At 35.7% G+C, this 51288-nt stretch overlaps 2 protein-coding genes across 9 annotated transcripts; both read right to left on the bottom strand.

Annotated features, from left to right (window-relative positions):
- Nucleotides 1–4918: 4918 nt before the first annotated feature.
- On the bottom strand, nucleotides 4919–15574 carry OSGIN2 (oxidative stress induced growth inhibitor family member 2). The gene is made up of 6 exons (XM_039346728.1): nucleotides 15336–15574; nucleotides 14289–14443; nucleotides 9920–10056; nucleotides 8892–9083; nucleotides 7719–7810; nucleotides 4919–7194 (listed from the first exon to the last, which is right to left on the bottom strand). Exons 1-6 carry the CDS (start codon nucleotides 15377–15379, stop codon nucleotides 6177–6179), a joined length of 1638 nt encoding a protein of 545 aa, XP_039202662.1. The 5' UTR covers nucleotides 15380–15574; the 3' UTR covers nucleotides 4919–6176.
- A 7588-nt stretch (nucleotides 15575–23162) lies between these two features.
- LOC120309462 (Y+L amino acid transporter 2-like) lies at nucleotides 23163–45442 on the bottom strand. Of its 8 annotated transcripts, none has more exons than XM_039346734.1 (11): nucleotides 45139–45441; nucleotides 37427–37513; nucleotides 36478–36999; nucleotides 34955–35080; nucleotides 33901–34045; nucleotides 33568–33691; nucleotides 29281–29384; nucleotides 27014–27110; nucleotides 26244–26393; nucleotides 25528–25711; nucleotides 23163–24205 (listed from the first exon to the last, which is right to left on the bottom strand). In XM_039346734.1, the coding sequence occupies exons 3-11, from the start codon at nucleotides 36980–36982 to the stop codon at nucleotides 24114–24116; spliced, it is 1527 nt and encodes a 508-aa protein (XP_039202668.1). In that variant the 5' UTR covers nucleotides 36983–36999; nucleotides 37427–37513; nucleotides 45139–45441; the 3' UTR covers nucleotides 23163–24113. The 8 variants fall into 8 exon arrangements, with proteins under 8 accessions (XP_039202668.1, XP_039202669.1, XP_039202667.1 ...); XM_039346735.1 differs by lacking the exon at nucleotides 45139–45441 and adding an exon at nucleotides 41644–42217; XM_039346733.1 differs by lacking the exon at nucleotides 45139–45441 and adding an exon at nucleotides 41622–42217.
- Between the last annotated feature and the right edge of the window lie 5846 nt (nucleotides 45443–51288).

Raw genomic sequence — 51288 nt, forward strand, 5'->3', positions numbered from 1 at the left:
AAAATGTTCATTTCTCTGAATAAGTTGGTAGATTCTTAAATCAATCTATTTCCAGGAATCAATATATATTCCTCCAAGACACTGAGCCTGTTTCTCATCAGGGCACCCATATGCAGACTCTTTTTATTTAAACTTTTGGGAGGAGAAGGAAAGGTGAGCTTCCATTCTGCAGATATCATTTAGGTCAGTGTTTCTCAACCTTGACAATTTTAAGGCATGTGGACTTCAACTCCCAGAATTCCACAGCCAGCATTGCTGGCTATGGAATTCTGGGAGTTGAAGTCCACATGCCTTAAAATTGTCAAGGTTGAGAAACACTGATTTAGGTTCTTGACAGTTCTGAGCCCAACAGGAAGAAAAGCATGTTTTCACATGACTACATAACTCCAGTGAACCAGAACATCTAAACTTAACTTTCTTACTTTCTAAACCTCTAGAAACCTTGAATATCAATTCTTATTCCAAAATATATGCAAGACTTGGGCAAAATGTAAGCTAGATTTAATGACGTTTCTTGGCTTTCCAGATATTTGTAGTACAGTATCAAACTCTAAAACTTTAGCTTCATCAGAGGAATTGTACCTACCAATAAAAGAGTGGAGTCAAGTAAACTGGACACTAGTGTTCAAAAACGCTATTTACATCATGTCTTAATTTCTTAGATTATTTTAAGAAATTATGTTGAAAGAAATATATGGGTAACATAATTGCTGCTAGAGGAAAGTAGCTAATCTTTCTTACCACTGTTCTCAGGTCTATGCAGTTTTATAATGTCATTTTCTCCTTCAGGTATACTTGAGTCTGTAGACACACATGTAACTTTTATTATTGCAATTTAAATTAATGTATCAGGCTTGCCTCTAAGGAATTAACAGCAATTAGAATAAGGAACATTACTTTACAATGCCATATCTTTCCAAAAATACTCCAGCAGTTAATGACTTTTTTTAAAGAAAAATCAAATTAATTTTCATTTATGTCAAATCACTGTATAAATTCTTGGCCCAGGTTTCAGTAAGTAAAAAACAAGTCTAATTTCAGTATTTCTTCAAATTTTTTAAATTCATATTGAAAAATCATTAATAGCTTAGTGAACTTCAGTTATGTAATTTTATAGGGAAATAGCTTAAAATGGGAAACAGTTTAGTTCATATTCAAGACTGAAAACTTCCATTATAGAAAGTTAATGAAGCTCATATGAGTTGACTGTTTAGTGTGTTGCAAAACAATTGACCATGCTAATTAGATGTTCTCCCTCCCCCATAAAAAGTTCATTTTTGTATAACTTCATAAAGTCCTATTCTGCCTGAACATAAATGCACATTGGGTATGCCATCCACAATGTAATAGCAACATTACACACAAATGATGGTTCATATATCACGGTAAGCTTAGCTATCCAAACTCTGCCTGACAAGAGTATTGTGTTTGCACTTTGATTAGCCCAGAAGAGAGTATAAATGTTAGAGGCCTCCAACAACTTAAAACCACAACTTTCTTTTGGGTGTCTGCTAAGCAGGCAAAATATATTTCTATATTCACATCAGATTCAGCTTGAACCAAGAAAGCCATGGGTGGCTTTTCAGCTACAAACATTATCAGGTAAGCTGCTATATGCATTTTTTTCTTCAATTGTGTACAACTTCACATGGCATTCATACAATATTGTGGGGCATTTTGCAGATTCTTGCAAATGTAATGTGCTAGTAATTTATTATCTTCCTCTTCCAGCCCTTTACCTGGATTGCAGGTGTTCCCATCTTGAGCCTTTATAAGGTGGTGTTCCATTGGGAGCAGTAAGGATTGATCTCAGTGCATCCTTCTTTGCATAAACTGCTGTTTGTGCACCATGGTTTGGCCTCAAAAAAAAAGTTTTAATGTTGCAGGCTTTAATTATCCTCCACTTCTGCAAGAGAAGGGCTTAATAGCACCTCTGGAGTATGTGATTCTCATGCAGGTTCCAGGTGCCTTTAGCCCTAAGATATTCAAATGAAGTAATTTGCTCTGTTCTCCAGAATAGTTGGATGGCTTTCCTAGCAAAACCAGAGTTTTAGATTTTTCAAAATTCAGAACCAGGCAATTTTGACTGCAGTACCAAACAAAATATTGCTGTTATTGCTCTTTTCATCACTATGAGAGTTTATCATCAATATAAATTAGTATAGGGATTTTTATACCAGGTTATGTGCATGGAAACCTGGCTTATGAAGAAAGTCCACCACTGAACTGAGGTGGCTAATTGAAAAGAGAGGGGGCAAAGAATATATCCTGCCACACTTCTTTCAGAACATGTGTCAGAGATGGACCCTTGGAGATTGCACCTTGTTCTTAAAGTGGTGATGGAATACAATTTCTGTATCAGAAAGAGGAGACACCTATCAGTAGTTGTGGTTTCTAATTTTTCCCCAAAGGTCATTCCTAGAAATTGGCATTTCTATGAGGATTCTCATTCAGGTCATGATTGTCCTGAAGAAGCTTCTTGGATGAGAAGTGAAATGTCTTCAAGGAGTCAAAAGCTTGTTTAAAGTCTAATAAGCCCGCGAAGATGGAGGAGTGTGCAAGATAGTGGAGCACCAAAATGCAATCCAGGTAAGGAGGGCTTGGAGGAGTATGATAAGCCATTGTCTGAAAGTCCAGTTCTTTTTAATTGGACGGACTTCTCTAATTTTAATAAGAGATTTTTTCATCTTCCTGAAAGAGCCTGAAGAGCAGACGTTGGCATTTATAGGGCTTTCTGTACAATTCCTAATTTCTTTAGGATATGACCAACCCAAACAACTGCTTACTCAAAGAATAAGGGATGTGAAGTTTCAGACTAAGTTAATAGGATGCTCCAACATTGCAGATATTGGGTTGGATTAATAAGGGCATTTGGGAACCAGTAAGCTATTTCCAAAAGGATTGCATTTTTCAAAGCTATCATCAAAGACGTCTTACCAAGGCAGATATTCCCAAATCCCATTAACCGAGCAAACTTATCTGTGATCCTGGGGTGACAAAGGATCAAAATAATTTCGCATGCATTATTACATTATAAATTCTACAGGGAAATCAGATCTGCTTATATTCTGTTCCTGGTACATAAATTTCCAGGAAGGCCAGATGATTTATTTATTTATTTATGAGACTTATATACCGCTTTAAGTGCAAGCACTCTCTAAGCGGTGTACACCAGTAAGCAATGTATGTATATATATATGTATGTATATATATGTATGTATATATATATATATATATATATATACATACATATTTATATATTTATATATATTTATATATTTACATTGCCCCCAACAATCTGGGTCCTCATTTTACCTACCCCGGAAGGATGGAAGGCTGAGTCAACCTTGAGCCGATGAGATTTGAACTGCTGAACACAGTCAGCTAAAGTGGCCTGCAGTACTGCACTCTAACTGCTGCGCCACCTCGGCTCTTTATTATGTGATTTCTATGTGAACTATCTTTTAGAAGATTCTAAACCTTTTATCACTTGTTCAGTAACTGAATTCCAGTTTAATACATCTAGCTATTTGGTTTTAGGTTTTATATATTTATATTTACTTCATAGATTCTAATATCTTAGATTTACACCTGCACAGGCAAGCAACATGCTATTTTAGTAACGTACAGTATGTTATATATTTTTCTGTTTTATCTTTGTTATCCTAGCATTTTATATTTATTTTTTCCTTAAGTTCTATTTTTTAAAAATTTGGCTGGTCATTTACCAAATAAAAGCATTGCTTTCTTTGATTTGCTAGTATGTATGATTGTAGAAGAGGGTTTATTTATCTTTCAGATTTATATAACTGCCCCTCTCATGACTGTGACTGGGCAGTGTACAACAAAACAAAACAATTGAATCAAATCTTAAATAATCATTAAAAAAATTAAACCAATAAAAAACAATTACACCTAAATATAAATAAGACCATTGGAGAATGCTTCAAAATATCACACACAATACAGCCATTTTGCAGCTTCTGTTTCCATGGGATCCCTAAGCATATTATAAATATAAAATCTAATGTAATGTAGTATATGATTTTGATACTTTGGCTCTAAGCCTCTAGTTAACAATATGGCTTCCAATAGTACTAAACCCTATGGGAAAACATACAAATACTGTTCTTTTTCTGATTTTACTTGAGGAGAATCATAGAATATGGATTTCTGGATTGTATCACTGAAGCGTCTTAGGTACCTACAAGGATTAACACACACACACAAATTTGTATTTTTGTATAAAAAGGGTTATTTTCCTTATATGCCAAATTGAATGAAAACATTGAAAAAAGAATTTTTGCATGCAAGCACTTCTATGAGTTAAGTGCTGTTCTGGTTTATTATTATTTCATAATAATCCAATAAACTATTAATTTAGGGAGGTCCCTCATAATGAAAATATGAAAAATAGTTTGTAAATGTAATTCCAATAAAGCAACTCAACCACATTAAAATTCATTTGTTGCTTCCAATCAAATTGATTTTCTGCTATACTGAAAGGTTCTGCACTAAAATGTTTAAGAAAGATAATAATTGGAAAACTGCAAGTATGTAGGGATTTATACAGTCAAATTTGGACTAGTAGTATTCACTAAATCTTTGCAGAAACTTGATTACTTTTAGAAAAAGTTTCTAAAAGTATAGTTTGTTATCCTGATTTGCTATATAAATGATACAGACTTAAAAATCCAACTGCTGATTTGAAGGGACCCTCTTTTAAAATACTAAAATTTAATGAATCTTGACAGTCTCTTTATTGGCTGTTTTACAATGAATTTAACTTATGCGTCTCTAACACTGAGGCTACTAACCTGAGTTTACAATAGTTCTGATTCAAATTCATAGAGACAAAGTGTAGAAGCCAGAGGGCGAGTTTAAAAAAAGTTTATGTAAAAGAGGGAAAAAACAAATCTTTTGAACGCCATGCTTTTATTTAAAATTATTGGCAACCCTGAAGTTTATCCCTACAATTAAAAATAGGCAGTCTTTAAATGTTGGACATTCCTTTAATCCCACATGCAATTTAATCCAGAATTATTATGTTACATACTCCATAATATACATAAGGGTAAGATGAATTAAAAGTAAATGCCTTTTATTCTAGCCAACTTTTATATTAATAGTATAATTGGTTAGCAATTCCCATTCCATATTTTTAATATATTAGCATAAATTACATTTCATTTTTCCTTCTCATTTTTACCTAATAGTAAACACCCCAGGTTTAAATGGGCAGGGGCATAATTGATAAAATTGGAGATTAGGAAACTAATCTACACATGCATTTTGATGTCTATAGGGATTGCTGCCAATGGACATAATCAAAGTTTAGGATGCTAAAAAATAAACATTCATAGTTTATAAAAATTAAATACAAAGAAAACCATGAGTTATACTTGTGGTTTCTATAGCAATAACTTTCATAATTAACAGGATATTTTGCTTCAGATATATTGTGGATATATTGTAATGGAAACTACATAAAATATGGACAAATTCTCCCATCTCCACATGCTTTCCTAGAGCATGACTTCTGTGTGAAATGTCAGATTTAGCTGGATTATACTGCATGTTTTAGATTAATGATTAGTGCCTTCATCAGACTTAAGCACTAGATCTGATTTAGATGTACGAGATTAGGCACATCTCAAATTTGTAGCTAATTGAGATTCAGAATATGCAACATTCTCAGGTTGACTTTATAAAATCTTTGCTGCAAATAACTGGCTGAAAATTTGCCTTAATCTGTGTTAAGGAAAAAATTCTATTCTTGAATACTTATCTAGTTTTGTATAGCAAAACAATTAGCTTATGAGGAAAAACTATATATATAAGCTATATATAAAAACTATATATATAAGATATATATATATATATATATATATATATATATATATATTTCTAAGCTTTGAAACCAAAGCAAATTGGCATGCATTGTTATCCATTACAGTTGCCTTAATTGGAAGCAATTCCAGAAAAACTGCCATTTTTTTTTTTTTTGCATTTTGCAAGGCTGCAATAATGTTGTAGCATCTTCCTCTATGAGGCAATGCAAGCACAAAAAACTGGTATGTATAATAAAACCAAGACTAATCACTTGGTTATTAATGGTCAGATCAGTTATTACCATATGCCTGCAGCTCCTCAGGTTAAGTCTATGTCTATTTGCTTTAGGGCACTCCATCTGCACCTCTTTCAACTATAAATTGATGTTTCTTCTGTTTTGCAACTAAATGCCGTGTAATTCCCAATGCCCCCCCTTTTAAAAAGCGTACAAAATTGTCTCCAACCAATGGACCAAGTGCAAAAAGATTGGGTTCCTTTATACACTCATATGTATATGGATCAATTTCAATAGGGTTGCCCTTGCAAGTAACTGGTTCATTTGGATTATGGCATATGCTCTGGCCTTGATCCTTCAGGAAGCATAAGTTAGGATGTGAACCTATTAAGACTACAGCTAAAGAGAATTTTAAGATCTTCTTTAATCCCAAAGAACTCTGTAGGATACACTTCATATCAGGTTGAAAAGAAAGAACTTGATGTTCAGGGAAACTGGTATAAGCAGGATGCATGTTGTAATCCAGAGTAACTGACTGAGTACACATCATATGGTAGACTTTATGATATTCTGGATAAAGTTTTTTTGGTAGCTGTTTGAAAATTAAACTTGGGTCAGTGACTCTCCTACGGAATGCATGAATAATAGGTATATTGTTATTATAAGCATACAGAACTGCATCTGCTGCTGTGAGTCCACCACCTATAATTAAAACTGGATCTGTTTTCCCATGCAATAGTCCTTTATCTATGGCAGCTCCAAAATCAGATATGGTATGGAGCACAAAAGGAAAGTCTTCTCCTTCAACTTGCAATCGTCCAGGAGCATCAAAAGTTCCAGTAGCGAGAGCCACATTCTCAGCAAACAAGCAGAATGGCATATGAGAGCCATCTGCTGATCTCTGATAACCTCTAATTTCCCAGTTTCTTTTGATCAGTGTAGTCTGCCCACCTTGTTCTTCTATCTGCAAAGGGCTTTCGCTTTCACAGTCCTGATCACGATAAAACTTTGATACAGATGTTATATAAGTATTTTCTCTGAAGTTTTTCTGTAAGCCCATGATTTTAACATAGTGCTTGTAATAATTTGCAACTTCCTCTGGCAGAACTCTGTCACACTTTATATTTCTGAAAGATCAGATCAGAAAATTATTTATATTTGTTATATTTAAAGAATACAATCACAACAGAAACATCTCTCAACTCTAAATATGACTGTAGTATCCCTTAAAGCCAAAAAAGAAGGGCAGTATTATTCTTTTTTATTTTACATAACACACATTTATTTTATACTATCTTAACATTTCCCCCTAGATGGAAACCTAAAGTATGATTTCCATTGAGCTGGAAACCTACAGTATATGATCTCTACATCCTCCAGGCATCAGTTTTCTTTCTACAACAATCAGTATAAAAAAGAGCTATGGTTGCAAAGTGGTTAGAATGCAGTATTGCAGGCTAATTCTGCTGACTGCAGAATGCCAGTTCAAGGTTGACTCAGCCTTCCATCCTTCTGAGGTCAATAAAATGAGGTCCCAGATTTTTGGTGCTAATATGCCAAGACTCTGTAAAACCGCTTAGAGAGGGCTGTAAAGCAGTGTGATGCAGTATATAAGTCTAAGTGCTATTGCTAAAAATGTTACCAATCTCACCTTCGTTTAGTAGCAGCCCAATCTTTAAATGCATATCCAGGTAATTCCATCCAGTTTCCAAAACTGATAGTGAGTATAGAACCTTCCATAGACTACGTGGAAATAAAATCATGACTTTATTCAAAATATAATCTTACCTTTCTATAAAAATAGTATTACATTTTGAAGATTAATTTTAAAAGAAACTGAAATATATACCATGCATTACATACAAAAGACCAATTAATTTATTATATTATTTGTTTTACAGGTTTCCAGTGATTCTTACTAAAAGTATACTTATTCAGTTTGTCATGGTGATATTTAGAATAAAATGTTTAAGCTTCCAAACTCTATTTCTGATAGGGAAACTAAATAATCCAGAGCATCACATTACAAGCTACATTTGACAATGTAATCAGAGAAAAAAAATATCATCTCCTGACATAAGACAATATTTTGCCTTTCATCATCATGTTTTCATTTTGGTAGGATTCATTTTGCTACTTTCTTAGTCTTATTATGAATGTCCTCAGCTGATACTATCCAGTGACTATTGTTCGTAATAAAATAGGGACGTCAGTATCTAACAATAGGTTTTGCTAAACGTTGCCTAGTAACTAATTGATCCAAATAACAAAAATTAGGATTAGGATAAAAAATTAATATAATCTTCCATATTCTAAGCCTGTGAAAATGAGGACAGAAAATGTGTAAACAAACTGCTAAGCAATCAGATTTAATATTATTTTTATGGATCATTAAAAATACTGGGTTATTCATGGGATGCTGGGAGCACAGTGGCTCACGTGGTTAGAACAATCTGCAAGCCTGTGTTCGGGACCTAAGTGCTGCGATGTGGCGGGGTGAGCTCCTATCATTCACTCCAGCTCCTGCTGACCTAGCAGTTTGAGAGCATAGTAGATAAACAGCTACTACTTTGGTGGGCTCATTAATGGGGACATGAAAGGAGCCCCCAATGGATGTCTCCTGGGCAATAGTGATGTCACCAGTTAATCCTTTCAACCCTGAAGTGCCTCAGTGCTTCCGACATGAATATGATGACAATGGGATGCTGTGCATGATAGAGCTCAAAAAAATATAAATGGGCATTTGCTGTAGAAGTCACAACCAATCAGAAGTCCTATATTGTAAGTGCATATAGCTGATTAAAAAAGTTAAAATTATTCTTACATGCCAAGCACCACCAGGTGGTCCTTTGCCAAGCACTATATGAGGAATGCACTGATGTGGTTCAAATTTCCATTGAAGAATCGGTGGGTACTTAAATCCAAAATCAGCTTCAGGATGAAGCAAAGTGTCAAACAGAACTGCAACAGGATTTGAAGAGCGTCCTTCCAGGCCTTCAGCCAAGTACTCTAATTCCTGATTTGAAAAGATAAGATTTAAATGGCTGTTCAACTTTTCCTCAGAGAACAACTTGTGTAGTGGAAAAAACACTTTGCTTCCCTTGTACAAAGTTATATGAATCTTCTTACAAATTCTTTGAACCTACAATTTCTTTACTTCCTGTCTGCAAATTCAAGATTGATTTGTCCTTTGATTTTAATTAGCTTGGAAGTTTGGGGGGGAGATAACCCCAGAATATCTAGAAAGCATGGTATAGGATTGACAAATTTGTGCTGGGAATGCATTAGAGTCAAGATTTAGCTGTATATATACATAGCTAAATATGGAGGATGTCTTATTAATGTATTATAATTGAAGAGTTTCATTTTGGCAGCTTTTAAAATCCATTTTAGTGATATTGTGATGTCTATGACACACCATAAAGTATTTGCTGAACCCTACTATTTAGTTCACATTAAATTAATAGATCACAGCATTATTAATAGCCACTAGTCATGATACCTAAAATGTATCATCTTTTGGAAACAAGTAGTTAAGAAGTTTCCAAAAGCCATAGATATACTAGTGTGGAAGTACAGTGAAAACTGAGTTTGATCTTTGGGAAATATTTATATATTTATTGCATAGTACATGTCTAGTACCTTGTATTTCAAGTGCACTTTATATTAACTGCAATAGCAGGAAACAATAAAAGCTACTGGCAGCTTACAATACAAATGGAATCAATATTTTTAAGTCTGGATATATAATATATAATCAACTATGACATAAAATTAAATGCATGTTTCATAGCTAAAATATATGTTTTTTGATTAATAAGCATATAAGCATAAGATTAACATATACTGTACCTGATCAACAATAGAAAGATGAATAGCTTCTTTTAACTTATTGTACAAAATAAGATTTGGATGTTCCGCATCGGGGGATAAATATGGTCTATATCCAGATAACATGTAAGAGAGGCATATTCCAGAAGGTCCATTACCTGTTTGTTTTGGAAAAGAAGTAGCTATTTATTAAATAAAAAAAGAAATGACCATATTATATTAAAATTAAATATTTTTAAACCTACTGATTTAGAAGTAAATGCTTTTCATTTACAATTCCTTCCATAGAAAGTTGGATAAAAACCTGGAATTTTCAAAAACTCAGACTTATTGCTAGATTGATATTCAACATTCACATTTTAGACATTGTTTTAATAACTTTTAAACTGCTATTAATATTAGGAAAATATGTAAGTGAAGTGCTATTTTATAACAAACTATCATTTTTATTATTTTGTATTAATTCATTAAGTAATTGGAACTAATTAATAAAAATCATTTCCTAGCTGATCTTGAAAAGCTAAGAAAGAGCAGACCAGCTTAATTAAATACAGGAAGTGTAAACTAGATTGAACATTTAAAACAAAACAAAACAGAGATGTCAATGAAACACAGCTTCCAGCTTGTTGCCAAGAAAACTACATTGTGTCACCAGGATTCAAATTTTATCTGAATATAGTCTAGGCAAATTCAATATCTCTTTACCCTTTAGAGATATTTCTTGACTTATAACAATAGTGGAGCCTGCCCATAAAAGTCCTAAGTTACGACAGTTGTAAAACGGGATCATTTATGTGAACCACCCAATTTTACAACTTTTTGATGGTCATTAAGTGAATGCCTCAAGGAAATCAATGGCTCACTATAGGAGCATTTTTGCTGAAAATAGAAGTAAATGCTGGCATATAGCTGCATCACTGGGGACACTGCAAACAGCCGTAAATGCAGCCCAGCTGCTGAGCGCCTGAAGCTTAATTATATGATCATGGTGTGTGTGTGTGTGTGTGTGTGTGTGTGTGTGTAAAACTTTGAATCTGGGTCAAAATTATCACCCAGATAAATTGGTCGTAACTTTGACAGCCACTAAATATCAAGAACTACCTATATAACTTTACAAAGAGGTATCTCAAATTATTTCAAAATTGTCATTCTGAAGGTCTCTTTCAGATGGGTTAATACGAAATTTCCAAAATTAAAAAATGAGGCTTGTGAATTTAGTATCCTTTAAAAAAAACTCTACTGTGGTTGCGAGCAAGATGGCTAATCTGTCTTTGGTGCTTAAGCCTACAGGAGATCTCTACCATTAATCTCCTCATAGGAAACACCTATCAATAGCACATGGGGCAATCTTCGGTCTTCTCCTTATTCAGAGAGATTCTGAAGAACCGGTTTACTTATCAGCACTTCGGTCTTTGCCATAATTGTCAGTTCTACTTTCATGGAGATGTCTTCAATTCACTTGCCTCCCCCAGAAGTCCCACCTGATATCAAGTTTTATGAGAATCTTAATTTCACCAATTAATAATGTTATTTGACATTCTGAAAATTATTGACAATTCAAATAACTTTTGCTTCCATTTTAATGGAGATGTACTGAATTTTCTTAAGCATCATTTGCAAGAAGGATCTTGGAAGTATTTATGAAAGAAGGCAATTAAAAATAAGTACAAAATTCAAAAGAGTTAATCCCTCCCCCTCCACCCCTCACCATCAGCTACTTCCATAGCTAAATGGAACAAAGTAGAATAGGTTTAAGACATTTCAAGAGTTTATGTAACCTGTTAATAATGCCTATTCTTTCCTAAAGCATGTAAAAGTAAGCAACTGACCAGAAATTAATAAAGTATATACAGGTTGACCTTGCTGCCTCAATGCAGCAACTGTTCAAAGCTATGATAGTGCTGAAAAAATAACTATGTGACCAAGGTGTACATTTGTGAGCTTTGCAATATCTGTATCTCAAGTTATTTGTTCACCATTATAGTCAGTCAGTACATGACCTGTGTCTGACCCATTTCTTTAATTTTTTTCCACCTCTCAGAGTGGACAGATTGTTCAAATAAGAAATCTCTTCAGGCAATCCCTTCTGTACCTGACTCTTTTTCTCCTCTCCTCGCAGAATGGAGAGATTGGAGAGGAAGAGATTACAAGAGACCAAGGAGGCACAAAGTTGGTACTAGTACACCCCTTTGTGTATTCTTCATTGTGTGCCTACTTATTCCCTTGTAATACCTTCCTCCTGAATGAATGTAAATACAAACATTAATTCCCTTTTTGTTAATTATCCCAAAGCTGAGGTGAATATTTCAAAGGGCAGGGGAATGTGGGGGAAAGGAAATGGAAGTAAATTGTAAACATAATCACAGTCATGTGACTTTCCCTTTAGCAACTGTGTCAATTAGAAATAATTGACTCCAACTGTGGTCACTAAATGAAGACTACTTTTATCTAAATCCAACAGGGCAGAAAGTTGATATGGAGGGATGATCTGAAATGAAGAAGTGTTGAATGGAGAAGAAGCTTCTTGGATGAGAAGCGAAACATCTTCAAAGAAAAACAAGGAAGTCCAGTTGCCTCCTGAAAAAGGGCCTTTGGGAAAACCATTATCTGGATGACTGAGAATCTTCATAGACATTTAGCTATGCACTTTGGGAAAACCAAAACCCTTTGAATGATATGCGAGTATGAACGGATTTTCAGAAAATATTGCAGACTACAGGAACCATTTATGCTTCAGTTTGAGATGCAAAACAATAGAGACTCATCCCCAACAGCCTGCACCTGTCTTCAACAGTGAAGGGACCCAGGGCAGAAAACATCCTACATTCAAGAAGGCTCCATAAATATTTGCACTCCTCAGGTGAACCTGAGGACACAGGTAAACTTCCAAGTGGCCTCAATGACTCTCTAAAACAGTGGTTCTCAACCTTTCCAATGCCGCGACCCCATAATACAGTTCTCCATGTTGTGGTGACCCCCAACCACTTATACATCACCGGGTGCCAGGGGCATGGCTAAAGAAAAGGGGGAAAAATGGTGGTCAGCCTTGTTTCGCGACCCCCGTGAAATAGTCGTTCGACCCCAAATGGGGTCTCGACCCACAGGTTGAGAACCACTGCTCTAAAAGAATGCAAATGACCATGTCTGCAAGGAATATAAATCCTTCCATTCCTCACCATCCAGTCAGAGTTGAAAAGCTTCTTGGATGAAAAGCGAACATCTTCAAAGAAAAACAAGTCCAGTTGTGTCCTGAAAAAGTACCTTTGGGACAACCATAACCAGGATGACTGAGAATCTCCACAGACATTCCATTCCAAATTCTGCACTATAAAGCAGATTTTAAAATCTAAAAAAGGAATTGACCTAGTTCAATTACGTATATAAAAATGTCCTTGTTGTTAATTCTTAAAATCTGCTTTGGAATCTTTGTAGATGTTTAAAAAAAGTATTAACATATTGGTGCTGCCCATAGTCTTACAATCTTACAGATACAATTCGAAAGTAATGGTGCTAAGGGGTAGAACATAGAATTATAGGGCTGGAGATCTTGTCGTCCAATCCCCTGCTCAAGGCAGAAGAATTTATACCACCCCAGTTAAATGGTAGTCGTGTCTATTTTTTAAAACCTCCAATGATGAAGCCACAACTCTGCGAGGCAAGCTATTTCATTGATTAATTGTTCTCATTATCAGAAAATTTTGCCTTTCTTCTAGGTTGAATATCTATAGAGATTCTCAGTCATCTAGAACATGACTGTCCCAAAGATGTTTTTTCAAAGGCAACTGGACTTTGTTTTTCCTTTTGCTTCTCATCCAAAAAGCTTTTTCAGTTCTTCAACAGTTCTTGTCTTTGAAAAAGCACATTTGAGTTCTAGGTTGGGTCTCCCTTTAACAAGCTTCCATCCATTACTTCTTGTCCTGGCCGCTGGAGCTTTGGAAAAGAAGTCAATCCCCTCTTTTCTGTGAAAGCCACTCAAGTGCTAGAAGATAATCATCATATTCCCCCTAATCTTTTTCTTTGAAAGTTCTCTCAATTATTTACCATAAGATTTAGCTTTCAGATCCTTTATCAGCTTTGTTGCCCTTCTCCGCATTCTTTCTAGGACCTCAGCATCTTTTTTGTTTTATGATGGCTAGAACTATGTGCAGTATTATACATTTAGTTAGACCCCAAAGCCAGACTTCGTAGACAAAATGTATATACTGGCAAAAAATTATTTCAGCTGCAAAATATTTTTCAATACCATCCGATAACTTTATGTCAGATAAGGTTTATGAGCTAACAAGGATACACTTAAGTTAAATTGATTAAGTCAACAGTGTTTGCTATATCATTTGATAATAGAAATTCATTATTAGCTAAGCATGAAACCTATTTGAGAATAACTCACCAATTATTACTATAGGCAAAGTCAATGTTGTGTCCACAGGTAGCATACTTTCTTGTAGTAATGGCATGGTTTTAGCGTTGGTTCCAAGATTATCACCAAAATACTGCACTAAGGAACTCAAAAAGCATCCTTCAGCTTCTGGATTACCGTAATTTCTATTTAAAAGGAAACAAAACATTATAAAGCAACCTTCACTGTAAATACTTCATTCGTTCATGCTGATTTGTAAATATAGTATTTTAGCCACATGCATATGTTATTTTTCCCCCAAGAAATATATGAACAATAGGGGTGACAGATTGTTGAGATTTTAATCTTGAAACAAGATCATTTTAAAAATTAAGTAGTGAATACAAAACTGTACATCTAAACACTATAAACGTAATCCTTACTGAACAGGATTCTTTGGGTCTTTCAAATAAATAATATACCTTGCCTGGATCCACAAACAAAGAGAAGGGAGGGGGTGTGAGTTCATTAATTGACTCTGGACCTGTTCTCTCCCCCCCCCCCATTTGAGGAGCAGCTATTATAGAAATGGCCTTTTTTAAAAAAGGCATTAGAACAAATAACTTCGAGGCATAAATTTTTAAATGTATACGCTACACACATATGCATGCCGAAAAGGGGGAAGTGACAAAATAAAATACAATTTGTCTTGCATATTTTCAATCGATAGACACACAGAGAGAGAAAATCACACACTCACAGAAACATAAAACGAGGCACGTTTCCGCTATTCGGGAAGGCGGCGTTTCCGAGCGCGTGCAACCGGGGCCAGCGCTTCTCCGCCTCAGCCGGTCATACCTCCCCCATCCCCATGACCTCGTGTGCGGCAGGCCTCCGCCAGGATGCTTCGGGGCGCCTCGCCTTCTCTCGCCTCACATTCCTCGGCGGCAGCAAGTGCTTATCGCCGGGTTTCCTGACGCCGGCCTGACGCGCTGGATCCTGGATGGCCCTCAGTTGCGGGTTCCCCAGGAAGAAGAATCGGAAGCCGGGATATACCCGGCGCCACGCTTGGTAGCCGGCTAAGGCTGAGGAGCTTACCTGAAGCTGCTGGTTAAGGAGCAGCGGCAGCACCACACCGTCATGAGGGACTGAGGAAAGAGGACGTCGACAGATGGAGATGCGGCGGCCGCTGCTGTTGCCGCCTCCTCCACCTCCTTCCTTTCTTCTGCCGCCGCGCTGGGGGTCGCTGTTGGTTTTCGCTGCCTCCTCCCCCTCGCATTTCGCCTCGCGAGCGGCGCTGTGCCAGAGGAGCGGGGGCGGAGCCTCGTTTGGACCAGGCGGGCGGGGGGCAGCGGAGGGAGGGTCTGTCCTCGGTGTCGGGGGGGGGGGACGTAAGACGACGCTTAGGAGGAACAGCCGGGTGTCGCTTTTCCCGAGGGAACCTATGAAAGAAGAAAGGCGGTAAAAAGCAGCCACGAGAACCACAGCGGCAAAGGTTGGAAAGCAGCGAGCAATCGCGCTTCTCTAGCAAGTGCCTTAGGGATTCTTCTCGGGAGTGAGCTGCAGATCTGGGTCTCCCAATTCTGTACCAAATGTGCCTTTAAAAATACCATTAGCATCCTCCCCATCATCCCTCGGATGCTACTCTCTACAATTACAAAAGAAAAAGAAATGGAAGGAGAGAAACGAAGCTGCACCATTATTATGCCTGTTTCCGCTAAAAAAAAACCCCTCCAATAAACGTGGCTTGATCAGACCACTGCAATGGTGGAGCTTCATTTTTCTCCTTGCAGCGCAGTTAGGAAAATACCATACTATTTTTGCCGTTTTGATTGGGTTCAAGTGTTGATCACCTGCTTAAAGGAAATTTAGTAAAGTTGTGTCAGTTAAAACAAGGTATTCCATCTCCTTATTCCACTTTCCTTGCAAATGACAACTGTATCTGTCACCATAATATTTTTAAACTGGCTCTCAAAAGATCCAAAACTTTTTCCAATAATAATTTAAGAATCTTAGATACTAATATTTATGGTCCAAATTGCTTTTTCTGCATTTCTCAAAATGAGGATATCCCAAGTATATTATTTTCTTAAGGAAATGAAGATAAAATTTATTTTCCATTATCCAAACATGAATGGCAGCTTATATTGCAGGAAATACAATTGCTTTGGGAGCAAATCAAAGTCTACACAGTTCTAAAATGCTTGAATCAGCCCACGTTACAGTACACTTAAATTCATGCTCAAGGCAAGGCGTTTCAAATTATACACTTGAAATGGTTCAGAACCTAATGTTTTGCACTCCCTATTCTTAACGTTATATATTATGTTTCATTGAATGAAAGCTAATTATTTTAAATACTGAAACTTTGGATGGTCTTAGTAGTTTTGACATTGTTTATCTTAACACAAATAGGCTATGCTTATTGCAAAGATTATCCAACATTGCATTAACAAAGACTGTTGGATCCTAGGTTTATTTAATCCAATATAAGAAATGATTGAGCTTCTAGTTTTCCCTGGTGTGGCCCTTCCAGATGTTGTTAAATTATAATTCAATTTAATACATGCATTATGATATGGAGAATAGGAAGTCTTTGTTCAAGATTCAAGCTATAGAAAAGTTAAATGTCTTGGAGAATTCTAGAACAGTTCTTTCACACTGACATATGTTTCCTGAATATGGTAGTTTGGATCAGCTGATATATTTTTCCATTCTATTTGGATTATGCCATACTGTACTCTGAGAATTATCAGACTTAAATTCTTAAATTGTTAAGGTTTTGTTTACTGAGTTTGGACATTTGAAAATTTACATCCTGTATGCCATGATTTTGGGAAAGTAAATATCTAATATGTTGTCCCTATGTGTCTACTTTTATTAGACTATAGTTAGAATGATAAAATAAAAATAAGTCATGCGAATTTAAGTCCTCGTCTAGTGACAAAATGTTCCACTATACATTATAATACGGTTTATCTTTTCTTCTAAAAATCTCTTCTGTGTTTAATTTCCTGGCACATGTACAAAAGGATTATTAGCTTTAGAATCTGATTGTGTCTTTCCTAATGCTTTAAACAAACAGCAACATTTTAGTTTGCCATGCAAATTCCTGTCAGTTATGCTGTGTTCAGTAAATTCCTCTGTTAATGTTTATATCTCAATGAAAGTAAAAGACAAAGCGATAGGAGTTAAAGTATTAATGTTTGTGGAAACATTTCAAAAGTATATAAAAAACTTGAAACTGATCCACTGTTAGTGTTCAATTAAATATACAGTCCATTCTTTATCATTCATGCTAGCGTAATGTTCTTTTAAAACTAAACCTGTTAACTGGATTCTGCCCAGAGTCACACTCTTATGAAATGGGTGCCATACAAATAAGAATAAATTAAAAAAAAAATAAAAACACCAAAAATCTATTGTACTTGAAATTATTATTACATTAAAAAAATTAAAGTGATTCATTTCAATCTATAACTTGTTCCATTTGTTTCAAGACAGCAGAATTTCAAATGAATGTACCATATTTTCATATTGTTTACTATTGCAGTATAAGTTGAATTGTATTTCCTTTAAAAATATTTTAGATTGCATACAGCACTTGCTGTATCTTGTTTTGCAACAGAATACTGCATTTTGCAATACTCTTACTGAATTAGCAGAGCTTCTTTATAAGATATTTTCCTGATTATTTTGTTATTTTAGAGCGAAGGTCATGAGCCAAAGATTTTTTTTGTCTGTGAATGCCATCAAGATGGTGGTGGTGGTGGTAGTGATTTTAAATACTTTTTCCTTGCAAATCTATTAGTAATGCCCCTCATATATGTGAACGGGATTCTTTTAGTATTTGGAGAATAAGTTCTCCCTTAGCAGACAGGTGTCCAAGAATTAATGCTTTAATAACATCACTGCAACTGTGAGATTGTTTGTGTTTGGATTTTAATCAAGTGAATATCTGAAAAAGCTAGGAAAGCTTATTTTGATTCAGCTCCATGTTTGTGGTAGTGTGGCCATTTATTCTTCTTATAGCCTTTGTCCCTAACTTGGAGGCTGTCAATGGACATTCAACTGTTAGAAAGTGTCTTCTCCTTGAGAAGCATCTTCTCTTTTCCACTCTACATCTTATTGAAAGAAATAGACTATAAGGGAAAGGAAAAGAGGGTGAAGCTCCTGAACAGCAAGCATATTATCTCCCCTATTTTGATGAGATTTATTGAATGACTATATTATACAATATTTGTTCCTACATATCGTGCCCTCTTTTTGTGGCCAGGCATGGCTGCTTTTCTGGGCGCTTCCTTATATATCTTGCACTAATTCATGGGTTGGAATGGAAATTGTTAATAGACTTAGGGAACTGGAATCAATGATCTTACCTAGAAATGTCCAATCTTCCTTATTAACTATGCAACTGGGACATTAGAATAATTACCATATAATTATATTTTGACAGACTTCTCGAATGTATCATTTTGAATTGAACAAATCAGCCTTCAGGCTAAAGATTACATTCGGACAATTTTGTTAACAATAAAAGCTCAGCAACACAAATGCTAGTAAAGGGAAGGTGGGTCATATTCAGAAAGATAATGGCATATTTGTATTATGGTAAAATTGTTTTATTGAATGGTTATTGTTGTTTAAAAAGCAGCCGAACAAATTGCCCTTTACATGAAACAGTCTGGGCTGAAAGTAAAATTGAGCACTCTCATTCTATAAACAAATTCCTTCCACCACAGATGAGACATTTTCTAGCTTCATCCATGGCTGCCTTCATTCAACAACAGTAGAAAGATCAAACAATTGTTGGGATTATTTGGATTGGAGCAGTTGGGGAAGGAGGTTTTAACACTTTGTCACTGTTCCAGTTCCCCAACAATTGATCTCTGATTAACTATTCACTCTACATAACCCTGCAAAGCTCTTTTTGTCCTGTTGAGAAACAAGATAAGGAAATGATTGGTCCATTAGTGGGGGAAAGTGGCAAGAAGATGACAAGCAACAGGGAGAAAGCAGAACTACTTAACTCATTTTTTGCATCTGTCTTTACACAAAGGGAAAAAACAGTCCAACCTATCAAAAACAGTGCCATAAAAAACAGAATAGAAACACGTTAAGACAGGCAAGAAAATGGTAAGTGAGCATCTGTCCATCGTAGACGAATGCAAATCACCAGAACCAGATGGATTATATCCCAAGGTTCGCAAGGAACTGGCAGATGTGATCTCAGAACCATTGAACTATATTTTTCAAAGATCCTGGAGCACTGGGAACTATCAGAGGATTGGAAAAGAGCTGATATAGTTCCCATCTTCAAAAAAGGGAAAAAATTAGATCCAAGAAACAACAGACCTATCAGCCTGATCTCAATACCTGGGAAGATTCTGGAAAAGATAATCAAACAACGAATCAGCGAAAACCTAGAGGCAAAGAAAGTCATTACTAAAAGCCGACATGGGTTTGTCAAAAACAGATCATGCCAGACAAATCTTATTGCATTCTTTGACCAAGTTACAAAATTAGTGGACCAGAGGAATGCGGTGGATATAATTTACTTTAACTTCAGTAAGGCATTTGATAAAGTAGATCGCAACCTACTACTTGATAAGATAGAAAAATGTGAGTTAGACAGAATCACCACCAGATGGATTTGTAGTTGGCTGACTGGCTGTACTCAGCGTGTAGTCCTCAATGGAATTGCATCTACGTGAGGGAAATGTGTAGTGGGGTGCCCCAGGGCTCTGTTTTAGGCCTAGTGCTCTTCAACATCTTCATCAACTATTTGGACGAAAGGATAGATGGGGAACTCATCAAATTTGCAGACAACACCAAGCTGGAAGGAATAGCAAACATCCCAGAAGACAGGCTTAAGATACAGGAGGATCTGGACAGACTTGAATACTGGGCGCTATCTAACAAAATAAAATTCAATGGTGAAAAAAGTAAGGTTTTACATTTAGGCAAGAAAAACCAAATGTACTGGTATAGTGTAGGTAGTATCTTGCTCAATAGTAGGGAGAGGGATCTCGGAGTCCTAGTGGATAATCACTTAAATATGAGCCAGCAGTGTGCTGCAGCTGCCAAAAAAGCCAACACAGTGCTAGGCTGCATTAACAGAGGGATAGAATCAAGATCACGTGAAGTGTTAATACCACTTTATAATGCCTTGGTAAGGCCACACTTGGAATACTGCATCCAGTTTTGGTCACCATGATGTAAAAAAGATGTTGAGACTCTAGAAAGTACAGAGAAGAGCAACAAAGATGATTAGGGGACTGGAGGCTAAAACATAAGGAACGGTTGCTGGAATTGGATATGTCTAGTTTAATGAAGAGAAGGACGAGGGGGGACATGATAGCAGTGTTCCAATAACTCAGGGGCTGCCACAAAGAAGAGGGAGTCAAGCTATTCTCCAAAGCACCTGAAGGCAGGACAAGAAGCAGTGGATGGAAACTAATCAAAGAGAGAAGCAACCTAGAACTAACAGAACAATTAATCAGTGGAACAACCTGTCTCCAGAAGCTGTGAATGTTCCAACACTGGAAGTTTTTAAGAAGAGCCTGGACAGCCGTTTGTCTGAAATGGTATAAGGTTTCCTCCCTGAGCAGGGGGTTGGACTAGATGACCTCAAAGATCCCTTCCAACTTATTATTATTATTATATTATGAATATAGCTAAACTACCAATCTTTGCAACCCAGCTGATTCCTGCACACCAGGGTTGAAAACTAGGTGCTAATTTGGTTCTCTCTCTCTCTCTCTCTCTCTCTCTCCCTCCCTCCCTCCCTCTCTCCCTCCCTCCCTCCCTCCGCCCCCCCTCTCTCTCCCCACACACAAACACACACAGAGAAAATATAAAATAAAAAATCTACCATAATAATTACAGGTGAGTAGTTATTTGAGCCAGTTCCTTTTCTGCAAAACCTTCTCTGCAAAGTCTTTAGTGTAGTCCAGGGCTGTCAAACTGGCGGCCCACAGGCCGGATGCATTACATGCAGGCCACGCCCCACCTGGCTCCGCAACGGCAAAAAAGTCACAATACATCATGATACGTCATGTGACTGATCGAGTTTGTCATCCGTGGTGTAGTCAGAAGAAGACATCAAAATCTATAAGTATGGTGGAACATTTGTTGGGTCCTTGGTGCTCTCTAAGCTTGCTTGTTTTCTTGCAAACATATCACTACAACTAGGTAACATAATCAGTGCTAAAAGGGAGTGGGGTTTGCTTCATATACCAGGATATCTGCCCTGAGCGTATATACCTGTCCCACCAGGTTGGATAGGGACATGCTCCTGATTCTTTCCCTTAAACATTACTATCTAATGGGACCTAGGAAGTGCATCTTCTCTATAGCTTTTCCTACCCTGGGAAAAGACAATATTCAAACTATTCCTAGTGGCAATATTTCTCTGTGGTTGACATAGCCCAACATTACCAAATGTAAATTTTAATCTGGGTCTTCTTAGTCATTATCCAACACTATCACAGAACAACCCCAAGGGAATACATGGCCATATTTCAATATAACACATTAATCACTATTATTGCTAAACAGGAATCAAGGATCAGTATTTATACTTATATACCTATCACAAAAACAATGATCTAACAGAGTGTCATCTACAAATGTGCCCTTTATTTCCTGAATTCATATGCTAGTATCATTTGTAAAATGTTAGCTGTATTTCTGTTATATTACTGTGCAAATGTACAGACATTTGTATATAAGCCTTTTCTGAAAATCCTTTCTTGCAGTAAAATAGCTTTTCTGTTCCATCATATAATGTGTGGCAAATCTGTTATCTTAGGACCATTCTGTATATGGTTTTATCTGCCAATTTTGGTCTTTTATTTCTTCCCAGAAAGCTACTTTTCTTTTATTACAAAGAAAACATTACACCCATTTCTCAAAAATTACTCAATGTTCTCATAACCTTAATATGAATCTGGGAACAAATGAACTTTTCAACAGTATTATTAATGCTAAGAATTCTCCCATTGTATATTTGGTGTTTGATAAAGAACACATTTATTTATCTAGATATGACATACAATATTCTATGTTTGAAGATTTAGAACAAATGATCCTGGGTCAATCTCAATCTCCTTTCTTCCTTTCTCTTTCAGTCCAAATAAAGCTGAACTCCTGTGCAGATGACTGAGCAAAGAACACCTTCAGGGACCAAAAACAGACTTAGGGTGAACTAAAAATATGCCATAATTAAATACAATACTGATATATAGTTTGGTTATATGATCATTCAACTACTTTGCAATATTTAAAAAAGAAGTACTAATCCATAGGAAAGAATAGATCAGAAAAAGAGAGGAAAAGAGGAATGTCAGAAATATATTTTCAAGAGTGAAAATTAATGCTTTTAAGTTTGGTTGAACAACTAGCTTGTTTTAGCATTACCTACCATTGTGGTTCATCCCTGTCCAATCACTGTGAAAAACATCCTTTAAAATGTTTTTTAAAAGCCTGGTAAACTTGTGAGATTAATAGGAAGAAATATCTAGATGGATTGAATGTTTTTTTGTAGGACTGCACACTAAACTCCACAAATTCTTTCATTCTCCAGAAAAAGATTTTGGATTCAAGTATAGCACTTTACAAATTGTTGCAAAAATATCACAGTACCTTTTTTTCCTGACTTCAGAAAAAAATGAATTAAGCTACTATTGCTCTATTCTAGTGGTCTAGAGAAAATAAGACTAAAGCTTATTTTAAATCCAGCAGAATGTGATATTTTATAAACTTGCATGTGTTGAACGAACATCCCTGTATAAATTTCAGGTGCAGAATTTTGTAGGGAATCTTTGGGATAAAATTCACTTTAGTTCTAGAAAAAGCTTTATACATTCATAAATTCTGGGAATTATGATTCTTCAGTTACATACACACTGGTACACAAAGGAGTTATTTAAAACTCAGGTTTATTCAAAACTGAAGTAAGTTTGACAGTCATCTAGTAATACAGCATGCATTTTTAAAAATATATATAAAACATTTGGACTGAATGAAAATAAAAATGTTGATTGATTCATGCACATACAGTATTTTACAATATTATAGATAGTTGAAGTTTTAGAAGAAAATACGATAGTGTGGCATACATAGTTCTCACTGACAGCCTGATACTGGTGTCACAACTGTTATTTACAGAATCACTAATAGAACTGATATGTCAACAGCTCTCATTCCTCTTCTGAAGATGCTGCTAACAGCAAGATTCTCTACTAATTATATATTTTTTTATATTACATTATTCTCCAAGGAGAAAAGGCACACTGTGCTATTACAGTGACATAACATTAGATGTTTCAATATTGAACCTAAACATTAGGCACCAGTACAAAGACATACAGTGTCTCCACTGATACCCTTCATGGATTTCTTTGACTCAGTGACACAAGATGAACTCCACTGATGCAGACTAGTTATATTCATCCACCAAATAATTTGGAACCTTCCATCTGTAAAAGACAATGCCTTAGAATTTACAAGGATGAACCTGAAATTTTAAAAGTTGATATCTTTAGTTTGTCTTCCTGCCATTATTTTAACTTTTCCTTCCTATTTGGTTGTTATCTATATCACTTTCATGGGAAACTCTAAATCCCGAGCACATTATAAGTGCTTGCCTTGATACAATATCAATCTGTAATTGTTATATAGGAAACAGGCATGAAGAAATTCCTCAAATTGATAACAATAAAGAAAAGGTGGATAAAGTAATGTAGTCTGGAAACCCTGCAAAATGTTGCCCAGTACAGTTATATATTTCTTGGTTTGTTCTACAAAGGAATATTTCCGGCTGTTTGAATTTTATACATCCACTTTATATGTGTAGTAATTGTCCAAAAAAGTCTACTTTGCTTTTATATCCAATGACTCTGTTTCAATGTCCTTGTCTGTCAGACAGCAATAGAATAACTTCTGAACATACTGTGTAGTGGCAGCTGCAAGATAAAATAAAGTCACCGTATTATAAACATGGTAATTACGTCAGCATTACTGAAATTTCTTATGATGTAAAAAACTTCATTAACATGGCAATCTTGTTTTCTATAACAAATTGGTTACTGAAATTTGGTATGAGATAGGGATAATTTTTTTTTGGAAAGTTAAGTGATAGAGTGAGAAGGACTGCATTATTTTTTTAAAAAGGCAGATTGAAGACAAAAGATAAAGATCAAAATTTAATTTCATTCAATCTAATTTACATTAAATTTTAGCTACAGTTAAATTAACCAAATATAGTTGAAAGAATTAGTCCCAGTTTTCATTTTTTTTTCTTCTGTCTCATTAAAAGTTATAATTTAATGAAACCATCGTGGGAACTGTGTGCAAAGTTTTGTGAGGAAGAATGCCTGTCATTCTAGGACAGACATGTCAAACTCATGATGTCATGTGACATAGCGCAACGTATCGGGAAGGTTTTGCCATTGCCGGCAATGGGGTGGGCGTGGCTTCTAGATGACGTGTTCGGCCTGCGGGCCGGGAATTTGACACCCCTGTTCTAGGACATTGGATGGTTGACTCCCTCATACAGGAGTGTCTGACTGGAGGTGTCAGAAAGTAAAGCTATTGTGTCCCAAAGGTGCTTTTCCAAAGGCAACTGAATTATCTTGGGTTTTTTCCTTGAAAAGATTTTGCTTCTCATCCAAGAAATTCCTTCAGTTCTGAACTGAAGAAAAGTCTTATATGAGAAGTGAAATGTTTTCAAGGAAACAAACTAAGAAAGTCCAATTGCCTTTGGAAAAGCACTTTTGGGAGAACCATGACCTGGATGATTTGAGAATCTCCATATACATAAAGTTATTGTGATAGCATAGTCAAAGGACATGGAGCTTCAATTGCATGCTTGAGGTTGCCATTATGACTATTTTACCCTCTAAAACAGTGGTTCTCAACTTGTGGGTCGGGACCCCATTTGAGGTCGAACGACCATTTCACGGGGGTCGCCAAACCACGCTGTCCGCCATTTTTTTCCCTTTTCCCTAGCTGTCCTACTCCCTCTTATTGGTGGCCATACCCACTTGGGGGTCACCACAACATGGGGAACTGTATTATGGGGTCACGGCATTAGAAAGGTTGAGAAGCACTGCTCTAAAAGAGATGCCACTATCATTAGATGGATAGGAGTCGAATAAATACAAGTTAATAGCTTGTGATTTGATCCACGTTAAGATTATTCTATCCATCTATCCCTTTTAAACTTTAAGTTGCATATAGAGGATACACATTTGTAAAATTGTAAATAAACTATGCAGTTTCTTACCAGAAAGCCAATGAAGACACCAAGGTCTCTTTTCTGCTGGTAAATAAACTCCCAAAAAGTAAGCAGGAATTCCAGAGAGTGCAATGCCAATTCCAATAACAGAATTAATTGTATCACTATAGAGAGGCACTATAACAAGGAAAACGGTGCATATACAATATACAATGGGAAAGAAGAGACTGAGCTGAAAATTAAAAAAAAAAGATAATTCCAAGTTAAAGTATGTGCATCTGAAAAATGTTCTCATTACTACAACTCTCACAGTTTCAAAAAAGTTTTATATAACTGTGTTTCATATCCCAGAAGAAAATTATACCATGGCAAAGAATATTTCTTGGTATATGATCTGAAATTCTCAGAAACCACAGTAACAAGAACAATCTGATTTCACTTTAACCCGGAAGCCAGTTTAACAGATAAAAAGTAGATATTAGAAATATTTTGTTTGCTTCTCAAATTAAAAGACTTCTAATTGGGTTACCAAATCAGAACTGCAAAAATCTAGGCACCATTATCCAACTCTTAAAACATTCAGAAAATGCTAGTTCTTTGTTGCCACCCTGTGAATATATGCATTTTTTCAGGCTAGATTTTTTGCCCTATAGGCAAAAGGCCAGTAGTTTAAAAAATGGAATTCTCTATAGATGCTTAATATAAAAAGTAGAACTATATACAACTGGTTATAATTTTACATTTTAATTCTCTTCTGTACTTACTTTAATGGGCCTTGGTCTATCTGGCTGGATATGCCTTAAATATATTAATCCTGCAATGGATAGTCCAACAAAGAACCAATAGCTGAAACAGTAGTAATATATCAGGAGAAAGACATCTTCCACAAGGAGATAAACCAAAGTCATTAAACCCTATCAGGAGATAAAAGAGAAAGAATGAAGTGTAAAGATAGAGGAGAGGGAAAAAATAAATATGCTCTAAATCAATGTTTTCAACTTTCAACAACCAACTTCACAACTTTAAGATGTGTAGAGTTCAACTTCCAGAATTCCCCAGCCTGCTCTAAACAATTCTTAATCACTGATTTGTCTTAACTGATGCTTACAGGCTCATAAATTTAGTTTCTACTGCAAATAGCTTTAACCAGATAAAGTGCACCGATTGGAGGTATTCTTTTGGGCTAGTTGCCCTTGAACCTGACCATGAAGGAAATCGTGGTCCCAATCTCCAGCCAGAGTTTACATTTGGGAAGTTTCTTTATTTTGTTGTTGCTGACGGTTCTTGCTCTTATTTTTTTATAAAATGGCTAGAGAATAATTTCACTAGAAGTCATATATCCAATCTCAAAGACATACCATTAAATCCAACCAGTCTTCAAAACAGACATGAATTGGGTACTATTATGACTGCTTGAACAATGCCTATATATTCAATTTGGAAAATCAATTGCTTGCCTCACATGAAATAAATATATGAGTCTAGGTTTCAAAATAAGCAAAGCTTTATTCTCTTATGCTTTATCATTACTTACATTAAAAACAAGAGCAGGAACAGGGGTGAAACATTTTATATGAATTAAGCTCAGGCTATCAGGGAGATGTCCTTCTCTAGCTCCAACATAAAAAAGTCTATCAAAAGTGGGAAAAAAGTATTAGTATATAATTCTATACATTCACAATAATATTGATGTAAATCATAGCATAACATAGATACTTCCTCTTACTCCTCTTCCCCATTTAAAATAATTTATAATTTTAATTTTGTTCTTCAGAGAATTCAGAGTAGAACATCTTTACAATTTTTTGTGAAATGAATTAGACTGAGTAAAAATGATTGATGCAAAGTTACCTAAAATTTTTATTTACTAGAGTTTTGAAATTGGATCTTCATGCATTGAGTCCAACGTTTTATCCCTTGCTGTGCTCCTTGTGGTGAAGTGCTGATGGATGCAGTCTCTACACCATCCATAGGAAACTGTCCTTTGTAATTCCATTATGAAATTAATCATGTGGAAATGTTTGTTAACATTATGTGTACATGACCAGCAATGCATATTCTCTGAATTAGGTAAAGACACTGTGCAGGATAAAATATTCTTTGTGTAAATAAAATATGAAATTGACACTATCAAAACTAGTAGAACTTTTTTGGGAAGCTGACATGCAATGCCATTGCTAAAAAAACACATCTCTGTCTTGTAACCACCTATTGAATCTCAGGATAAATATCCCAAGACCGTATTCTTATAGTCAAGATAGTTTTACAGTATGTAGAAGAATGAGATCCTTCAGGAAACATTGCTCTTAATCACTTAATATAAAATTGGTTACATAATACAAATTTCTGAACAGTTTCTCTTCTCTTTAGAAAACAGTTTGGGATTTCCAAGAAAGAAATGGCACAGCTCTGCTAAAAGTGGAGTTGACAACTGTGGTGGAGTGAAGAGCCAGCAAAGGGGACTGGGTCTTTGTAATTACTCTCTGGAAAAGGCGAGAACTTGAGATCTCCCACAAGTGCTCCAGACAATAGCTGCTTGTGAAGAAATTGCAAGACAGCCAGTCTCTGGGAGACAAAGGAAGACCTATCACACTTCCTTTTCTAATCATTTTTAGAAATTGCTTGTTTATTGCTTTTCAGCTATTACAAACAGTTGGATGACATATTTTATAGCACCAGATCAATTTCATTCAATTCTTAGCAAAAGAAATTTTAAATGCAAATTTAAAAACTATTTTTTTCTTTTGGAATAAATGGCCAAAGGAGGATAACAACAACAACAACAACAACAATAAAGCTGGAAGGGACCTTGGAGGTCATCTAGTCCAACCCCCTGCTCAGGCAGGAAAACCCTATACCATTTTGGACAAAGGGCTGTCCAGTTTCTTCTTGAAAACTTCCAGTGTTGGAGCATTCACCATTTCTGGAGGCAGGTTGTTCTACTGGTTAATTGTTCTAATGATTAGAACCTTGATCTTGGAAAGCTACAAATGGACTAAGGGTCTGGTGGCTTTGAAATAATATTTTGGAATTAATGATAAGTATCCTTGTTATTATACTTTTAAAGACAGGATTTCAAAGAGACTTTAAAAGTTGGACACTAGAGGGAACCAGAAGGAAGAAAAAAAAAACAGATTCAGCTTCATAAACATATTATAGGAGTATGCTGTGCTATTTATTTATTTATTTATTTAATCATTCCACATACAATTTAATAAAATAGCATTTTATTTTTCCCCAATAGGAAAAGGAACAAGGAAGAGTAGTCTCTTAAGAGAAAAAGAGTGATAACAAAATAAATTTCACTAAATAGGAGTATGCTGTGCTATTTATTTATTTATTTATTTATCATTCCACAAACAAATTAATAAAATAGCATTTTATTCCCCCCCTCCCCCAGATAGGATAGATAATTTTGGTGACATTCTCATGGGTGGAATATGATGCTTTTTCACTTATTCAGTAGACCATGGGATACACAAGAATTGCTTAATTTTCACAGTAATTTCTCCAGTAATTTTCAGCCTATTTTGGTTTCAATTAAATTCCAAGAGAGGTCATGAGTTCGCCTCCTCTTTGGCTTTTTGACTCGTGATACCTCCTGCCCTTCATAGATTGCTGGAGAACTCTTTTCCGTAGAGAATATTCAAGAAATGATCCACCCAGTTTCTTTTCCTAAAAAGCCCAAGGGAGAATTTTAAAAAGCTCTTTATGCTCAGCCTTACATTGCACAACAGAAACATTTATTATGAATTGGCTACTGACTTATCAGCCCACTATTCATTTCCTAGTGTCTCATACCTTGAAGCTGCAATAATTGATGAGTTTAATCCTCCATAACAAGACATTGCCACTGCAATAGGAATGATCCATTTAGCATGGCTAAGAGCTTCATTACCAAATGTCTGCAACAGGAAAACATAGAAGAAAAAATTCATTCAGCTAGCTTTCCTAACTCAGGGAAATTGACTGCATGAAAATTTAAGTTCTAGCATAAAATTATACTCAGTGAATTCTGACAAAACCAGCATCTTTGCAGAGTCTTTGAATTTAGTACCTAACGGGCAACTAGATTTCTAGTGATTAAGTAATAAAAAACAATAAAGACATAAAATAATTATTATGATGTGATACGATGTTTTAATAAACATGGGAGAATTTTGTAAGTCCCAAATTTTCTGTAGGTAGTAAAAGAAATAGTTATCTATCTTATTTGCTTCTACCCACCTAGCATTTCAAAAGCATGCAAATGCAAGTAGATTAATAGGTATCATTTCGTTGGGAAGGTAACAGCATTCCATGCACCTTTGGCATATAGACATGCTGGCCACATGACCATGGAAAATGGCTTTGAACAACATTGGCTCCCTTGGCCAAGAAACGGAGATGAACACCTCGCCCTAGACTAGAGTCATCTATGACCGGAAAACCTTTACTCATATTTGTTCTACAGCAAAGTTTCCTAACATGGGGCTCTCCTGAAATATTGAAACTACATGGTCAAGAATTCTCAGCCACTTTGCAAATAATGTCTTCTCTTTATATTGCCTGCAAATTGTAGTCCAAACTGTATCTGGAGATGACCAGGTTAAAGAGCCTTTTATAATAGTTCCATAAGATATAATAATAATAATAATAATAATAATAATAATAATAATAATAATAATAATAATAATAATTCAAACAGATAAGCACCTGCAACATAACACCCCAGACTTAACAATTGTCGATAAGAAAGACAAAAAAGTCTGGATAGTGGACGTGGCAGTGCCTGGAGATAGCAGAATAGAAGAGAAAGAACTGGAGAAGATAACAAAATACAAAGACCTACAAATAGAAATAGAAAGACTGTGGCAAAAGCAAGCAAGGGTAGTACCAATAGTATAGGCTCCTTGGGTGCAATCCCAAAACAACTGGAGCACCACTTGAACACCATTGGCATTGACAAATTCGCTATTAGTCAATTGCAAAAGGCGGCCTTATTAGGAACTGCTTCCATCCTGCGACGATATCTGTAATACCATCAAACATCCACATCTGCCTATCCCAGGTCCTGGGTAAGGACTCGATAGGTAGACAAAATGCCAAATCCAGTCTGAACATCTGGCTGACTGTGCGATAATCAATAATAATAATAGTAGTAGTAGTAGTAGTAGTAGTAGTAGTAGTAGTAGTAGTAAAGTTGGAAGGGACCTTGGAGGTCATTCTAGTCCAACCCCCTGCTCAGGCAGGAAACCCTACACCATTTCGGACAAATGGCTGTCCAGTCTCTTCTTAAAAACTTCCAGTGTTGGAGCATTTACTGCTTCTGGAGGCAGGCTGTTCCACTGATTAATTGTTCTCATTGTCAGGAAGTTTCTCCTTAGTTCTAGGTTGCTTCTCTCCTTGATTAGTTTCCACCCATTGCTTCTTGTCGTGCCTTCAGGTGCTTTGGAAAATAGCTTGATTCCCTCTTCTTTATGGCAGCCCCTGAGATATTGGAATACTGCTGTATGCATATGTATGTACGTATGCATGTATATGTGTTTCTCTGAGTGTCTGTGTGTTTGTATATTGTAGAGGAAAGAATAATCAACTTGTAAAGGAGAATATATGTAGCTCAGGATTGAAATGAGGGGTCCTTGGTGCTCTCTGAGCTTGGCTGTTTTCTTGCAGAGGTTTCTTTACCTAAACTAGGTAATGTAATCAGTGCACTGATGAGGTTATCTAGTTTGAATAATGAAACATCTGCAAGAAAATAATCAAACTCAAAGAGCACCAAGGACCTCTCAATAATCAACTCATTGTGAGAATAAAGGAGTGAGAAAATTAATGATACTGAGTACGTATGTGCATTGTGTATGTTGTAGAAAAATATAATTTGGTTCTATCACTTTAAATAAAAGCTTTCCTTGACTGATAATGAGGTATTCTCACAAGTTAGTGATTCCAATTAAATAAAAAGTTGTTTTCAAGTGTGCTAACTTAGGAAGAAGAAAACCTTTTGAACTGGCAGGCTGGTTTAGAATATTGAAAGCATACTATAAGAAAGGTGCATATGGGAACGGGGGTGGGTGGGTGAGGGGAACAAATGATAAAAACAGTACCATGATGCTGCACACCACAAAAAGAGCTTGGTTTGTGACACTGCTTTAGTTATTTGGGGTGAAAGTATCAGATCATTTGGACACTCCTCCCTATCATGGTTAGCTTGTTTATAAAAATGGCAGCCAAATTATTGTGACCAATAACAAAACATCTATTGACCAAAACACAAACTAGAGGTTGTGCCTATCAGTTCTCCAGCCCTTGAGGATGCTTTCTATCATGTTGTTATGGTTATCCTGGACAGGTGAATTGCCAAACTTCCATACAGCACACCAATCATTTTATAAGTATACTTATCTTATTTACAAAATAATTAAAATTTGTAGCTGGCTTGCTTTGCTTTAATTATTTTGTAAACAAGATAATAATTTATTATCACTGTAATAAAATAAAAAAAATGAGCCAAGGGTATGGAACCTAGTGGGAACCTTTGGGCCAGATACTGCTGATTCTTGATACAGAGTTGATATTTCTGTTCTGCTTTCCACCAGTATTCCACTTTAGTGTTCGGAGGTCAGATTGACCATGCTGCAATTCGAAAGAGATGTTTCTGAATCAACACTGGATTCAAGTGTTGGATGAGAAGCAACAATTCATGGGAAAGGAGTCCTGTGTCTCCGTCTATTTATGTCCTCTGTTTAATGTCCATGGAACTCACTGCTCTAAAGTAAAGTAACTCCCAGGGTCAAAGTATTCCCAAAGAAGAACATTTGATAGCTTCCAAAACATGGGTTGCTTCTTCAGAATAATAACTCACTTTAAAAGCAAGACACAATCTTGCTAATTCAGAATCAGGAGGTTACATTTGCAATGCAATGATAATGTTGCTTAGTGATAATTTCTAACAGCTTCCTGTTTATTTCCTAGATTCTTAGTTCTTAACTATTGCTCTTCTATATGTTCTGAATAATTTATATATCTCTATTTTTGTCCCTTAATCGCTGATAAAAATGTCTAATTCTGTTTCTAATTCTCAAACTTCAAAGATTGCAAAATATATGCAAATATATCTTATTTCCTTATTTACTACCTACAATTTTAATTCAGAATTATACTCATAATAAATTCCATCACTTGAAAACAAGGAGTCATTGCTATATCCATAAATTGCCATCTCATAAATTTTAACAGGAAACCAATGAATTGCATGCAGCTCTGAGCATCCAGCAAGACCTAAAATTTATTAGCAAAATGATTGCATTTTGATTGTAATATTTCAGACCATGGGCCAGGGGGATATTCAGTTTATATGAAAATAATGGTTTGTTTACCAAGTGATTTTTGCTTGGATTTGGACCCTTAAACAATTCCAATACCACTCCTACCTCCAATGGGCCAAAAGAGATTCAGCCATCTAGTTCTGCAAAAGTACTAAATTATCTCACTTTCCAGGAGCTCAAGATTTTTTCTACTGCTCATGTTGCTTCTTGTATCAAAGCATCTAAGAAAATGAGCTGATACTAAGTCTGATGTATATTTCTATGATTCAAAAATCTAAAAGACTACTAGGATTTAAAATCAACGAAGAGTGTAATTGATTTAGTCACATGCTGTCTCTATCCAACATAGATTTCCCATAGCAGCAGGAATTTTTAGAAGAGTATTTGAACACATGAGAAGTTTGGCTCAGTAGCACCTGTAAGATATGGGTCTGATGAAAACAATGCTATGCCATTTCATCTTGTGCTTTTGTATGTGCCTCATGACATCATACAAGATCCCAAAGGGATGGAGTTGTGGTGCAATATCACAGTACTGCTTTTGTTATTTTGATAAAAGCAGCAAGGCACTATGGACATTGTGTTTGGACTGCATGAAAGGCAAGTGGTAAGTAGACATAAAAATATATAATGTGTTTATTATTCAGGTCAGCCTTCTTCAACCTGCTGTTCTTCAGATGCATTTAAACTCTTGGAGTTGCAATCCAATACCTGTAGATTTTCTGAGATTGGGGAAGGCTGCCCATCAGATGCACCCAACAATTTATAATGCACAACATACCACAGCCACGGCATCACTTGTTAAGAGAGCAGACATATCCAACACGACATAGTAGGCCACATTGGTCAGCAAGTAAATAATAGTCACTATAGGCATTGATATGGCAATGGAAAGTGGAAGGTTTCTGAAGAAAGAAATAAAACAGCAGAATACATTAAGTGCACCTGAATTAAGGATAAATCCAAATGGATAAAGCAAGTATTAATACAACAGTTTATATATGAATGTATCTTTCTACATTGCTGACCTTATTCAAATATATATACATAAAGAAACCCATGCCATATGCAAAAAGATGAGGAAGAGATATATTTATCCAGCATAAACACATACCTTTCTGGGTTTTTCATTTCTTCAGTGACAAAATTCAATGTATCCCATCCAGAGTAGGAAAAGAGGGCAGAATAAAGAGCAAGTGCAACAAATCCTGCATTTGTTGTGGAACCTTCAAATGGTTCCTTAAGGTTTTCAGTTTTTCCTGTGGGAACATCAGAAATGTGAGGTTTTGTTTAAATTTAGGCATATAGGTATTTTATATGTACTCAGGTAAAAGTGGGCAAAAGTGAAATATTCACTGCATAAAAATCATGGTCACATTTTTCCTTTCCATAACTCAATTCATAGTTGGTTACATTGCTTGTATATTCTTTTTACCCTTCTGGGAAGCAAGTCTCTTCATACCAGTTTTCTGGCATCAGAGGAGATAAGTTACAAAAGATCATTATTTAGTTATGTGAGCAAAGATACGCCGCTTGGAAGCAAGTTCTATACAATGACACATTCTTCCAAGAATTTTCTTTACTAGAGTTACTTTCCCCCCATTAGATTTAAAAAGAGCTAATAAAGATAATAAATGAACTCAGAGCAGCTCCCTGTTATAAAATATAAAATAAAAAACTACATCTGGATTGCTCAGGATAATCGCTGCAATCGAATAATTATCTGCTAGTATATAGTTAAAGGTGTTTTTGGAAATAATGATGACATTACAAAAAAAATGGATTTCAAGAAGGATGGGATGCTGATAAAGATTGTCTTATCCACCCTTAAAAGCTAGGTATTTTGATGTGTTTTCTGGTCTACAGTCATAAGAATAATTAATATCATTTACTCAGTTAAAACTATAGATCTGCATGTCCAATATCAAGTTATTCAGAGCATTGTAGAAATTGGAAACAAGAGTTGTGTGGAAACAAAGTGCCAAGAGGTCCATGACCCTAGAATGATGGATCACAATGTTTTTTTTTCTTGCATAAGAGGAATGAATCATGTCAAATATATACACACTAATATCATAGAGCAAAAAGATAAAGTGTGACTTAAAATCAATCATTGCCTCTAACTACTATTTATTTTGCCATATTTATAACAGTAAGTTCCTTCTTACCTTGACTAATTTTATAAAGGCCCACAGCTATGACCATGATAAGAGCCATCACTTTTGCATAGGTGAAAAGATCCTGTACTCGGGTTCCCCACTTCACATTGACACAATTAATAAAAGTCAGGGAGCCTTACAAAAAGTAGGAAACAAACATAATAAACATTGTTAGCTGCATTTAATTAGAACAGACAAGCTATTTGAAGTATCTCTTTTAATAGTCTAGCTATTTTTCTAAAGTGTAGGTGAATGTATTAAAGAACTACAGGTAGTTCTTGTTTAGCACCATACTTGGGACCAGCAACTCAATTGTTAAATGAAGCAGTTGCTAAATAAAATTACAGTTGTGCCTATGACTGTACTTCAGCTTTCTTTTGCTTTACAGACCTTTGAAGATTGTAAATGCAGGGATTGGTCATAAAGTTACTTTTTCATCATCGTCATAACTGTGAACAGTCACTAAAAGAAGCATTTGCTAAACAAGGACTACCTGTAAAGGTCAGCACCCAATGCAGTCCAAAAACAAATTTGCTAGCAGCATATAGATAAAAATGAGTCACCTCTTTTTCCTCCGTATCCCTTCAGTAGGTGGCAGAAACCAAAACAATTGGAACAATATAAACTATTCTTTAAAGAAAATACTAATTTGTAAATGGTTTATTTGATGGATAATGCTGTAATTTCTGAACATGTTTAACCAGATTTCCCAGTTTTGAAATGGAAATATAATCTATCAATCAGATCATAAGAGTAAACAACGAAAAAATGCCATCCTAAATGTCCTCTTATTTCGCCATCAGGCTGATTAAGACAAATTGTGAAAATTTGTTGCAATACTGCACATATTTTCAGAAAAATAAATCACACTGAGTGCAGTATTACAATTTTCATTAAACATTGAAAAGATTGCACAATTTTTTGAATTCTTTCCTCAGACATTTAATTTATATAGGTTTGGCAAACCTTTCTATTTCATTTCAAGTTCCTATTTTTAAAGAGCAGAAATGTAAATGATATTAAAGGGGTGTCAGGAAAGTGAAAGAAGTTCAGTTTCAGTTATGTGTTGAATATACAGTATATAACAATATATGACCATTTTTAGGTGCAAGGCCAATAATAGTTAATTGTGAATCTGTTGCTCAAAATAGCTGGAAGCCACCAGATTGCCATTGTCTAGACCGCATGTCCAAAGTTATAATCTTGGGTTAAAGGACAAAGGGGGTGGACTAGATCTAAAGGACAAAAGGGACATTTCCAATGAAAACCAAAATCTAAAATCACCTGCGTGCACACTCTTCCCTCTCTGGTAGTTAGCAGTAAACTATACAAAAATCTTTCATATTTAATTGTTTTCATCTTCAAACCAAGACTACTGAGCTAATAAGAATTTAGAAAGTTCTTCTGATAAAATGGGAGTTTCTGGAATTCTTTTTGGGTCACTGTTCCAGAAAATGAATAAAACATATTATATTCTAAAACTGTACCATATATAATAAATTATTGCTTTGACCAAGTGAAATTTTACTTACAGATGCAGGCTGCTGCAATCAATCTAACTGCTCCATAGGGTGGCTCACAAAATGGAAATATTGGCTGAACAATGTAATTAGCAAAAGTAATTGCTATGACTGCCTGTGTGGTAGGTTCAATGATCAACAAGGAAGACCATAGTCTGATAAATGCTATAAATCCTCCAAAAGCTTCTAGAATATAGGCATAGCTTGCTCCTGATTTAATTATGGATGTCCCCAGTTCAGCATAACACAATGCTCCAAACAAAGAGAAGATCCCGCCAAGGGCCCAGAGTAGAAGTGCAAGTCCATATGAGCCACTATACATTAGCACACCCTTGGGTGATACAAATATTCCTGATCCAATCATGTTCCCTACAATTAAAGAAATGCCATTAAGCAAGGTGATTTCTTGTTTCATTTGCATTTTTTCCTTCTTGTTCTCTGCCACTGAGTCCAAGTCCTGTAATTCATTCTTGGGTTTGTGTTTTTTATTGCAGCATGTTGTCCAAGGACCCGTCATCTTCAGTTAATCATTACCTGGAAATAAGAATGAGAGAATGTTTTGTCTGGGGGAAAAAATGTGGAAACAGTTATACTGTAACACTTTAATTCCATGGAGGCTCATTTCTGTTATCAGTAGGCCAGGAGTTTAGCCATTGAATATGTTAGTTTAATAATAATAATAATAATCAACATCAACATCACCTAGAACTCCTAATCCAAACTCTTGTAATTAAAGTGAATTCTTTGTTTATTTCCTTAGTCTTTCACAGAACCCCATCAAGTTTTCATCCAAGTCTAAAGTCACAATCTCTGGTGCTCCAGGGTTTTTCCTACATGTAACTGCCCCTCATTGTAAATACACCTAATGCACTTGTTTTATAAGATAAGAGTGCTTTGCTTGGACAGAGGATCGGAGAACAAAGAAAACTTTAAGTCTAAAATTCATGATTAGAAGACCTACTTTTCTTTGCAGAAAAGTCTTCATAATAAAATTATGATTTCATGTTTCATGAAAAGCAGACTTTGAAACACTGATTCCAGACCTTTCCTAGATAAAAACAAAAGTTTATTGGTTTGGTTAGAAATTTAAAATACCAGTTAACACATAGTACATAATATTACTATGATTAATTTTTACTAGAAACCTAAGCAGTGATAGGCACTACATAAAGTTTAGCTATTACTTTGTGTACTACACATGGAAATTTAATTTGGAGAACTTTCTTTTGAGAGCACTGTATGCACTAAAGTTAAAACCATACAAGGGACTATTCAAGATTGACTCAATATTTTTTGAAGGCTAATATAGTATTTTTTCCATTTCTACATGCGGAATACTACTAGGGGGATAATTGCTAAAGTGACTCAGGGACTGTCACTGGAAAATTTGGACCAATCACTGTCTTTCAGGCAACGCACAAGATTGAGAATTAGGAGATATGAGTCATATAAAGCACTTTAAGTTCTCAAACAAAAGGTAGAATCTCAGTGCAATTGACAGTCACTTTCTCTTAGCCTACAATGCCAGGATGGGCAACAGGTCAGCAGTCAGTCAATTCTTGTTGCATCTAATGGATCAAACACTTGGTTGATCTGGAAAAAGAACACACCTTGCACTGGTAGGAAAACACTAAAAAGAAAAAAATGAGTATTATTTTTTTTTTGCTACAATATCTGAGAAATATTTGAGGAAGCCCTATCAGATTCTGGAGCATCCAACATTATCTCCGCAAATCTGCTTCTAACTTCCCAGTTTCAGCCACTTGAGGTAGTCATCTAACATTATTCTACTTTTGTTTTTAACTGTTTTTATTATATTTATATATAACTTTTCTGGTTTTATGTCTATTTGTGCATCATCTAGATTTGTTCTGTGAGGGAAATGGCTGGTTTCTAAATGTGATAAATAAATAACATGGCCTTGGAGTTAATATCTACTTCCTCCACTTCTTATTACACAATATAAAGTATCTTCTTTCAGCCAGTAAAACACTGACTAACCTCAGCTATCACAGCTTTTTTTTTTTTTCATATTGAGCATGAATATTGCTGGCCCATAGACATTTTCTAATTCATGCATGTAGTACTTTATGCATTCCAGCTTTCCTTTGACCCTAGAGATTATAATTGGATTCTTATGCTAAGCCACAATGTGATTTGGTTCAGTATCTTTTGTGAATAAAGTCACTGAAGCTTGTTGCAGAAATCATGATTAAAATAAGTGTGACTAACTTGACTTAAAATGTGAGCCCAGCTATATTATCTCAAACTGATAGCAAGAATTACTTCTGTGGAAATAGCCTGCCACATATAACCCATGGTATGAAACTGTAGTTTCTTGACATTTTGATATTAGTGTATTACAACAAACAAGCCCAGCAATGCACAAATTAACTCCAAGTTTACCAGCTGGCAGCAATAATTCCTGAATGTTCTCATTTGCCTGAATGACAAAAAATAGCTAAGAATCAACAAAGACCTTCAGAGAGTTCCTCTACTAAAATGAAGAAACCAACATATTTAAGATTCTGAAAGAATGCAGTTATAGCATATGTACAGAGAAGTCATTGCAGGTTGACTGTCAGCAGGGATATGGAATAAATTTATGCAATTCATATTTGAATGTGAACATATCACATTTTTAATAATTAGAATTTTAATAAAATTCTAATTATTCTCCACATTTCTCCTGATTCCAAATTTGCAATACATTCACCATTTTCTTTAAAAAAAATGCAATTCGGGAAATCAATAGAAGAGATTATATGTAGCTCAGGGTTGAACTTAGGCTTGCAGACATTTCATTAACCAACTAGGTAACATCATCAGTGTGAGTGAGTGTAGGATTTGCTTTCTGTTTAGGGAAAGTATATATTAGGGGAAAGTCCTCACAAAACTATTTTCAATCTTGTTTTCCTTGTTTGCATGCCATCCTCAATACATTTGGATTCAAAGAAAATTCAGATAATTATTTATAATCTAGTGTAAAAAATGTGGTGGGATACTTTCTTTCAAGTCAGGCTATTATTCTTCATAATAATTACCTTGTTATTACAAAACAGCCAAAGAAAGCCTACTGAAATGCTTACGTCGATCTTTGGTAGGGAATATTACTTTGCTCATTTTTCTTGACAAACACTCTAAAGAATTAAGCAGCACAGTAAAAATCAGCTGTATAGTACTTGAGCCCATTAGATTATATTCTTTAGCCTGGGGGGGTGGGGGTGGGGTAGGGGTAGGAGAGAATTAAGAAAATCAAATTATTTAGTGATGGTGATGATGTACTGTGTTTATTTGAAAGGTGGCTTGATGAAATGATGAGAATAAACTGGGGCAGAATGACTTATCCCAAAATGTGAAGAGCCTTTGCTAAATGAACATTAAAAGCTTGGATTAAACCAAGAGCATTTTTGTTTTACAAAAAGTTTATAATGTGAACTAGCAATATCATTTGGTGTAACTGTATTATTTTGAATTTTGTAATTATTAGTTCAGTAAATATACCGAATGATTCTAAATTGCAAAAGACTATATTCTGGTAGAGGAAAAAATGAGAAAAGTAAGACCAAGGGAAATTGATTTTTTTATGTTGTGGATGAAGATACATGTTGTAAGAATTAATAAACTAACTCCTATTCTTCATAACAGCATCTATATAGATTTTTGTTGAATCCGGAATGTACCCTTTCTCATGAAAGGGCCTGTAGTCCACAAAAATTATATAATAATTTTGTTCATAATTAGGGTATCACAGGACTGTGACCCTACTTTGACCTTCTACTTTTCACTATCTTTACTACTTCAGTTGATGTTTGAGCCAGAATTCAGTTTAAATTCTGTCTTCTCTTATCTCTTCGGTTCTTCGCTTCTTTCCTTTCCCTGGGCAGAGACTTATATCACTTCTCTGCTCCTAGTTCCTGGTCTGGTGAAGTTGATACTGCTTACTACTGGTGCATGGAAAGAGAGTATGCAGACTAAAAGCAGATCTCTGTTTTGGAGTTCAACTCCTATAAGCCTTACACAACATGTCCAGTGGCAACGAACTGTGAGAATTACATTAGTGAAACATTTATTTATCTACTTTTACAGTACTGGATGAGCTCATGGAACAGTTAAATAGATTTACAATACTAAACTGCCTGGCTGTTATGGTTTGCATCAAACATTACTTTCATAATCTTAGGAAAACTTTCCTGAGAGATAACATAAATTGCCCCAAGACTTTCATCTAAAGCAAACCACTTGTTCAAAATCATAGTGATGTATCTATAAATACTTTCTAGCTTGCTCATTGTATTTGTTACAGTATGAATTGGCTATGAAACCCATGCAAAGTTCATTTGAGTTTACCACCTCTTGCCTACTTAAAGTAATATCTTCAGAAATAAACAGAGGTGAATCATCAGTGAGGAGTCTGTTACTTTTGACATTTCACTTGGGTGAGATGCCTATGTATACAAATGAAATAAAATACTCTTAAATAATGTATCATGTAATAGAAATGCCTTTACTAGTTTGTAAATAATTAATGGATACGTAGAAAAAATAACTATACTAAACCATGTATGAGATCAACTATAATACTGGAAAATCAGCCGAAACAGACCTCAGTATACAATATAGTTCTTGAGTGTGATTAAAAATAAGCTGTAAGAGAAGTGTTTGTTGTATGAACATTTGCCCAAGCTGGAATATCCTAAATGTACAAAACAAAACTGTCATCAAGAAATGCCTTCCCAAATGTTACACTATTGAACTAAATCCTCCTATCTTTTGAATGGATGATACAATTTCATATGCAGTGTCCCCTACCTCCTAATATTTCCTAGTGCCACATGCTATTTTTCTGCTTATCTACAATATTGAAAAAGTTCCTCTGTTTCACTTTCTCTAACCTAGTACTTACCAGATACATAGGACTACAACACATACTGATGGGGTATGATGGAAGCTGTAGTCCCAAGTATCTTGAAGGAACTAGTTAAGAAAGTATGTTTTCCAATAAACATTTTTTAAAATGTAATTTGAAAAACAAGATTCTCCCTTGCTTTACCTTTTCAATGGCCCATTTTTAACGACTGAAAATATGAAAAGGAAAAGTCATTCCTACCTGAAATTAGTCAGTAAGGGTAAAAAGGAGTTATACGGAGGCTCACCCATGAACGATATCCTCCTTACTTTAGAGGGAAAGCTGCTGTAACTTCAGAAATGGAATGGTGATCTCACTCTAAGTAAGCAACAGAACAAACAGCTGCCTGATGCAGAGTGGAAACTGATATGAATATGAATAGCCTCTTCACTCTTTCTCTTCCCTCTTCTGTGTGTTGCTATTTGAGCAGGAAATCCACGATGAGTGGCTACAACAACAACCAATAAAATAAACTTTCTTCCACTAAAAGCTCAAGTGTACTAATGAGCTGTAACTGTTGAGGTTACACCCAGTCTTTAGTTTGGTGTAGATATTGCAGGAGAACTGTGTCAGTCTATGGTAGCCAAAAAGAATCCTAGGAATGTAGAACACAACAAAAGGAGTCTGGTAGACCCCTTTCAGACTACTAAGTTTCATTAAAAGTCCATGGCTTGTGAAAAAATGCTGAAAAGGGGCTATCAGATTCCTGTTATGTTCAGAATATCTCACAAATGTACTGTGCTTGCTAAAAATAAAAGAATTTAACAGGATCTGATCTGATTTTAAGGGAGACTTTGCTTTATGTGGTCAGGGATCAGCTCCACATTCTTAGGATTTTTCATTGTTCTTTTAATTTCAGTGTAAAATGAGTGATTCTGAATATTTTTTACAGCAATGCTTCCTAAATCTTTTCTTTCATATCCCTAAACTACTTATCAGAAAGTCCTTTTTAAACACTTATCAGAAGGCATTTAAATATCCCTATTGTGATTGGTTGATGGCTTCATGTGTCATTATCCAAAGAAAAATCACTTTTATCCATTTTTGGGTATAATTTACCCAAGTTTGAGAACTGTTAAGGAGGGTGTAAACATAAACCAACTTGTTTTAAGAGCAAGGAATAGAACTAAGGCTAGATAGAAGTATGAGCAGAGAAGAATTCAATCATGAGTCACTAATTCAGAGTCAAAAATCAGCCAAGCCAGAAGAAAAGATCAACACTCTCATGACATAATAAGTCAGGGATCACAGCAGAAGATATTACAATGGGTGTGTAAAATTCTGATTCCAAAAAATCATTAGGAATTAGTTTCACGACTAGCTGAATATTAAGCAAAACAAATGAATCTAGCCCACATCTAGACAAATGTTCTATGTGCTTTTCTGAGACACAAGTGTCTACTCTAGCAAATAGGAATTAAATTTACATTCCTGAGAGTAACGATTACCCAGACAGGACAAAATAGCCTAAAATGACTCCCAGACTCATTGCTTAATGCTTAATAGCAGATACTGGACACAGTTACAGGATAATGCAAAATCACAGATGTAGAAATAGGGCAAGGTAAATAATAAGTGAATAATAGGGCAAGGTAAATAATAAGTGAAACAGGTTGAAAACATTGATGTTTAAGATAATTAGGACAAAAATCTTATGCATTCAGTGGTTTCACACCACAGCTAGATTTGTTACTAGCTGCATACTGTAGTTTGTAGTTTGACATGTTAATTTATTAATTACATTTGTTAACTGCACACTCAGAATGACTTTGGGTGGCAGACAGATTAAAAAACATAAAAAGTAAAAAAAATCAAAACCTTAATAAAGAAAATATGATCAGACAGGTAAACAACAAACACAATAACCGTAAACCAATTCACAGTGAGGCTTATTTCAATGTATGGAAAAATGCCAGATCTTTAAGGCTTGTCTAAAAGATAGCATGGTAGTGGTAATCTTTGTCCATGATTAGGCGAAATAAGTTAAAACCATATAACTCTGCATGGATTTTCCCTGCAGCTATGTGGAACAGACCGTGAAGAATAGTAGAATGTTAATTCTTTTTAATACCAATAGGTAAAGCGATCACCTTAGAATTGACAGTTAAGATACTGAAGTAGTGAATAGCTTTTACTTTTTAGGATTGACAATCAACAGTAAAACTCAATAATCAAGAAATATATCACAGACTAGTTTTGGATAAAACAGAAGAGAACCCTTGGAAAAGATATCTAGATGCTCTGATACATCTTAGAATTATGCAGGTAGTGGTTTTCTATGTGACACTTTATGGAAATGAAAGTTGGACTTTGGAGAAGCAGATAGAAAGAGTTCTGATTAGCACTGATGAAGTTACCTAGTTTGGTTAATAAAAGTATTTATTGCTATTAGTACTGACTGTATGAAAAAGCACAGCGGATTTGTGGGTTAGTGTTATTCCTGGGATGTTATGTCTGCATCCCATGCATACAGCCAAGGACTGAAACAGAATTATTGTAGAGTTATTAGGATTTTTTCTCCCACGTTCTTAACCTGGTGCAAAGATGTCTTTATAATAATTCCAATTCAACTCCAGTTCACAGTGGAAGCAGCTTAAATTTGACTTTAGCTGGCCCATTTTAGCTGATTCCTTCTTTTTGCTGTGGATAAGACGTGGGACATTTTGTCAATAGTACAGTTGATTATCAGTGACTGGGATCTGCCCAGCACCTTTGAGCAAATTTGGGGCATTGTGGGCATATCTCTTTCCGTTTAGTCCCTGGGCAATATTTTCCAGGGCTATTTATTTGGGCAGCAGGACAGTAGCTGACAAAGCACAAGAGTGAAGGACCTATATTTTCAGCCATCAACATACCCCAATCAACATCTAAAAAGCCACTTACAACAGTCACTATAAATACCATACACAGAACAGCACACACTCTGCTAGAGAGAAGTTCTCTGAGGATGGGCTCCAGCATGAGTTCAAAAGCTGGGAAGATAGAACCTCAGATTGGATCCTGTATCCTCATTCACAATGCTACTGATGCATCCCACATCAAAGACTATCTTGCATTTGCCCAGGTTGCCTTCATCCCATTCCATAATCCCCTTCCCATAACAACATGGGGTTTGAATGTAGCTGCCGGTTATTTCCCTTCCCCTACTTGTTTAACCCTTGCTTCATTTCTACCACCCAGTTCATACATCTCAACAGTGATGAGCTAAAACAAGGGAGAAAGAAAAATTAGGAAGACATTAAATTGCTTCAACTTTGCTGGGATCCAGAGGGCAGAAAGATTCTAACCTCCCAGCTTCAGTGCTGTTGTAGTGAAGTTGGAGCAGTCTCATCTTTCCAATAAACATGTCTTATTGGAAGGGAAGCAGTTTGGTGCCTCTGAGTTTTTGGGACTGAAATGTCCTCCAGGTACCGTACCCAGTGACAAAGAACTTTGAAAATTGCAGTCCAAAATAATTTGAGTGTACCAGATTATCTACTCCTGTCTTTTTAGTGAAAATTGCAGTCAGCAATTTTATGTAAGGTTAGGAGTAATGTGCAAGATAAGGGACTGGATCTCCTTTTGTATCTGGTACCAGTAACTGATGAACATTAGTCCTGCTGATATCCAAATATTGATCACCTTTCTTCATTTCTCATGGAATTAATTCTTCCTAGCTTTATCCCACTGTCCCAGGTGTGTGTTAGAGACTATCCTGGAGACACTAATTGAAGGTGCTTTCAAATTAATTCAAAACAACCCCAATTTGTAAGGAAAAGACTTACCGCACATCAACTGGCTAGATGTTCCTCACAGTCATATAGTTTCTTATTTAGAGCGTGCTTGTTGGCATCCAGAAGCCAGAATGAAGCAAAGTACACAACAGCCAAAGAAGCTGAGTAGAAAAACAATCCCTGTGGAGTGTCTTGTGAGCAGCAGTTTAAGAAGTTAATGAATGCTGGAAAACTGTGAGGCAGTCAAAACAAACCAGCCAGAGTCAAGGAATGCATTTGTGTTCCTAAAGTCAAAGAGCAACTGGAAGCAGAATAGTCATGGGGATATGACCTAAGCCAGTCAGGCCTTCCCTTGTTTTTTTTCTCAGGATCTGCTAGTTATATTCCTAGCTCTTGCTTTCTCCCATTCTGCTCCCTCCCTACCCACTCCTTCCACCCACTCCTAATTGCTTGGGATTTTTAATAGTAACTAGCCCTAGAAGAATGCATTTTAAGAGTAAATATTTGGATTTAAGGAGCTTTGGTGCTTCTGTTTCCCACAAAGGTTCAAGGTTCAAAAGGCTTTTTATAGACCTCAATATTGAACTCTATTCAACAATAAGCAACTGAATGGCAAGAGATGTAAAATTATGTTCTAGGCAGGAAAAACAAGCCAATACACTGATACACAGGTTCATGATGGATAGTATGTAGCTCAGGAGTAATATTGATGAGAAGGATCTGGATGTCCTGGTAGATCACAGATTAAGCATGAGGCAACAATGTGCTATAGCTGCCAAAAGAGCCAGTGTGATCTTGAGCAGGCTCAGCAGACATATAATGGTAAGAATGTTGTTCCAATGCACTAGTTAGACTGCATATCCAGTACATCCAGTTTTGGTCACTACAATAGCAATAGCATTTAGACTTACTGTATATACCACTCCATAGTGCAGTGGCTCCCAATCTTTTCTATACCCCCACCCCTAGAACGCTTCTGATATATATTCTCGCACCCCTTACTAATGCAAAATAATGGCAACAAATTATGAATGTACACTATAATTTTGAAAACTCAAGTTTTCCCACCCCCTGGAATATCGTCTCGCACCCCATTGGGAACCCCTATCATAGTGTTTTTACAGCTCTCTCTGAGTGGTTTACATCAGCATATTGCCCCCAACAATCAGGATCTTCATTTTACCGACTTCAGAAGGATGGATGGTTGAGTCAACCTAAAGCCCACCAGGATCGAACTTCAGACTTTGGTTAGAGTTAGCTTGAAATATTGCATTCTAACCAGGGCTCCTACAACATAAGGATGCTGAGGAAACGGAAAGAGTACAGAGAGTCAAAGGTCAAAACTAGTGAGAAATTTGAAAGCTAAGTCTTATGAAGAAGTTATTGCTGGTCTTCAGCTTATTTATTTATTCATTTAGCAACTGTTCCAAGTTATGACAGCCCTGAAAAAAATGACTTATGACTGGTGCCTGCATATATGCAACATCCCCACAACTATACGATCACAATCTGATTAGTGTATCATAGAATTATATAATTCTATGATACACTAATCAGAGAGGTGAACTTTGAGTAACATTGAAACTCAGAATTTTTAAGGTTTATTCACTGCTTATATAACAACGCTTTCTACAATCTTCAGCCTTTTATATTAAATATTCAGATCAGATGCTACTTGACTACAAAAAAATTCTCAGTTAGGAAATTACAAGTTATGACAAAATATTTATATGCATGAAAAACAAACCTGTGGAGTTTGGGTTTTTTTTTTTTTTTTTTGCAACCAATTGCAAAATTATAATTTGAGAGGGCTTACTACTGGGAAGCTATTTCCAGTTCTGAGAAATTCTATTCCTTCTATAATGGTTCTGCTATTTTAAGAAGAGCAATAAATAAGAGAGAAAGAGGGAATGAAGAGCCAGATGATACTAGGCATTGCTTCTTTTTCTGCGGGATAATAATTTCCAAGATTCTTTCAATTGTTATTCAATAACACATCCTAGAATTTGCAGAACTTTTTACACTGAATATAAGATGGCTTCATGCCTGCCCACTTAAAAAGACAAAAAACCTTCAGATCCTGGTGAATGCTGGATTAGGTAGAACTGTGCACAGACTTTTCTATCCACACCCCAGTTCTCCCATTTTTCCATGCTGCAGAATTCTTTATGCTCCCCCTCTCCATTTCAGAGTAAGGCAAGAGGAGAAAGAGTGACTTTCCTCAAGAAACAAAACATTTACTTTCCATTTAGGTCACAAAAGGCTGCAGATGTCAAACTGTTAGTCTCTAAATTTTGCTGTATTATAGTATACAACAATGGGCATACTTATGTGCATACAGTCACATACACAATTATTTCTGGGTAATCAAAAGTACAAAAGTAATCAGAGGTGCAAAAAGTAACATAGACATGCTTTCTTTTGTTATCACATTTTGATGTGGATAGAAAATAAAATAAAGAAGTAAAATGCTGGATCAAAATACTGGAAAAAAATTAACAAAGGCATTATTTGGTTTTGGCTATTTCTTCTGTTTTTTCCCCCTTCCCAATTGTTTCAATCCAGATTAAGACTTTCTCCTTCTGGAACACTTCAGCTTGCAAACCATGTAACAAGAATAACAACCCAGAGAACTGCATAGCTGTGACCAGTGGTTCAAAGTGTAACTTCATTCTTCCTTTGAGAAGTACAATTCAGGAAAATTTTCAATTGTGCTGAAATGAGTAGACTTACATGGAACTCAAGGACAAAAGTGAAACCAAGTACTATAAAATCTGGGGAACAATTTTATGATTGGATAGACAATAAGAGGGTAGCCAAGATAAATGTATAGTGCTAGAATAAAATACAGATTATAGACAAATGTATATTTAAAAGATAAATAGATATATAGAAATAAGGGAAAAAGTGTTAATAGTGTATTATAAATAATGAGCAAAGTTCAAGAACTATATGTCTATATGAATACTAATACTATTGTAAAATGTTGAAAGATGTATGGAACCAGTGACATCATATCTATGTCCAATGTGTTTTTAATTTTGTATTATTAATAAAAATTTATATATATATAAAAAGTGAAGTACAATTCAAGCTCAGGTTTCAAAGCTTTATTTTTCTGATCCCATCAAACAATGCTTCGATCCTAGCTTGTAACTTCCTCATGTACTTTACCTCTTCAGAGAATGTCTTTCCCTTATGACATGCAATGAATAAAGCTCCCACACAATCAAGACTGTTCTGTTTAATGCATTACAGGTAGTCCTCAATTTATGACAATTCCGACCAAAATTTATGTTGCTAAGTGAAGCATTTGTTGAGTTTTGCCCATTTTATGACTTTTCTTGCCACAGTTATTAAGTGAATTATTGCAGCTGTTAAGTTAGTAATCCAGTTGTTAAATGAATCTGGCTTCCCTATTGACTTTGCTCATCAGGTTGCAAAAGGTGATTGATCACATGATCCTGGGGCACTGCAACCATCATAAATATGAGCCAGTTGCTAAGCATTTGAATTTTGATGACATGACCACGGGGAAGCTGCAATAGTTGTGTGAGAAACAGTCATAAGTCACTTTTTTCAATGCCGTGGTAACTTTGAATGGTCACTAAACAGTTTGTAAGTCGAGGAATATCTGTACTTGAACCAGCCTCTCCCACTAGTTGGTTGGTCCTCTGCTTCTGAGGATTATACTATTCTCCTAGCCTAAAAATATACTTCAGAAACAATTGTGATCTTCTTTCTTCCAAAATAAGCCAATGGCTAGAACACATCAGTGGCTATTTTTTAAAAACTGCAAACTTTGAGAAGTTACGAGTATGTCAAACTGTAAATATATTTGTATATGACTTTTTCTTGGCACTTAACATGAAGTGTTTGACACTGACATTAAATCTATTACCATTACCCTATTTGACTCCTCTCTGTGCTCTGATTCTGTAACAAAATACTAGTGCTAAAGTTCATATCAGCAGGCTGCCAGACTGAAAAATTTGGGGCATTCTTCAGCCTGGCTTGGTACATTTTTGTTTCAAGGAATTAGATGAAACATTTATAACAGAACAGAATAACAGAGTTGGAAGGGACTTTGGAGGTCTTCTAGTCCACCCCCTACTCAAGTAGGAAACCTATACCATTTCAGATAAATGGTTGTCCAACCTCTTTAAAACTTCCAAAGTTGGAGCACCCACAACTTCTGGAAGCAAGCCATTCCACTGATTTATTGTTCTGTCAGGAAATTTCTCCTTAGTTCCAGGTTGTTTCTCTCCTTGATTAGTTTCCATCTTGTTATATGAAGCTAGGGAGTTCCACTGGTAGTAATGATTTGTTGGATCAAATCCTTTGGCTCAATGTTTTTCAGAAAGCAAGTGCTTAGTTTCATTGGCTGGCAAATCACATATGCTCTACTCACATTTCCCAACGTCAATTCATATACTCTGTGAATAATAGGGGAAAGTGATAGTAATATTATTGGTAAAGAAGAAAGCACCAGAAATAGGCCAAGAATGTGGCCCACTTTATCTAGATGATGACAGTATTCAAGGGAGGAATAGCTCAGCAATACAGTATGTGGTTGACATAGAGAAAATACCAGGCTCCATTAAATAGCAGTGCCTTGAGCAGCCACATCCAATTCAAGAGCTTTTCCCAATTCAGGAGGAAATGAATAGATTAGTTAAACCAAGGGTGTAACGAAGTAGTCTTATCTTCATAAGTAGCAAACAGGCATTAACTGAACATTAAATGCGAGAGCTCAAATATGGTACCCGTATAATGCAGCAAAAGCCATCATTCTTAAAGGTAAAATTTCATACTTTGCAACAAGACACATCACCTTGTTTGAGCCAAAGATCTTTCAGTGATGAAAGGCTTAGTTCAGTGATGAATATAAATGTAATAAAATTAAAAACTGATTATCACTCTATGTATTTTCAGTAATTTTCAAAAAATTTTGAAGGTAGTGGAGTACATGAAACCATCAAGTTGTACACCAATGCATTTATGAAAATATCCCATATGTGTTCTCAATATTGCAGATAATAAGGAATGGACTTTGAAGAAACAAGAAACTGATTGATGCTTTTGAACTTTGATGTAGAAAACTGCTGAGAACTCAATGAACAGCCAAGAGGGGGGAAAAAAGATAATTGAACAAAACAGTCCAGAATTTTCACTCAAGACATAAATGACCTGGCTAAAATTATCCTACTTCAGACTCTGAAGGACCTAACTCTTTAGAGAAGATTCTAAATAAGGGAAAAGTTTAAGGAGACAGAAGATGAGGACATCCAGCAACAAGGTGGATGGACTCAATTACAGTGATGATGAGTATACCATTGGAAGACAAGACCTAAAGGACCAGGTTAGGGAGAGTTTGGGAAAAAAATTACTAATGTGGTTACCAAAAGTCAATACTGACTTGATGATACATAATCAATCAATCAATCAGACAAAATTGAGAGGACTTTTGGCTTCCTAACACTGTTAATAATCTGTATGCAGCAATATTTAAACTGAGGACCTTCTAGTTGTATAGAAACAGAATTATGGAATTGGAAAGCAGTACATGAATCATTTAGTTCAACCTTCTGCAATGCGTAAAAACAAAACAAAACAAAACTATCCTTGAGAGGTAGTAGTCCAGCTTCTTTTTAAAAACCTCCAGACATAGAGAATCCACAACTTCAGCAGGTTAATTTTTCCATTATGCACAGATCTTAGGAATCAGGATTTTTTTTCCTTATCATTACGGAAATTCTGGAAAAGTAAAAGGTGGCAGGCTCTAACTAAATCATGTCAGACTCATCAGAGCAATGAGTTTTGTGAAAAGCTGAGATAAGAATAGCTGCCTATCAAGAAAAAAAGCCAGGCCTGACTGAACTATCCCAGATCTAGACAATACACATTAGAATTCTGAACGGAACATATGTAAGTAGAAATCTGGCAATTGCCATCAACACATGCAATTAATTTTGTTACATTTAACCAATGCTGGGCTACCCATTACTCTTTCAGATACAAATAAATGAAGAAATAAAAGTTTAAGTTAAAAGCAAAATAATCTTTGTAACACAAAAGGACAGCTTTTATCTACTAATTGGGCTTGAAAAGTTCAATCAATAGCGGGCTTAGATGCAACTATTGGTCTGTATAGTCCTCAATGGTCTATTCTTCCTAATGGCAACTCCTGGAAGATATTTT

This window comes from Crotalus tigris, unplaced genomic scaffold (assembly GCF_016545835.1).
Source record: "Crotalus tigris isolate CLP2741 ecotype Arizona unplaced genomic scaffold, ASM1654583v1 scf7180000018017.554538, whole genome shotgun sequence".
Classification (NCBI taxonomy): Eukaryota; Metazoa; Chordata; class Lepidosauria; order Squamata; family Viperidae; genus Crotalus; species Crotalus tigris.

Bases quoted from the DNA above. Each gene is read 5' to 3' on its own strand.
- OSGIN2 (XM_039346728.1), bottom strand. From the start codon at position 15,379: ATGACGGTGTGGTGCTGCCGCTGCTCCTTAACCAGCAGCTTCAG. The intron at 14,444-15,335 runs GTAAGCTCCTCA...CCTTTTAAATAG, and splicing joins TCCTTAACCAGCAGCTTCAG to AAATTACGGTAATCCAGAAG. The intron at 7,811-8,891 runs GTAAGAATAATT...ATTTCCACGTAG, and splicing joins CACCTGGTGGTGCTTGGCAT to TCTATGGAAGGTTCTATACT.
- LOC120309462 (XM_039346737.1), bottom strand. From the start codon at position 36,982: ATGACGGGTCCTTGGACAACATGCTGCAATAAAAAACACAAACCCAAG. The intron at 26,394-27,013 runs GTAAGTAATGAT...ATCTCCTGATAG, and splicing joins TTCCTGCTCTTGTTTTTAAT to GGTTTAATGACTTTGGTTTA. The intron at 25,712-26,243 runs GTAAGTACAGAA...TTTAATTTTCAG, and splicing joins ATAGACCAAGGCCCATTAAA to CTCAGTCTCTTCTTTCCCAT.